At 42.6% G+C, this 62,920-nt stretch overlaps 8 protein-coding genes across 8 annotated transcripts; all 8 read left to right on the forward strand.

Moving 5' to 3' along the window:
- Positions 1-7,819: 7,819 nt before the first annotated feature.
- On the forward strand, positions 7,820-8,767 carry LOC307076890 (olfactory receptor 2AT4-like; the record flags this gene model as incomplete). Its single annotated transcript, XM_079738112.1, has 1 exon — positions 7,820-8,767. The coding sequence occupies one exon, from the start codon at positions 7,820-7,822 to the stop codon at positions 8,765-8,767; it is 948 nt and encodes a 315-aa protein (XP_079594238.1).
- Positions 8,768-10,780: 2,013 nt separating this feature from the next.
- LOC307076488 (olfactory receptor 2A12-like) lies at positions 10,781-11,728 on the forward strand (the record flags this gene model as incomplete). The annotated part of the gene is made up of 1 exon (XM_079737514.1): positions 10,781-11,728. The coding sequence occupies one exon, from the start codon at positions 10,781-10,783 to the stop codon at positions 11,726-11,728; it is 948 nt and encodes a 315-aa protein (XP_079593640.1).
- Positions 11,729-22,748: 11,020 nt separating this feature from the next.
- Positions 22,749-23,696, forward strand: LOC307077510 (olfactory receptor 2A7-like; the record flags this gene model as incomplete). The annotated part of the gene is made up of 1 exon (XM_079738941.1): positions 22,749-23,696. The coding sequence occupies one exon, from the start codon at positions 22,749-22,751 to the stop codon at positions 23,694-23,696; it is 948 nt and encodes a 315-aa protein (XP_079595067.1).
- A 3,055-nt stretch (positions 23,697-26,751) lies between these two features.
- LOC307077564 (olfactory receptor 1E16-like) lies at positions 26,752-30,677 on the forward strand (the record flags this gene model as incomplete). The annotated part of the gene is made up of 2 exons (XM_079738993.1): positions 26,752-27,573; positions 30,564-30,677. The coding sequence occupies 2 exons, from the start codon at positions 26,752-26,754 to the stop codon at positions 30,675-30,677; spliced, it is 936 nt and encodes a 311-aa protein (XP_079595119.1).
- A 2,816-nt stretch (positions 30,678-33,493) lies between these two features.
- On the forward strand, positions 33,494-34,441 carry LOC307076694 (olfactory receptor 2A12-like; the record flags this gene model as incomplete). The annotated part of the gene is made up of 1 exon (XM_079737780.1): positions 33,494-34,441. The coding sequence occupies one exon, from the start codon at positions 33,494-33,496 to the stop codon at positions 34,439-34,441; it is 948 nt and encodes a 315-aa protein (XP_079593906.1).
- A 7,443-nt stretch (positions 34,442-41,884) lies between these two features.
- Positions 41,885-42,823, forward strand: LOC307077521 (olfactory receptor 10G4-like; the record flags this gene model as incomplete). The annotated part of the gene is made up of 1 exon (XM_079738953.1): positions 41,885-42,823. One exon carries the CDS (start codon positions 41,885-41,887, stop codon positions 42,821-42,823), a length of 939 nt encoding a protein of 312 aa, XP_079595079.1.
- A 3,271-nt stretch (positions 42,824-46,094) lies between these two features.
- LOC307076918 (olfactory receptor 6N1-like) lies at positions 46,095-47,048 on the forward strand (the record flags this gene model as incomplete). Its single annotated transcript, XM_079738151.1, has 1 exon — positions 46,095-47,048. The coding sequence occupies one exon, from the start codon at positions 46,095-46,097 to the stop codon at positions 47,046-47,048; it is 954 nt and encodes a 317-aa protein (XP_079594277.1).
- A 4,884-nt stretch (positions 47,049-51,932) lies between these two features.
- On the forward strand, positions 51,933-52,886 carry LOC307076494 (olfactory receptor 10G4-like; the record flags this gene model as incomplete). The annotated part of the gene is made up of 1 exon (XM_079737519.1): positions 51,933-52,886. One exon carries the CDS (start codon positions 51,933-51,935, stop codon positions 52,884-52,886), a length of 954 nt encoding a protein of 317 aa, XP_079593645.1.
- Positions 52,887-62,920: the final 10,034 nt, after the last annotated feature.

The raw sequence follows: 62,920 nt of genomic DNA on the forward strand, positions 1-62,920 counted from the left end.
GTGAAGGTGCTGCCTGCTTCAGCGTTTACCTTGCTGTTACTTCAAAATAAAAGCCAACTCACGTTTGTCCAGTGAAATGCTAATGTGAAGCCAGTGAAATGCTTTTAATGTGAAGCCGCAGCCTTAATGCTCTATTTGTTTGAGAGTAGCTAACTTAACTGCTGCGCGCTGATTTAAAGATAGTGTTTTTTAATATACAAGACTCAGCAAGACGCGTGTCATAATTGAGCCAGGCTGAGCAAGACGGCTCCTACTCGTCCATGCTGCTACCATGGACATATAAAGAAAGAGGCTAGTGTTTCGCGGGGGCGGTAGAAATGTCCATGGTACCCGCGGGCTGAACCAATCAGACGTCGTATTTACGCGATCGGTTCGTGGTATAGTTCTTCTGCCGGAGAATAAAGTGTTTTTCTAAAAACAAAGTTGATTTAATATAAACTAATTTCATGTACAGGAGCATAAAGCACCAATACATATTGAGATAGCTGGTGGTGAGCTTGGATGGTTATATTATGGCTAATAATCCAATTCTCAATGGGAAAAATGAATGGGATTTTTACTTCCAGAACCAGACTTTTGAGCCCTTTTAGAACAACAATGTAAGCTAAATATATTTCCTTTAAATAAAAAAAACAACAAATGACAACAAATTGTAACTTACCATGTTGAGTCTGGTATAGCCACTGGCTATATTTGGGGGTTTTAAGCCAGTCTGGGTCCCAGCCGGATTCTCGGTGTTTGCTGCCCCTATCTGGGTCACCGATGCTATAGCTAGCGCTCGGTTGGTTGCTCTCACTGACATCTCCTCCCTCTGCCCCTCTGACTTGTTCCTCCACGCCTGTCACTCGCCCTTCTTCCCCACCTGTACTCTCGTTTGGCACCGTGTTTAGGAAGAACCTTGAAATACCTTTTTGTCCTTCATCCCTTTTAAGTTTTTTTGGTGGTGCCATGCTAATGATGATATAACTTAATGCTGTCAGATTGTCCGTTATGATGGGGCATCATCTGCGCACGCGCGACACCGCAGTTTTTTGTTTTGTTTTTTCATATTTTTTTTTAATCTTTTTCCTTTTTTTTTCTTTTTTTTGGCCGGTTGTTGGCCTGGCGGGGGCGCTCGTTGGCCTGGCGGCCCGCCAGGCCTGATCAATGGTAGGGGAAACACTGCACCTGGTCTCTCCTCACTTGGCCCAGCAAGCTAGCATACTGCCCACCATGGCGGGTTTCATAGTGTTGGTGAATGTTAAATTCTTTGAACACCGCCACCGTCTCTTTGCAGATTAGACAAACTGCCTTTTCCTTGCACTGGACAAAAAATTAGTCATCTGTCCACTGCTGTTTAAAAACTTTGCACTCTGAATCTATTTTCCGTTTCCCCAACAGTTTCGACATTTTGTTGTCTTGCTTTCTTCCGTTCTCCACGCCCGCGCTTACTTGCCGCTTGATCTCCTGCGCGCATTTGCAGCTTGATTGCCCGACACTGCGGCGCAAACTTGGTGACGTCACGTTGCCAAGCTCTATTTGACATCTCAAATATATGGAAAAGAACTAGGTAAAAAAAATTAACAATTGACTTGTATGTTATATTTAAATTTTCACTTCCCTCGTAAAAAATATATATATATATATATATATTTTTTAAATAGGCCACGTTTAGAGGGATTGTTTGGGATCATTAATCACTCCAGTTGTTTAGGTGGGCCGGTTCCGGCCCGGGGGCCGTAGTTTGGGGACCCCTGGTCTATAGCATATAGCCGCATTTTCTGATTACAGTTTAATGCATTTTTCACCACAGACAATTTGACTGGAACTACTTAGCAGGTAGTTGTTTTTTTGCGTTCAAGATATTAAATGATTTCTTGCCGATGATCCATGGCTGCCTTTGTGAATGTCGGCACACATCGAATAATCGATTATTCGTTCTTACCACCCACTGATTATTCGACCATGAAAAATGTGAGTTATTCACATCCCTACTGTAAACAGAGCGCATGGTACAGTGACCGTAAGCTGCTCAGGGCCACACCCCCACCCTCCTCCTTGACCCGCCTCTCTCCTCATTTGCATTAAAGCTACAGACACCAAAACGGCGCGATTGGAGAAAGCTCAATGTGCGACTGGCTCGTAGTGGCTGTAATTCGCACCATGGCAGAATTTCTGGAACGTCTTCAAATACTGTGTTAGGGGCCCACTAATATCTATATTAAAGCATCCATTAAGTAGCATGCCAAGGGACCTTAAAATTTGCAAAATATTGTTATTTTGAAAATATTTTTTAGTGCTTGTATTTTTTTATGCTAGTTTAAGATTGTATGTTTGAGTTAGGAAATAAACATTTTAAAATTATCAGCAATCTGTGTGCATTTTCCTTGATAACCAAACAAGTAGACTCATGATACCGTTTATTATAACACAATCGCCAATCGCATTATTGTCCACAATAATGTCAATATGACTTTTTCACCAAATCGTGCAGCTTTACTTAATACGATTAAAACCATAGTTCGACTATGCTCCTCAATTGGACAACTGCAATTGTCAGTTAACTTCGGGTCCATATAATTTCTCCGAAGCTCAATTTAAATAAATCGCTTTTTCTCGTTTTTTGACGGCATCAACCATAAACATGTAAATAAATTATAGAAGTAGTATAAAAAAGAAATCTAAAATGAGTCTAAATTTGATGTTAAAAAGACGTCCAAAAAAGACCACATTTGGACTATAAATTGCCCTTACACAGAGGTCCCACGGACGTCAACATAAGACGTTCGGTAGACGTCGAAAAAAAGACGTCGCCTGGCGTTAAAATACAACCCCTTCAGTGGACCGAAATTTGATGACCAATAATGACAAAGAAAAGACGTCACTCCGACGACACATTGCGCAGTGGGGGGACTCCTTAATAGATTCATTCACACAATTACTAAAATGATGCCTTGCACATTTTGGTGTATTTGCTCAGTTGTGTATTGATACAGAGCAGGCTTAATTTGGACTATGAGTGTGGCTGAAAGTGGTGTCTCAACGTGCAGCATAATATTCTACCTTATCTACCACTTTGGCCTTTTTTTGTTTGACAAATTGTTCAGTATTGCAATTACTGTAGTAGTACCTGCCCATTTTGAACAATGGCACGAAGAATGTCGTCCCGTGGTGAAGGCGGTCTTGGCTTTGTCCTCTGGGGCCATGGCCACCTGCCAGTACCCACTCTGGAGGTCCCATGAGGAGAACCATGCGTAACCAGCCACGTAATCGAGGGACTCGTCTATCCGCGGCAGTGGGTAGGAGTCCTTCACAGTTCTGTCATTCAGTGGACGGTAGTCGACGCAAAACCTTGAGCTTCTGTCCTTCTTAGGAACCATTACGACTGGTGACACCCACGGACTCTCTGATGGCTCAATAATGCCAGCATCCCTCATCTCTTGTATCATCTGATAAGCAGCAGCTCGTCGGGCTTTGGGCAATCGTCTAGGCCGCTGGCGGATTGGCTGGGCATCCCCTGTTTTAATAAAGTGTTTATTTTTTAAGTGGACCAAATCTGTTTGGCCAACGTGGGGCCAGTGGCAAAACTGTGTCGATACTCATACAGGAGGTTCCACAACCTATCCTGTTGCTCAGAGTTGAGGCCTTCCCCACTGTTCTCCCAGATGCCTCTGACAGTTTTACCGGTTGCTGACTCTTGCCCAGAGATGGGGACCACACTTGCAATCCGTATGACAGCATGGGGGTGTGACTGGGCACGTGCGTCTGATTCTGGGGGTATGAGGTCGTCAGACTGTGGAAGAGGGCTTTCTGAAAAGGGGGCTTCCCATTGTGGAAGACATGGTGGGTCCCCCTCCGCATCCCCGTTCTTACCAACCTTGTTGGCTATTTCAGAAGTGTGGGGATCATTCAGGAAGGGGATGGACGTCCCATCTTTGAACGTTACGGTACGTGCTCCGAAGTCTAGTGAAATGCCTGCCACACACAGAAAGTCCATTCCCAGTAAACAGTCCTCTTTTATTTCAGCGACCCAGACTGGTTGGTAGGCTGAGTAGGTCTCTATTTCAATCAGAGCCTTCCCTCCGGTAACTGTGGTGAGATGAACATCTGTTGCTCGTGTTTGGGTTCTGGCAGGCATGAGGTCTGGGTGCAGGAGCGACGCAGTTGAGCCTGTATCCAGTAGGGATTTTGTCCATTGGCCATTAACCAACACAGGCACTCTACAGCAGTCGGCGGTGAGTGCGTTATGAGGAAGAAGAGCATGGGTGACAGGGTTGTGAAGCGCTTTTGCAACGCGTCGTGTGTCATTGTCTTTGGGGAGCAAAGGGTGGCCCTGGTCGCTCCCCTTTTCACCGAGCCCTGAGCGTTTCCCGGCTCTTGCAGGGCAGAATCAGGCACTGTACAAAGGCGCCATGTGTGACCTCTTTGGTGGCATTTCCAGCAGACTTGGCTCTGTCTGTCGTCCGGCGACATCGCTGTGCATTCGTAGCCCGTTGGGGACCGGGTAGGTCCAGGAGGCTGATTGGCTTGGGTCTTAGGCCGTACGGAGACGGCCTTGTTGGCTATTTCAGAAGTATGGGGATCATTCAGGAAGGGGATGGACGTCCCGTCTTTGAACGTTACGGTACGTGGTCTGAAGTCTAGTGAAATGCCTGCCACACACAGAAAGTCCATTCCCAGTAAACAGTCCTCTTTTATTTCAGCGACCCAGACTAGTTGGCAGGCTGAGTAGGTCTCTATTTCAATCAGAGCCTCCCACCTCCCTAGCATGGGAGCTTTCCCTCCGGTAACTTTGGTGAGTTGAACATCTGTTGCTCGTGTTTGGGTTCTGGCAGGCATGAGGTCTGGGTGCAGGAGCGACGCAGTTGAGCTTGTATCCAGTAGGGATTTGGTCCATTGGCCATTAACCAACACAGGCACTCTACAGCAGTCGGCGTTGAGTGTGCTATGAGGAAGAAGAGCATGGGTGACAGGGTGGTGAAGCGCTTTTGCAACGGGTCGTGTGTCGTTGTCTTTTGGGAGCAAAGGGTGGCCCTGGTCGCTCCCCTTTACACCGAGCCCTGAGCGTTTCCCGGCTCTTGCAGGGCAGAATCAGGCAGTACAAAGGCGCCATGTGTAACCTCTTTGGTGTAATTTCCAGCAGACTTGGCTCTGTCGGTTGTCCGGCGACATGGCTGTGCATTCGTAGCCCGTTGGGGACCGGGTAGGTCCAGGAGGCTGAACGGCTTGGGTCTTAGGCCGTACGGAGACCTGTCTGGGTTGGTAGTCCAAGCCTTCTGTGAGTATGTCTTCCACTGTCAATGCTTTATCTAGTGCTGCCTCCAAGGTCTGTGGGTCAGTGAGTCGGACTTGCTGGCGCAATGGGAGGGGTAAGAGGCCGTGAATGAAGGCTTCCTTAGTTAACACCAAGCGTGTTGCATCATCAAAATCAGGAAATCCCCTTTATGCAAGGTAACGCAGCTCAGCCGCAAACACCCCTAATTTTTCTCCGGGTTCCCACACCTGTTCGTTGAACCTCTGTCGCAACACAACTGCAGGAGTGGTGCTTCCAAAACGCCTCTTTAAGGCACTTAATATAGCTTGTGAATTTCCAAGGTTGGCTGTGGTCACATCCAACAGTACTCTTCTTGCCTCCCCTTCCAATGCTGAGACTAATTGAACAGCCCTTTCAGCCGGGGACCATTCGTTGGCTGTCGCTAGCAGCTTAAACTGGGCACAGTAGGTTTCCCAAGATGGGAGGCAGTCATAACGTCCCAATTTGATGCGGCTGCCCCTGGGGACGGGGTCTGGTGCTGTTTATTGGAGAGTAACCAAGGCAGCAGTAAGTGCAGTAGTCAGAGCCGGAACCAGGTCACCTGGTTGATCAGCAGCGGCAGCCATGGAACTAACATAGTCATTGTTGGCTTTATTAGCATCAGCATGGCTCCCCGTTTCATGTGGTTTAATAACACAGCCTCTCCCATCATGGACATTATGCTGCCTTTAGAGCTATTAAGGAAATGTCCAAAAGCATGCTCCATTGCAATGCTCATTCTCTGCATGAAGTCATCTTCTATTTGAGCTGTAATGTCTTTTTGTAACTCTGGGATAGACCTTGGTGTGCCACCCACTTTACCTTGACGATCTTTTGGGGCGGTGACGTCATCTTTGTCTGTTTGGCTGAAGTCCAGTCTGCGTGCATGTAGATTGTTTACATCTCTCTCACCGGCGACCTCAGTCAGCAAATTGGCCAGTGGTGAGTGAGACATTTCTTCTTTTCTCCTTACAACTTGGCTTGCATCAGTTGGTTTTCTCATTTCTCATTGGTGTGTCCCGCCGGACACACCAATTGCGCCATCTTAGGAGGTTCACGTGTAGCATATACTAACTATATATAATATCTATGTATTTATCTATGTATCTGTATAATTGCTGAACACTCTCTTAGTAGTCTCTACTCTCAAGGGTCTCAATGCGGCTTTGGTCCGTGTCTCCCCAACGTGACGTCATGCAATGTATTCTGGGGGAAATGAGAATCAATAGCAAACCGCTAAAATAGTACCTACTTTTTCGTATTACATTCCGTTTTGTGATGCCTAACAACATTAAATACAATAAATAACAGTTTAAATCTTTATTACCGACAAGCAAATTGCACAAATTCGTTGGAAAATAAACCTTGCAACACGGCCTTTAAATCTCAAATGTCTGGGACAAAGCTATTTGACACTAAAATGGAAGAGTAAGGTACATGGATTTATATGGAAAAGTCTTCTAAAAACACAATTGCATAGAGTTCCTGCTGCTCAGGGCTGCGAAGACAATGTGAATAAAAACAAAAAAAACATTCAAAGCCTTGAAACTAATACTTGCCACAGCGTATCCCTCATCAGGAATAATCTGTGAACATTAATCTGTGAACCGCAATTATTCCCGAACAATCCCTTTTTCCCTTGACTAAATCTCTGAAATCGTTTAGACACTCGGCACTTATTAGACAAGTGCGCCAAAGCGCAGAGAGCCCTCCCTTCACCAGATTCCAACCAGCCTGCTCCTCTCTCATTGGCCTCAGTGTTGTCCGTCCAGTCCAGTTTATTGTTTAGGTGTACTCCTGGCAACTTGTACAAGTCTTCTATGTTTATTTGATCCCCCTGGATGGTAAGACAACAACAACAATGGCGTGAGGAAAATCCTGAGGCAGATAATAGGGCCTCAGTCCTACAGCCAGCAGCTCTATATCTGTAGTGCAAATCCCCTCCATCACTGTTACATGTCCAGGGTTAGTTTTGTTGGTTACTACTTGGCCTGACCATTAAAAAAATAATAATAATATTAAGTCAAGCAAGTGTTAAAATAATATGGGACATGAACTCCAGTCTCCTGGGTGAAAGAGTTTATCCATTCCTCCAATGCATGGATGGAGTAGGGCCTTGGCTCAGACATCAGAACTCTTTATAGTGGGATGCCCATCGGAATCCCTCCTGTGCAGGTCAGTTATGAGGGGCAGTACGAGGACAACCCCCCCCCCCCCAGTTATAATGATGACAGAAGGATAAAGATCCGGTTTAATCCGATTTTATATTATATTTTACATCATTTTATAATGAAATTAATTTATTTTGGGTGAGAGAACTTTAGCCAACCAGAGCGAATGGGCAGGAGCCCGGGCCCCTGAGGGCCCCCCTCCTGTCTGCTCCTGAGGCTGTATCTGGTGATGACGACAATGTACTGTCAGAGGTAGCCATAAAGCTGCTTGCCCCACACATCACCCTGGAGAGAGGGAGAGAAAAAGAGACAGCTATTGAAATACGTAAGGAGAGAGGACCTGGTAAAGCTCTCTAACATCACTTGGATACAAACAATGGACTATAACATGACTATTGTGAGACCAGCATACTTCGTTATCAGTGGCTTTTCAGGAATCCCTCATGTCAACTACTACTATTTATTTTTACTGGTGCTGTACATCATGTCAGTGGTGGAAAACAGTGTAGTGATGGCCTTGATATGCTTAGACCAGAGTCTCAAGACTCCAAAGTATATTGCTGTGTTTAACTTGGCATTTGTAGACGTGGTCGGCAGCTCTGCCCTGGTGCCCAAGGTTATCGACACGTTCTGGTTCGACCACAAGTACATCTCGTACAGCAACTGCTTAACCTATGAGTTTTTTAATTATATGACCCTCACCATGCAGTCTCTTAATCTGGTTGTACTCTCCTTCGACAGGCTGGTGGCGATCACCTTTCCATTACGTTATCAGATCATTGTGAGTCTGAAGACCATGTTCTCACTGGTAGCTGCTTGCTGGATTATTGCCATCCTTGTCAACTTGATAGCTGTAGGGCTTCTAACACGACTGTCCTACTGCAGGTCTGTTGTTATCTACAGCTATTTCTGTGACCATGCACCACTTTATCGACTCGCCTGTAATGATAATCGGCCTAATTATATACTTGCCAAAGTGTTACCAGCTATTATTCTTTGGGTTCCATTGCTGTTTGTCTTGATCACTTACACATCCATTGGTGCTGCTTTGTCTAAAATAGCTGGAGCCCATGATAGAATGAAGGCTTTCAAAACATGCAGTGCTCACATAATTTTAGTGGCTATCTATTACTTACCTATTCTATTCACTTTGGCTTTGGATGCTAAAATGCCTCCAAATGTCAGGATCATTAATATGTCTCTCGCTGCTGTCCTACCTCCAGTGTTGAACCCACTCATTTATGTTTTACAGACTCAGGAAATTAAGCAGTCTCTGAAAAAGGTGTTCAAAAGAATAAAACGATCAAAAATTGCTATGAAATAGAAGATCCAAATTCAATATTTTATTTAAGATATATTTTGTTGTAGTGTGCATACTGTGATATTTATTGTTGAATACAAGTGAGGGATTACATCCAAGTATGTAAATGTCATTGACCTCTACAACATTAAAGTTGCAAAATGTAAGATTGAGGCCCTCACAGTTAGTAGGTGAGAGACTTTCAAGATTTAAAAAAAGCTCAATAAGAAAGTTCTGTTCACTCTAACTGTTCTAATAGCTCGGCAAGCCGGGAGCCCTTAGTGAGAGGGGTTAGGGACTGTCGATAGGAAACGTCTTGCAAACAGGTACGGGCTGGCAACCATTGTTTATAACAACTACATTGGTTTGAGGATGCTATTGATTATATTATTGACATTTTTCCTGACGATAAAATGTCTGGATGTGGCAGAATTACCAACTAATTAGTTCAATATCATTACATTTTGCACATTGAATGTGTCTTGTTTACATTGAAAACAGCCTGGCACATGATTCTGTTTGTACAATACAGTGTAAAAACTACTTTAAAATAACCAGGGGCATTTATTATGTGTAAATAAATCAAAGTGAAATATAAAAAAGGGTTAAGGCTTTTCTTTTAAATGAAAAGGCTTGTCATGTGTTACTGTGTATATAAGATTGTCTGAGGTTTGTACATACAATATCTTAATCTAGCCTTATCTTATGTTTGGTTTAATAAAGTATTTCTAAGCAGAAAGAATGTCTCTGACAAGAATTAACTAACCCAGGGCTTTGGTCATGCAAGCAAGTAAAATATTGTATCCGGGACCTCTTCTCCTTCTTTGGTTTATTGGCAGCTCGCAAACCAATGTTAAAAGGTGCATGCTGCTGACTACTATTCATCGAATAACAAATATGATCAAGATCATCATTATCTGTAATTTTTCCATTAATTAATATCAGCATACTACATGTGCCACCTTTAATATTCATTCATTTTGCAGTTGCAGGCATAGATATATCAATATATTGACCCAGGTGTTTATGAATAGGGTTCAATTTCAATTCGATTTCATTTGTATATTTCCATGGGAATCACTCCTGAGCAGGGCCGTGCACACACATTGCCTTGGGAAGAACGAGGATATCAATCCCCCTGTTGTATTGATGACAGAATGATAATGATTCTGTTCAATCTGATATATTTACAATGTTACTGATACAAACAAATGAATCTGCAGTAGTTAAAACTACAACAATAATACAGCTATCATGGAAAAGTAAACACCAAAGAAATAAATGTAAGCCGTTTCTCAATTCGCGTTCTTTTCTGTACTTGTGCACTTGCGTTCTTGTGAAAGGTCATCAGTGGTTGCCCAAGTACTGTTCCAATTAAAAGTTTGCATCAAGTCTAGTATAGTCTAACAACCCGGAAGTGTTCTTAATTCGTTCTTAAACTGGCCATTCCATCGAGGATGCATCAGAGGTGACTTGTGTGGACTTGGGACCGTTAAATATACCAGAATGCATTTCGCCACTGTCAAAAACCTACCTATACCGTATACATATAGAGTCCTATATATTTTTTAAATATTAGTATGTAAGCTATAATATAGGCTATATAGGAACATTTTAGAAATATAACAAAAATGTAGGCTCATTCATCTAAAATATTTACATACTATTTTAAAATGAAAGAGGCTTTGGTTTTGTTTTATTTGATTTGTTTATATTGTTCAGTAGTTTATGCGTACATGAGGCGGTAGCACAGTTAACATACAATCTGTCCAATCGAGTCCGCTGTTGTTCCAATTGCAGGTGCGTCCTCCCGATCTCGGAAGTTTTTTTTGTTTTGTTTTGTTTTTGGGCAAGAGGAGGTCTTTAGCCAATGATGACAAAGAGGCAGCAGTCAGGTCTGTATCTGATGAGGAGGGCTCTTTACTGTCAGAGTGATGCATAAAACTGCTGGCCCAAGACATGAACCTGAAGAGAGGGACAGAAAGGGAGACAGAGAGGAGCTGGTCAAGCTCTTTGGCATCACTTGGATATCAAACAATGGAATCTAACATGACTATTGTGAGGCCAGCATACTTCATTATCAGTGGCTTTTCAGGCATCCCTCATGTTTACTACTACTATTTATTTTTACTGGTGCTCTACATCATGTCAGTGGTGGAAAACGGGATAGTGATGGCCTTGATCTGCTTAGACCAGAGTCTCAAGACTCCAAAGTATATTGCTGTGTTTAACTTGGCGTTTGTAGACGTGGTCGGCAGCTCCGCACTGGTGCCCAAGGTTATCGACACGTTCTGGTTTGACCACAGGTACATCTCGTACAGCAACTGCTTAACCTATTTGTTTTTTTATTATGTGATCCTCATCATGCAGTCTCTTAATCTGGCTTTACTCTCCTTTGACAGGCTAATAGCGATCACCTTTCCATTACGTTATCAGATCATTGTGAGCCTGAAGACCATGTTCTCACTGGTGGCTGTTTGCTGGATTATCTCCATCTTTGACATGTTAGTAGCTGTAGGGTTTCTAACACGGCTGTCCTACTGCAGGTCTGTTGTTATCAACAGCTATTTCTGTGACCATGGGCCGCTCTATCGACTTGCCTGCAATGACTATCGGCCCAATGATATCATTTCCATAGTGATACCAGTTTTTATTATTTGGGCTCCATTGCTCTTTATTTTGATATCTTACATGTGCATTGGTGCAGCTTTGGCTAAAATAGATGGAGCGCAGGATAGGATGAAGTCTTTTAAAACATGCAGTGCCCATATAATGTTGGTCATTATTTATTACTTACCTATTCTAGTCACTTTTAATGTTGCCGCTAAAATGCCTCGCAATGCAAGGATAATAAGTCTTTCTCTTGCAGCAGTCATACCTCCAGCGTTTAACCCACTAATTTATGTTCTACAGACTCAGGAAATCAAACTGTCTCTGAAAAAGGTGTTTAAAAGAATGAAGCAATCAAAAATTGCATGGAAGTAGAATATCAATATGTGATATTTAATTTTAGATATTGTGTTGAAGTGTTTATTTTGTGTTAGGCAAAACATTTGTAATAGTAGTCAGCACAATCATCTTTGGTATAAAAACCTAACTGAAGAATAATAACTCAACTCATTTAATTCGGAAAAATTAATGCAATGTATTTTTGTGTGATCTATGTGACAAAAAGTTAAAATGGGATCTTAAATGAGCTTATCATTGTTGTTTATCAGATATTTATGTGTCCATGGGCTGCTTTGTTGAATTGTGTGCGATAACCTTCAGGCTGATAGTACACTTGCCAACTTGTTTACAACTGTTATTCTTGGGGTTCCATTGCTGTTTATCTTGATCACTTACATGTGCATTGGTGTAGCTTTGGTAAAGATAGCCCAAACCCTGGATAAAATTAAGACTTTTAAAACCTGCAGTGCTCAAATTATGTTGGTGGCCGTCTCAGTCTCTCAAAGAAATGTTCACAAGAATAAAACAATCACAAACTGCCATTAAGATATTGTGTTGTATTGTACATCTTTTGATAGCTATTTGTTAAAAACATCAAATAAATAAAATCCCCGTCCTTAAGATAACATGTCTTGATTTTACAGAATGGTCAAATTGTTCATTCAATATCATTACAATTTTCACATTGAATACGTCATGTTTATATTAAATCAGGTTGGAACATGATTCTGTTTGTAAAACACTGTTCAAACTATTTAAAAATAATCAAGGAGTTGTAATATAAAGGTGTGTTATTATTTTAAATGAAAATAGTTATGTGTTACTGTGTATAGCAGGGGTCGGCAGCTGGCGGACCTCGGGCCATAACTGGCCTTCAAGACATAATATCTGGCCTGCCAGATTATTCTGAAGTTATATGATTTTTTTATTTATTTTTATTTTATTTTTTTTGAATATCTAATATCTATATCTGTTAGCCTAAATGTAAAGGGCCGGATAAAACAAACTTTTTTTTCTTTCACAACCGTTTTTGAATTTAATTGTATCAACTCCTGCTACTCCTGGAAGGTTAGAGACACACTCGTCACGGTCACGCGTAAGCTGCGAGGGGCTGAGCGGGAGTTATTGGAATCTATGCAATATTATTATCCGGTGGCGCAGCACTGCAGCGACCCGGGCTTGTGCTTCTTGCTTTTATGTGTTTTTACGTGTTCGTACCATAGTTTTCGTTTGTTTGTTTCCTCTTTAAGAACGTGTTTTGGTGCTTGTGACTTTGCGTAAAGCTGATCACGGCACGAATTGACAATCGACATACAATTGACATACAAAGAACTCGGCCGTCCGAACTGCAATTGTTTGTAGCCACCTAGGGAGTTTGGCAACATCATCATAGCCGCTGTTTATGTTCCACCCAGCGGCAATGCAGGCAGAGCTGCTGCGTGCATAGCAGAGTGCGCATTCAAAGAGCTGCAGCGCACACCCTGAGCTCCTGTTTTCTTTTTGGGTGACTTTTAACCATTGTAAACTGGAGACTGCCTTGCCGGGCTTTGAACAATTTGTAAAATGTGACACAAGAAATAACAAGATTCTAGATAAATGTTATGGCAATATAAAGGGGGGATACTCAGCAAAACCAAAGCCCCCCCTTTCCAACTCAGAACACAACACCATACATCTAATAACCGCATATAAATCTGTTTTCAAATCAAGCAAACCTTAACATAAGACGGTTAATGTGTGGTCAGACGACGCAATTGAGATATTAAAGGGGGGTTTCATGTGCACAGATTGGTCCCTGTTCCATGCACTAGAACTGGATAAAGCTACTGTAACTATAACGGACTACATAGAGTTTTGTGTTGGCAATGTGGTGCCCAAGAAAAACATTGTAGTCTACCCCAATAACAAACCCTATGTAACAAAATAAATAAAAGACTGTATAAATAGGAAAGAGCAGGCCTTTAGAAGTAATGACAGAGCAGGGCTGTCAGTTGTCCAAAAAGAACTTAAACAACTTCTCACTAATGCAAGAGAACAACATAGGCAAACAGTGGAACATAACCTCCAAATGTCAAATCCAAAATAACTTTGGGACACAATGAAATCAGTCACTAATATGAACCCTGCAAAGAAACAAATAATTACGCTGGACGAGCACCAACAATCAGACAAGCTGAATGACTTTTACCTGAGATTTGACCGTCAAACCTTCTCCCATGAGTGTGACAGGGTTTTGCAGTCCCTGCCAGACACTGATGGCACCTGCCGCCTGGAAGTCGACCCGGCCAGCATCCGCCGTCTCTTTAGTAGAGTACGTACGGGCAAGGCCGCAGGCCCTGACGGCCTGCCAGCTTTTTTGCTCAAAAGCTGTGCAGAGGAACTAACAACAGCATGGTGTCCAATATTCCAATAGTCACTTAACATTCACACAGTTCCAGCTCTGTGGAAGAAGTCAATTATAACTCCAGTGCCCAAAAAGCCCTGTGCCACAGTAAACAATGATTTCCGTCCTGTAGCTCTCACTTCAATTGTTATGAAATGTTTTGAAAAATTTGTTGTGTCACTGCTCATGAAGGATGTCGAGCCAAAGTTAGACGTGTACCAGTTTGCGTATAAGCAGGAATGCAGTACTGATGATGCAATCCTTTGCACCTTGCACTTTATTTCCAAGCACCTTGAGAACACAAAAGCTTATGCTAGAATTGTATTTGTTGATTTCAGCTCAGCTTTTAATACAGTGCAAATTCACATACTCTTAGAGAAGCTCAAAGACATGAGTGTTAACACCACCTTGATCAAATGGTTTTACTCTTTTTTAACGAACAGAACACAGCAAGTGAAGGTCAACAGAACACTGTCAGACATCAAACACTGCAACACAGGAGTCCCACAGGGTTGCGTTGTATCACCCACACTGTTTACATTGTACACCAATGATTGTAGGACTGTGCACCCTAACAACTGTATGGTCAAATTTGCGGATGACGCCGTGCTTCTGAGCCTTCTACACAAGGATATGGACCCCTCTGTGTACCAGGATGAGATAGACCTATTTATTAAGTGGTGTGACACCAACCATCTTATTCTAAATGTGACCAAAACACAGGAAATGGTTTTGGATCCGAGGCAAGTGACTGACCATGAGCCAGTGGTCATGAAAAATAAGGAAATCACCTAGGTATCCTCATATAAGTATTTAGGGGTTCATTTTGATAATCTTCTCTGCTGGAAGACACATATTGACAACCTGTGCAATAGACTGCAACAGAGGCTATATTTTTTGCGAAGATTAAGATTGTATGGCGTAAGCAGCCACATCATGATGATTTTCTACCATGCCATTGTAGAGAGTATCATTAGATATGGGATCACCTCATGGTTTGGCAACCTAACTGTTAAGCTAAGAAGCAAACTGGCTGGCATGCACAAAACAGCAATGAAAATCGTAGGGAGGAAAGAATATGAGCCTATACAGAGCATCTATGAGCAGGCAGTTAGGAAAAAAGCAAAGAAAACTCCTAACACCCACTCTTCCCTGAATATGAAACCCTGCCATCAGGGAGAAGACTCCGGGTGCCGCTATGCAAATCTAACCGCCTTCAATTATCATTTGTCCCAGCCACCATTAAGCTGATGAACAATGTGCAATAGAATAATGTGCAATAAATAGGTTAGCACTTTAGTACATAGCACTTTAGCACAGAATTAAGCACTTTAGCACATAGCACATTATCCATAAGTTCTAGTGCAATAAACACTTGTGCTTTATCCCCTTACTGTAGATTTCTATGTTATACAGCAAGGGTCAATTTAAGTCCATCAACCTCCATGTTCTCGATGTTAAAATGTTTGTTTGTCTGGTTGTGTTTGTGTCTGTGGTTGTGTTTTTTGTTCTTTTGTACTCTGTATGTTAAGAAAGCAATGATGCACTGTGCCCAAGACAAATTCCCCCACGGGGGCAGTTAAGTTGAACCTTGACCATTTTACCTTGACCACTTGACCGACTTTAATCAACCCCCTTTATAGGCCTACAGTGGGGCAAAAAAGTATTTAGTCAGCCACCAATTGTGCAAGTTCTCCCACTTAAAAAGACGAGAGAGGCCTGTCATTTTCATCATAGGTAAACCTCAGCTATGAGCGACAAAATGAAAAAAAAAATCCAGAAAATCACATTGTCTGATTTTTTAAGAATTTATTTGCAAATTATGGTGGAAAATAAGTATTTGGTCACCTACAAACCAGCAAGATTTCTGGCTGTCACAGACCTGTAACTTCTTCTTTAAGAGGCTCCTCTGTCCTCCACTTGTTACCTGTATTAATGGCACCTGTTTGAACTCCTTATCAGTATAAAATACACCTGTCCACAACCTCAAACAGTCACACTCCAAACTCCACTATGACCAAGACCAAAGAGCTGTCAAAGGACACCAGAAACACAATTGTAGACCTGCACCAGGCTGGGAAGTCTGAATCTGCAATAGGTAAGCAGCTTGGTGTGAAGAAATCAACTGTGGGAGCAATTATTAGGAAATGGAATACATACAAGACCACTGATAATCTCCCTCGATCTGGGGCTCCACGCAAGATCTCACCCTGTGGGGTCAAAATGATCACAAGAACGGTGAACAAAAATCCCAGAACCACACGGGATGAATGACCTCCAGAGAGCTGGGACCAAAGTATCAAAGGCTACCATCACTAACACACTACGCCGCCAGGGACTCAAATCCTGCAGTGCCGGACGTGTCCCCCTGCTAAAGCCAGTGCATGTCCGGGCCCGTTTGAAGTTTGCTAGAGAGCATTTGGATGATCCAGAACAGGATTGGGAGAATGTCATATGGTCAGATGAAACCAAAATAGAACCTTTTGGTAAAAACTCAACTCGTCATGTTTGGAGGAGAAAGAATGCTGAGTTGCATCCAAAGAACACCATACCTACAGTGAAGCATGGGGGTGGAAACATCATGCTTTGGGAATGTTTATCTGCCATGGGACCAGGACGTCTGATCCGTGTGACGGAAAGAATGAATGGGGCCATGTACCGTGAGATTTTGAGTGAAAACCTCCTTCCATCAGCAAGGGCACTGAAGATGAAACGTGGCTGGGTCTTTCAGCATGACAATGACCCCAAACACACAGCCCGGGCAACGAAGGAGTGGCTTCGTAAGAAGCATTTCAAGGTCCTGGAGTGGCCTAGCCAGTCTCCAGATCTCAACCCCATAGAAAATCTTTGGAGGGAGTTGAAAGTCCGTGTGGCCCAAAAACATCACTGCTCTAGAGGAGATCTGCATGGAGGAATGGGCCAAAATACCTGCAGCAGTGTGTGAAAACCTTGTAAAGACTTACAGAAAACGTTTGACCTCTGTCATTGCCAACAAAGGGCATGTAACAAAGTATTGAGATGACCTTTTATTATTGACCAAATACTTATTTTCCACCATAATTTGCAAATAAATTCTTAAAAAATCAGACAATGTGATTTTCTAGATTTTTTTTTTTCATTTTGTCTCTCATAGCTGAGGTATACCTATGATGAAAATTACAGGCCTCTCTCATCTTTTTAAGTGGGAGAACTTGCACAATTGGAGGCTGACTAAATACTTTTTTGCCCCACTGTATATACAACAACCATGGCGACCCGACATTATGTATTTTTGTGTCATAATGTACGTAGAGAAAAGCAGGAGCTGTTTACAAAAGTCCACGAAAGATTTAAGACCCCAAGCTCTGAGACTTTGCTGTTTAACGCAAGTAGAGTCTCTGATGAGGCTACTTTACCTACAGCTCTTCTTTTTTAAGATTTTAGTTTTGCATTTTAATGCTTTATTATAGAGTGAGATAGAGAGGAAGGTATGGGACATAGAGGGGAGTACATGCAGCAAATGACCACGGGCAGGACTCGAACCCGGGTCGCTGCGTTTTAGGACTGAGCCTATATGGTACGTGCTCTACCCGGGGAGCCACCGGGGCGCCCCCGGCTACAACTGCTAGGAACGGAGGTTTGTGTGTGTGCGCAGTCAGTCAGCACCCGCCATGGTGTGTGTATATGTGCCTGTGCGTGTGTGTGCGCGCAGTCAATCAGCACCCGCCGTGGTGTGTGTGTGTGTGTGCAGTCAGTCAGCACCCGCCATGGTGTGTGTGTGTTGTGTTGTGTTGTGTGAAGTGTTTTAATAGTGGTTGGCTGCTTTTTTAGGCGCGCACTACTGCCCTCTCTCCAGCATAAGGCCTTTCTACACTGCCAAGCCGGTTCGGTCAAGGCTTGGCACGCCCGGCGATTTCAACGTCTTATCTCAAGTTTCCTGTGTAAAACCAAGGGGGTAAAATCTCCCGTTCGTCGCGGCGCAGGCTTTCTTGGTTCACTGGAGAAGGCGGGGCTTCACACAGTCGAGACCTCTTTTGAATAATTTGCATATTCCCAAATGTTTTTATTTTTTTATGAATGAAGAGACCCGCATGCAAGAATGAGTTCACGGCTGTGTGTAGCAGAGATGGAAATTAACTTTTTTGCCCATCATCCACTGTGGCAGGTAGATTTAAAAATCTACCAGCCAGTCATCTTTTTTACCAGCCACTTTTTAAAGCTATATATATTTTTTAATATATGCAGACATTTTAAACAATATTATAGTAACAATAGATAAGAAAAGTGTTTTTCATACACATCATTTATCCATCAGAAGTGATTCTTTACTGTAAGTAGGTGCTACCAAGGAACTGAGTTGAAAATGTTACACTCTTACCGCATATGATAAACAATACACAGGTATCTGCCATGTTAAGTCATATTTATTTCAAAGGTGTTATGACAAGTTTGGGGATAATTCATCTATACAAAGTATTTTCAATAAAAAACAAAATGACATATTAACATTAAAACAACATGGCTACACCATCATAAGTCAATAGGAACATTTGTTTTTTCAGTGCACTGGCCTTTTAATTTCTTCAATTCAACCAGATGTGTAATGAAATCTGCCCCTATAATGCAACAGATGTATCCTCTCGGTATTGGAAGACTCATACTCTGCCTATGCATTCGAAATTAAACATTTGAAAACTCTCCTTTGAGAGAGACGGCAGTGGTAGATTTGATTTGTGTTTTGCTCTGATTTTCAAGGCCAGTGTCTCCTGCCCCATTGCTTTGTTACGTCTGAGCCGCGTAACGAAAGGCTTAAAGTGTTTTTGAAAAGAAAAATAAATCACGAAAGAATAAACGTAATGAACTACCCCAGTTAGTGAGTAACATTACAAACACACTGTTATAGGATAATCAAATATACTTTACTTCATCAACTTATTTCTATGGCAGTAAAATTGGCCTTGCCATTGAATTGCTGAGCAAAGAGTTTGTTTGCTTAGGCAATACCCTCTAAACATTGGATGTCTGATAGACGTGGAGATCATGTCTATATCTGGTCCGTTTGTCCATGACCAATTCTGGACATCTGTTCGACGTCCAAACTAGGTCCACTATTTGGATGTCAAACCATGACCCAACTTGGACGTCATATTGACGTTTCACATTTTTTGGAAACCTGCATGACAGTTGCAGGAAATGTATACATTATGTAATATTTTTTTACATCATTTGTATGATGTTTTTTACATCAATGTATGTTTTTTGTTATTTTATATTTCCTGGTTTATCTATTTTAAGTAATCAAGTAATTTTTTTATGCGTATATTTATTTTTTCATTGATCTGTTTATTTATTTGGAAATGCAGTTTGTGGGAAAAGTTCAGTATATAATTTCATGGTAGTCTGTCCACCTTGTTCCTAACTAAAATTGTGACGCCATGCCAGCCGTTGTGTTTGGCATCCTTGGCCTGTCTGTTAAGGAGTTGGACAAGTAACCGGAGGGTGGTCTGTTCGAATCCGACCGGGACACAAAAACTGTGGACGGGGGGAGTAGTTGTTCAGCACTCTTCTACGTCCTCATCCAGCGATGAGGTGCCCTCGAGCAAGGCACCTGAAACCCCCACCTGCTCCCCGGGTGCTGCACTGCGTCTGCCCACTGCTCCGGGTATGCCGGTGTGCATGTGTTCACCAGCTCCCGGATGGGTCAAAAGCAGAGAAAGAATTTCCCCCAAACAGGGACAATAAAGGATAACTTAACTTTACCTATTTCACGGTCGATATGCTTGCGAGTGTGCGAGAGCCACTGATCTCAAACGAACCAGCCGAGGACAGCTCCCTATCAAGGGCGGTTTTCAAAGTGAGCCAGTTTACATGCACAGCTTAATAATAGTGCTGCACGATTAATCTAATCACAATCGCGATATCAGCCTTTGCGTTTGTATAACCGCAAAAGGCTGCGATTTAATTAAATTAAAAATGTGCAAAAAAATAAGAGATTATATATAGAGCTCCAGGACTGTAATGCAATTGTTGTACACTTCTTTCTTATTTAGATAACCGTTCTGCTGTTGGTGTTATGGCGCATAACACGTTGGTTCTTTGACGTCTCTGGTATATCCACAAGGAGACGGTACTGTAGACATTTTTTTGTTTTTGTATTTTTTCATGCTAGTTGAAGTTTGTATGTTTGAGTTGAGAAAGTTATCAGCAATCTGAGTGCATTTTCCTTGATTACCAAGCAAGTTGTTACGGGCCAAGACGGGGTGAACCCAAACGCACGGCACAAATGACAACAGGACGAGGTTGGTAGCAATTAACCAGTTTATTGCTACACAGAGGAGAGTGTTCGTGGGGATCCGGAGTCCGCTGACCGGGTTGTCTGAACCGGAGTTGGTGGGTCAGGTGGATTGCCGAACAGGTAGCCACCCTCGATGGTTCGGAGGAACTGGTATTCCGGCAGGAGAGCAGAGTCGAATGACGGACGTGATTAAGATGACTGAGGAGGAAGACAGCTGGATCAGGAATGGAGACTCGAATAAGGATAACTGGAACAGGCAAGAGAGGTCGGAGGATACTTCACCAGGTAAATATAGCTGACGATCTGGCGACGAATGTTTGAATGACTGGGGAAGATATGCAGGTGGATGTGATTGGTGATGATGGTCAGGTGCGGGTGATCAGCGTGGCTGGGTCGGGGAGTTGAGCAGGCCACGCCCCTGTACCTGAAACAGAACATGACGACAGAGACAGACAAGACTAACAGAAAACCAGTGGCAGCTAGGATCCGGTAGGAGAGACCGTGACACAAGTAGACTCATGACGCCATTTGTTTATTATAACGCAATCGCAATATTGCCCACAATAATCTCAATATGACTTTTTCACCAAATCGTGCAGCACTACTTAATACGATTAAAGCCATACTTCGACTATGCTCCTCAATTGGACAACTGCAATTGTCAGTTAACTTCGGGTCCATATAATTTCTCCGAAGCTCAATTTAAATAAATCGCCGTTTCTCGTTTTCTGCCGACAACAACCATAAACATTTAAATAAAATAAATATATTATAGAAGTAGCATAAAAAAGACGTCTAAAATTAGTCAAAATTTGATGTTGAAAAGACGTCCAAAAACGACCACATTTGGACTATAAATTCCCCTTACACAGAGGTCCCAGGGACGTCAACATCAGACGATTGGTAGATGTAAAAAAAAAAATACCGCCTGGCGTTACAAAACAACCCCTTCAGTGAACCGAAATTTGCCGACCAATCATGACAAAGAGAAGACGTCACTCTGACGACACGTTTCGCAGTGGGTAGACTTCTAAATAGATTAATTCACACAATTACTAAAATGATGATTGCACATTTTAGTGTATTTGCTCAGTTGTAGATTGATACAGAGAAGGCTTAATTTGGACTTTGTGTGTGGCTGAAAGTGGTATCTCAACGTGCAGCATCATATTCAACCTCATGATGCACTTTGGCCTTTTTTTGTTTGACAAATTGTTCAGTATTGCATTCACCTGCCCATTTTGAACAATGGCACGAAGAATGTTGCTTGTGCATATGAAATTTGTTGACAATACAAAATTGAATGATGAACACTAAATGTTCTATAGATTACATCAGTGAACCCTTTAAATCTCAAATGTCTGGGACAAAGCTATTTGACACTAAAATGGAAGAGGAAGGTACATGGATTTATATGGAAAAAGTCTTCTGAAAACAAAATTGCATTGAGCTCCTGCTGCTTAGGGCTGCCAAGACAATGTGAATATTTTTTTTTAAAAAAAACATTCAAAGCCTTGAAACTATTTCTAGGCACATTATATCCCTCATCAGGAATAATCTGTGAATATGAAACCAACTATACCCGAACAATCCCTTTTCCCTTGACTAAATCTCTGAAATCGTTTAGACACTCAGGACTTATGTGTGTCAAAGCGCCAAGAGCCCTCCCTTCACCAGATTCCAACCAACCGGCCCCTCTCTCATTGGAGGACGTAGGGCACCAGGACGTAGGGCACCAGTTTACACCTGAGCCGGTGTAAACTAGGAAAGGCCTGACGACATCCGCCAAAGGGTGCAGAAAACCTGAGCGTTGGAACTCTTACCCATTCTTCACCGGCTCGTCTGCGAATCCTAAAAGCCTACCACAACACCAACCCTGGAATATCGCAACATTAATTCCAGTGCCCGAAAAACCCTGACCCACAGAATTCAACTAAGAGTGGGATACCCACTTCCTCCTGAGCAGGGCCGTCACAGACATTTTGGGGGGGAAGTACGAAAAAAAAAACACTGCGGTTATGATTACCAATGAACTTGGATCTGATATTCTTACAATGATTTTTATAGTTAGAAAACTAGATATGCAGTATTAAAAAATACCAAAAAAATACTATTAAGGGAAAGCAAAAGGCCAAAAAAGGTTTGAGGAGGTTATTTTGGGCCAGAGGAGAACTTTAGCCAATGAGGGCAAAGGGGCAGAAGCCCGGGCCCCTGAGGCCCCCCTCCTGTCTGCTCCTGAGGCTGTATCTGGTGATGATGACAATGTACTGTCAGAGTGAGACATAAAACTGCCCCACACATCACCCTGAAGAGAGGGATAGAAAGAGACACAGAGATAGAAATACATAAAGAGAAAGGAGCTATAGTCAAGTTCTTTAACATCACTTGGACATCAAACCATGGACTCTAACATGACTATTGTGAGACCAGCATACTTCATTATCAGGGGCTTTTCAGGCACCCCTCATATTAACTACTACTATTTCTTTTTACTGGTACTGTACATCATGTCAGTGGTGGAAAACGGGGTGGTGATGGCCTTGATCTGCTTAGACCAGAGTCTTAAGACTCCAAAGTATATTGCTGTATTCAACTTGGCGTTTGTAGACGTGGTCGGCAGCTCCGCCTTGGTGCCCAAAGTTTTCGACACATTCTGGTTCGACCATAAGAAAATCACTTACAGCAACTGCTTAACCTATGAGTTTTTTAATTTCTTGACCCTCACCATGCAGTCTCTTAATCTGGTTGTACTCTCCTTCGACAGGCTGATGGCGATCACCTTTCCATTGCGTTATCAGATCATTGTGAGTCTGAAGACCATGTTCTCACTGATAGCTGCTTGCTGGATTATTGCCATCCTTGTCAACTTGATAGCTGTAGGGCTTCTAACACGACTGTCCTACTGCAGGTCTGTTGTTATCAACAGCTATTTCTGTGACCATGGTCCGCTCTATCGACTTGCCTGCAATGACTATCGGCCCAATCATATCATTTCCATAGTGTTACCAGTTGTTATTATTTGGGCTCCATTGCTCTTTATTTTGATATCTTACATGTGTATTGGTGCAGCTTTGGCTAAAATAGCTGGAGTGCAGGATAGGATGAAGTCTTTTAAAACATGCAGTGCCCATATAATGTTGGTGATTATTTATTACTTACCTATTCTAGTCACTTTTAGTGTTGCCGCTAAAATGCCTCGCAATGCAAGGATAATTTGTCTTTCTCTTGCAGCAGTCATACCTCCAGCGTTTAACCCACTAATTTATGTTCTACAGACTCAGGAAATCAAACTGTCTCTGAAAAAGGTGTTTAAAAGAATAAAGCAATCAAAAATTTCATTGAAGTAGAATATCAATACGTGATATTTAATTTCAGATATTGAGTTGAAGTGTATATTTTTTGTTAGGCTAAACATTTGTAATAGTCAGCACAATCTGTGAATGTTTGGTGTTAAAACCTTTGTTTTTTCTAACTGAAGAATAATTACTCTTAACACATTTAATTTTGAGAAATTAATGCATTGTATTTTTGTGTGATCTATGTGACAAAAAGTTAAAATCTGATCTTAAATGAGCTCATCATTGTTGTTGATATCAGCTATTCATGTGTCCATGGGCTGCTTTGTCGAATTGCATGTAATAACATTCAAGCTGATAATACACTTGCCAACTTGTTTACAACTGTTATTCTTCGGGTTCCATTGCTGTTTATCTTGATCACTTACATGTGCATTGCCGCAGCTGTGGCTCAGATAGCCCAAACCTAGGATGGAATTAAGAGTTTTAAAAACTGCAGTGCTCAAATTATGTTGGTGGCCATTTATTACTAACCTATTCTAATCGCTTACACATTACATGCTGAAATCCCAACAAATGTCAGCATAATTAATGTCTCTTCCTGCTGTTCTACCTACAGCGTTGAACCAACTAATTCATGTTTTACACACTCTTTTACAGACAGGAAATTAAACAGTCCCAAAGAAATATTCACAAGAATTAAGCAATCAAAATCTGCCATTAAAGGAGACATATTATGGTGTTTTCCAACAAGTAAACATAGTATATGGGTTCCAGAACACATGTTTTCGAAGCTGTTTGCTGGAAATAGCTTTAAGGAAAAAAAAATCTCCCCTGCCACTATTCCCCTGTTTCTGGTGTCTGTAGCTGTAATGCAAATGAGCTGCCGCCCATTGCATACAAACGAGCTGTCAGAGTGAACCACAGCATGGAGGAGAAGTGATTGTTGCCGTTTGCGGCCTCCCGGACTTCTATATCTATATAATATTATAATAATGATAATAATATAATATCTAATATCTCGGCCAAAAGCTAAGTGCGCCTTTGATAGATATTATGAATCATAAATACGTCTCTGGTACTTCCACAACAAGTAAAGACTCGTAGTGGGGGTTATCTCTGCCAATGTTGAGAAGAACTGCTGCTTCTGAAATGCCCGAACATCTCATGGATCTATACAGAAACTCTTACAGAAATGCCCAAATTATTCATTCGATATCATTACATTTTGCACATTGAGTACCTCTTGTTTACATTAAATCAGGCTGGAACATGGTTCTGTTTGTAAAACTTTGTGTTCAAACTATTTGAAAATAACCAAGAAGCTGTAGTAATGTGTAAATAAAGTGAAATATAAAGGTATGTTATTATTTTAAATGAAAATAGTTGTGTTACTGTGTATAGTCTATTGTCTGAGGTTTGTACACACAATATCTTTTGTCTTTCCTAATCTTATGTAATGCTTAAAGTCTTTCTGAAAAGATAAATAAATCTTGAAGAATAAACGCAATGAACTACCCCAGTTAGTGAGTAACATTACAAACACACTGTTATAGGATAATCAATTATACTTTACAGCATTATCTGTTATTTCTATCGCAGAAAAATTGGCTTTGCCATTGAATTTAAGGTTGCCGAGCAAAGAGTTTGTTTGCTTAGTCAATAGACTTTTTAATAGATTCATTCACACATTTACTCAAATGATGCCTTGCACATTTTGGTGTATTTGCTCAGTTGTAGATTGATGCAGAGAAGGCTTAATTTGGACGATGAGTGTGGCTGAAAGTGGTGTCTCAACGTGCAGCAACATATTCAACCTCATGATGCACTTTGGCCTTTTTTTGTTTGACAAATTGTTCAGTATTGCATTCACCCACCCATTTTGAACAATGGCACAAAGAATGTTGCTTGTGTTTAGGAAATTAGTTGACAATACAAAATTGAATGAACACTAAATATTCTATAGATTACATCAGTGACCCCTTTAAATCTCAAATGTCTGGGACAAAGCAATTTGACACTAAAATGGAAGAGTAAGGTACATGGTTTTATATGGAAAAATTCTTCTGAAAACACAATTGCATTGAGTTCCTGCTGCTTAGGGCTGCCAAGACAATGTGAATGAAAAAATAACATTCAAAGCCTTGAAACTATTTCTAGGCACAGCATATTCCTCATCAGGAATAATCTATGAATATGAAACCAATTATACCTGAACAATCCCTTTTTTGCCTTGACTAAATCTCTGAAATCGTTTAGACACTCAGGACTTATTAGACATGTGCGTCAAAGCGCCAAGAGCCCTCCCTTCACCAGATTCCATCCAGCCAGCCCCTCTCATTGGAGGACGTAGGGCACCAGATGAGCCAGTGTAAACTAGGAAAGGCCTGACGATATCCGCCAAAGGGTGCGGAAAACCTGCGCGTTGGAACTCTTACCCATTCTTCACCAGCTTTTCTGCGAATCCTAAAAGCCTACCACAACACCAACCCTCTGGAATATCGCAGCATTAATTCCAGTGCCAGAAAAACCCTGACCCACAGAATTCAACTATCACCTTCCTATTGCCCCCACATCTAATGAATGCATGGAGGAAATTGGCCTTGGCTCAAACATCAGAACTCTTTAGAGTGGGATACCCATTCCCTCCTGATCAGGGCCGTCACAGACGTTTTGGGGGTCAGTATGAGAACAAACACCCCCCGGTTATAATGATAACCGTTGAACTTGGATCTGATATATTTACAATGATATTTATAGTTAGAAAACTAAATATGCAGTAGTAAAAAAGACAACAAAATTACTATTATGGAAAAGCAAAAGCCCAAAAAAGGAAAAAGATTTGTAGGAGGTTACTTTGGGCCAGAGGAGAACTTTAGCCAATGAGGGCAAAGGGATAGGAGCCTGGGCCCCTGAGGCCCCCCTCCTGTCTGCTCCTGAGGCTGTATCTGGTGATGATGACAATGTACTGTCAGAGTGAGACATAAAACTGCCCCACACATCACCCTGAAGAGAGGGAGAGACACAGAGACATGAACACATAAAGAGAGAGGAGCTATTGTCAAGCTCTCTAACATCACTTGGACATCAAACCATGGACTCGAACATGACTATTGTGACACCAGCATACTTCATTATCAGGGGCTTTTCAGGCACCCCTCATATTAACTATTACTATTTATTTTTACTGGTACTGTACATCATGTCAGTGGTGGAAAACAGTGTAGTGATGGCCTTGATATGCTTCGACCAGAGTCTCAAGACTCCAAAGTATATTGCTGTGTTTAACTTGGCGTTTGTAGATGTGCTCGGAAACTCTGCCCTGGTGCCCAAGGTTATCGACACGTTCTGGTTCGACCACAAGAAAATCACTTACAGCAACTGCTTAACCTATGAGTTTTTTAATTTCTTGACCCTCACCATGCAGTCTCTTAATCTGGTTGTACTCTCTTTCGACAGGTTAGTGGCAATCACCTTTCCATTGCGTTATCAGATCATTGTGAGTCTGAAGACCATGTTCTCACTGGTAGCTGCTTGCTGGATTATTGCCATCCTTGTCAACTTGATAGCTGTAGGGCTTCTAACACGACTGTCCTACTGCAGGTCTGTAGTTATCAACAGCTATTTCTGTGACCATGGACTACTTTATAAACTAGCCTGCAATGACAATCAGCCTAATGTTATACTTGCCATCTTTTTAACAACTGTTATTCTTTGGGTTCCATTGCTGTTTATCTTGATCACTTACATGTGCATTGGGGCAGCTTTGGCCAAAATATCCAAAGCCAAGGATAGAATGAAGGCTTTTAAAACATGCAGTGCTCATATAATGTTGGTGGCTATTTATTACTTACCTATTTTAGTCACCTTTTCTTTTGCCGCTAAAATGCCTCGCAATACACGGATCATTAATATGTCTCTTACTGCTGTCCTACCTCCAGCGTTGAACCCACTCATTTATGTTTTACATACTCAGGAAATCAAACAGTCCCTGAAAAAGGTTTTCAAAAGAATTAGGCAATCAAGAATTGCTTTGTAATAGAATATCAAAAGGGATATTTAAATTAAGATATTGTTTTGTAGTGTACATCGTTGATTTGTTTATTGTTAAATGTTTTGCTTGAAGATGTAATATATATAGAAGTCTGTAAATATTATCAACTCCTTCAACATGAATTTTATCACGTTTATTTTAGTAAAATTTTCGCGCCTTCCTGAGGGTATTTTAATTGTTATGGAAAACATCTGTCGTCGTTGTTTTTCAGTATCAAAAAACACTTATCTTAAATGAGACGCCCAGACCCACCAGTAAGAGTCTCCAATGCAGCGACCAGCCGCAAACCATTATATACCTTCCTTATCCATAAACAATTTTTTAATAGACGGTAACATTCTTACATTCTAACAACATGACTGTGATATACTGTGTAAGTCTCAAGTCAATAAAAACCTAACGATGAGCTTGTTCATCGTCTGTTAGCAGTATGCAATAAGCATACAACATATATTTATTTTTGGAAGGTTCATTTCTAAATCTCTGCGCCCAATGCTCCACGGCCCGGTGGTTTAGAACCCCTGATCTACATGACAAAATCGTTTAAATATGATTTTAAATGCCTATTGTTATGCTGAACATGGTGTGAGCTCATCATTCAAGTCATTCAAACTTCTACCGCAATACCATGCTATCTGTTACATAAGAAAAAAATATTGTATCCGGGACATCTACTTCCTCATTAGTTTATTGGCGGTTCGCAAACCAACGTTAAAAGGTGCAAGCTGCTAACTACTAAACATCAAATAATAAATAAGATCAAGTTAATGAAGATGAGTTTCAAGAGATTTCAATTAAATAAGATAATAAATAAGATAATACATCATTATCGATAACATATCTTTCCATGAAATTAATCTGTATTCTTTATAAATACAAATATGTGAAACCTGCAAATGAACAGGTAGATGATCCAAAAGGAAATGGTTTAATTGTCATCTTATCCAACCGTACCTTCATGTTATGACTGTTTGAGCTTCAAATCACTTTATGAACTCAATCCATGTGCCACCCTTAATATTCATGCATTTGCAGATGCCTGCTTGTTTTTTGGCAGAGGTTTTCATTTGCTTGGCCCTGTTTTTGGATGGTACATTATTCTGATACTTTGCAAAAACACAAATTATCGTAGTTAAGTGAAAAACAGTTGCAAAGTGTTAACGAATACTATATTGGAAGTTGGTGTAGACATTATCCTTATCTTAGGCACAATAGTCTTTCTGAACAGAATCAATTTAGATTTTCTCCCCGGATGACGAAGGCATGACCCGCCCTACTCTGCCTCTTATTGTCTTAGTTTTTGTCAAGGGCGAGGAAAAAGGTTGTTAAAGGTAAAAAAGTAGTTGTTTCCTAAAACCTACCAAGTAGTTGTGTTGCCTAAACCATTCATCCACAACAACCTAAACCTTACCGAAGTGTTGTATTACTTGAACTAATTTGTAAATAAATTTAAAAAATGCTAACATTAAGTACACTAAGTCTAAAATGAAAATGTGAAATGAAAGAGTTTATCCATCCAGCCAATGCATGGATGGAACAGGGCCTTGGCTCAGACATCAGATCTCTTTAGAGTGGGATGCCCATGGGAATGCCTCCTGAGCAGGGCTGTGCAGAGACATAATGGGGGGAAATACGAGGACAACAACCACCCGGTTATAAGCATGAAAGTAATATGATGATTCAGTTCAATTGGATAGATTTACAATGGTACTGATAGAAACAAAATAATCGGCCGTAGTAAAAATAACAATTGAAAAACTATTATGAAAAAGTAAAAACTTTTTTAAGGGTGTTTTCCTGGGAAAGAGGAGAGCTTTTTGCCAATTAGAGCAAAAGGGCAGGAGCCCGGGCCCCTGAGGCCCCCCTCCTGTCTGCTCCTGAGGCTGTATCTGGGGATGACGACAATGTACTGTCAGAGTGAGACATAAAACTGCCCCACACATCACCCTGAAGAGAGGGAGAGAAAGAGATTGAATACATATAGAGAGAGGAGCTTGTCAAGTTCTCTAACATCATTTGGATATCAAACAATGGAATCTAACATGACTATTGTAACACCAGCATACTTCATTATCAGTGGCTTTTCAGGTATCCCTCATGTTAACTACTACTATTTATTTTTACTGGTGCTCTACATCATGTCAGTGGTGGAAAACGGGGTAGTGATGGCCTTGATCTGCTTAGACCAGAGTCTCATGACTCCAAAGTATATTGCTGTGTTTAACTTGGCGTTTGTAGACGTGGTCGGCAGCTCTGCCCTGGTGCCCAAGGTTATCGACACGTTCTGGTTCAACAACAAGTACATCTCGTACAGCAACTGCTTAACCTATTTGTTTTTTTATTATGTGCTTCTCACAATGCAGTCTCTTAATCTGGCTTTACTCTGCTTTGACAGGCTAATAGCGATCACCTTTCCATTACGTTATCAGATCATTGTGAGTCTGAAGATCATGTTCTCACTGGTGGCTGTTTGCTGGATTATCTCCATCTTTGACATGTTAGTAGCTGTAGGGTTTCTAATCCGGCTGTCCTTCTGCAGGTCTGTTGTTATCAAGAGCTATTTCTGTGACTATGGGCCGCTCTATGAACTTGCCTGCAATGACTATCGGCCGAATGATATCATTTCCACAGTGATACCAATTTTTATTATTTGGGCTCCATTGCTCTTTATTTTGATGTCTTACATGTGCATTGGTTCAGTTTTGGCTAAAATAGCTGGAGCGCAGGATAGGATGAAGGCTTTTAAAACATGCAGTGCCCATATAATGTTGGTAATTATTTTTTACCTACCTATTCTAGTCACTTTTAATGTTGCTGCTAAAATGTCTCACAATGCAGGGATAATTTGTCTTTCTCTTTCAGCAGTCATACCTCCAGCGTTGAACCCATTCATTTATGTTCTGCAGACTGAGGAAATCAAACTGTCTCTGAAAAAGATGTTCAACAGAATGAAGCAATCAAAAATTGCATTGAAGTAGAATATCAATATGTTTTATTTCATTTCAGATATTGTGTTGAAGTGTAATTTTTTTGGTAGGCAAAACATTTGCAATGGTAGCTAGCACAATAATCAGTGAATTGTTGGTACTAAAACCTTTTTCTTCTGTAACTGAAGAATAATAACTCAACCAATTTAATTCTGAGAAATTAATGCATTGTATTTTTGTGTGATCTATATGACAAAAAGTTTAAAAAATCTTAAATGAGCTCATCATTGTTGTTGATATCAGCTATTTATGTGTCCATAGGCTGCTTTGTTGAATTGCATGTAATAACATTCAGGCTGATAATACACTTAATACACAATCCTTCGGGTTCCATTGCTGTTCATCTGGATCATTTACATGTGCATTGGCACAGCCTTGGCTAAGATAGCCCAAACCCAGCATAGAACTTTTAAAACCTGCAGTTCTCAAATGTCTGGGACAAAGTTATTTGACACTAAAATGGAAGATTAAGGTACATGGATTTATATGGAAAAAGTATTCTAAAAAGACAATTGCATTGAATTCCTGCTGCTTAGGGCTGCCAAAACAATGTGAATAAAATCAAACACATTCAATGTCTTGAAACTTATACTAGCCACAGCGTATCCCTCATCAGGAATAATCTCAATCAATTTAGATATTCTCCTCGGATGACGAAGGCATGACCAGCCCTACTCTGCCTCTTATTGTCTTAGTTTTTGTCGAGGGTGAGGAAAAAGGTTGTTGAGGTAAAAGTAGTTGTTGCCTAAAACCTACCAAGTAGTTGTGTTGCCTCAACTATCCATCCAAAACGACCTAAACCATACCGAAGTGTTGCGTTGCTTGAACTAGTTGGTAAATAATTTAAAAAATGCAAATATTAACTACACTAAGTCTAAAATGAATATGTGACATGAACTCCAGTCTCCTGGTTGAAATGGTTTATCCATCTAGCCAAGGCATGGATGGAATAGGGCCTTGGCTCAGACATCAGGGCCTCATTTCCCGATAACGATGGATCTTCGCTCGTACGATCATTCTCACGATGGATCTTGCAAACCATCGTTAATTTCTTGGGAGCGTTTCCCGAAACTCTTAACATGAACGCGCGTTCACTGCACTCACGACATTCGTAGGATTGTAACTGTCTAATAACACGGTGCTGAAATGGGCTCCGTACTGAGGGAGACGCAGGAATGTCGCAGGAAAACGGGGTTGAAAAGCGTTAAAATATCCCCCCATCAAGGCCGACAGCAGAGTAGCCTACGAAAAGAATAGACTGCAATAATTTGAATGCTAAAGATATCAAAACACAATTGATTAGGCCTAGGACGACATATGTATCGGTCCTAATCCTGAATGCACTGTGTGTACATTATTTCACGGCATTTTCCCCCCTTCCATTTTACAAAAATCAAAAATAGCTTGTGTGACAACTAGGTGCTGATTTCTGAAACATGCTTTGCGCAACAAAGAGAGCCGACTTTATCTGATTTCATTTATTGGTGCGCATTCTCTAGTCTAGAATATTTGTAGGCATTAAAAATGCAACGTTTCATTCATTCATTATCATTCAAATGCAGAGGCTAGGCATTGACACACGGCTATTGCTGACCCGATTAGGAGCTTGGTCTAGATCCTGCCCATATTGTTGGGCAGGATGATGTAGGCTATAGGTCTTTTTACGCTGCCAAGCCGGTTCGGTCGCAGCTTGGCATGCCCGGCGATTTCACCTTCTTATCTCAAGTTTCCTGTGTAAAACCGAGGGGTCAACCCCCGGACGTCACTGTGCGGGCTTTCTTGGTTCACTGGAGAAGGCGGGGCTGCGCACGAAGTCTAGACCTCTTTAGAATAATTTGTTATATTGCATACTCCCGAATGTTTTAATTTTTTTATGAATGAAGACACCAGCATGCATTAATGAGTTCACGTCTGAGTGTAGACTACAAACGCAATTAACTATGGTAAGGGCTGTTCGTTGCTGTCTAGACACGGTCCAATAAATAGTGAACTTCATCACAGCCTCACCGAAGCGCCTACAGTGCTTAATGCAAACAATCGTAACAAAAAACGCCTGCAGAAGTTATCTGACACCTGGGCATTCCGTGGTATTGGATGTGTTTAATAAAACACATCCAATACACAGAATGTCCGCTGGTGACGCCACTGAGGCTATAGTAGGCTAACGATGCTCTTAGCATCCTACGAGTACCCCTGGAGTCCACGTTAGCTACGAGCATTTTCACGATGTTTGTTACTAATGATGCTTTCGGGAAACTATGTGAAAACTGTACGATGCTCGTACGACGCACTTCACGATACACTTAGGCTAACGATGCTTTCTGGAAACGGGGCCCAGATCTCTTTAGAGTGGGATGCCCATGGGAATCCCTCCTGAGCAGGGCTGTGCAGAGACATAATGGGGGGAAATATGAGGACAACAACCACCCGGTTATAAGCATGAAAGTAATATGATGATTCAGTTCAATTGGATATATTTACAATGGTACTGATACAAACAAAATAATCGGCCGTAGTAAAAATAACAATTGAAAAACTATTATGAAAAAGTAAAAACTGTTTTAAGGGTGTTTTCCTGGAAAAGAGGAGAGCTTTAGCCAATTAGAGCAAAAGGGCAGGAGCCCGGGCCCCTGAGGCCCCCCTTCTGTCTGCTCCTGAGGCTGTATCTGGGGATGACGACAATGTACTGTCAGAGTGAGACATAAAACTGCCCCACACATCATCCTGAAGAGAGGGAGAGAAAGAGATTGAATACATATAGAGAGAGGAGCTTGTCAAGCTCTCTAACATCATTTGGATATCAAACAATGGACTCTAACATGACTATTGTGACACCAGCATACTTCATTATCAGGGGCTTTTCAGGCATCCCTCATGTTAACTACTACTATTTATTTTTACTGGTACTATACATCATGTCAGTGGTGGAAAACGGGGTAGTGATGGCCTTGATATGCTTCGACCAGAGTCTCAAGACTCCAAAGTATATTGCTGTGTTTAACTTGGCGTTTGTAGATGTGCTTGGCAACTCTGCCCTGGTGCCCAAGGTTATCGACACATTCTGGTTCAACAACAAGTACATCTCGTACAGCAACTGCTTAACCTATTTGTTTTTTTATTGCTTGAACCTCCTCATGCAGTCCCTCAATCTGGCTTTACTCTCCTTTGACAGGCTAATAGCGATCACCTTTCCATTCCGTTATCATATCATTGTGAATCTGAAGACCATGTCCTCACTGGTGGCCACTTGCTGGATTATCTCCATCCTTGTCATCTTCGTACTTGTAGGGTTTCTAACACGACTGTCCTACTGCAGGTCTGTTGTTATCAACAGCTATTTCTGTGACCATGGGCCGCTCTATCGACTCGCCTGCAATGAGTATCGGCCTAATTTTATTATTGCCAAAGTGTTACCAGCTTTGATTCTTTGGGTTCCATTGATGTTTGTCTTGATCACGTACACGTGCATTGGCACTACTTTGGCTAAAATAGCTGGAGCCCAGGATAGATTGAAGGCTTTCAAAACATGTAGTGCTCACATAATGTTGGTGGCTATTTATTACTTACCTATTCTATTCACTTTCACATTTGACACTCAAATGCCTCGCAATGCAAGGATCATTAGTCTTTCTCTTGCAGCTGTCCTACCTCCAGCGTTAAACCCACTCATTTATGTTCTGCAGACTAAGGAAATCAAACAATCTCTGAAAAAGGTGCTCGCAAGATTGAAGCATTCAAAAATTGCTGTCAAATAGATTATCCATATGTGAAGTTAAATTTAAGATATTGTGTTGTAGTGTCAATTCTTAGATTGGTTCATTGTTAAATGTTTGGATTATGTTATCGACTTTGTCAATATTAATTGTTCCTGGTTATATATATCACTACCATCTGAGGGAATTGTTTTGTTTGGCAAAGCATTTTTTACCGTAATCAGAACAATAATCAGGTTTTTGGTTTTGGCAACACACACTAAGAATTGTGTTCTCAATGATTTATTTTGTAACTGAAGACACTTCCTCAACCCATTTAATTTTGAGAATTTAATCCATTGTTTTGTTGTACGATTCGACCAAAAGTTTAAATATGATCTTAAATGATATTTTTATGCTAAACATGGTGTGAGCTCATCATTAGTCATTCAAATTTTGACAGCAAAACAATGCTCACTGTTCTATGTGTTCCAGAGATGAATATCAAGATACCTCCATTACATCTGTAATCTTTCCATGAATCAACATCAGCATACTTTATTAATAAAAATATATGGACCCTGCAAATGAACAGGTCGATGCTCCAAAAGAATATTGTTTAATGTTCATATTTTCTAACCTTACCTTCATGTTTTAGCTTCATGTCACTTTATGAACTCTATCGATGTGCCATCTTAAATATTCATGCATTTTGCATATGCAGGCATAGATATCATTGGCGGAGGTGTTCATGAATAGGGTTCTTTACTTGGCTCTGGGTTAATACGATTTTGCATATTCAATGTGTTTTGTTTACATTTAAAACAGGATGGTACATATTCTGTGAAAGTAATATTGTGCAAAATACAAATAAACCAAATAAATTTAAAAAATAGTTGTAACGTGTTGATTTTTATTTGTGTATCAGAAGTTGGTACACACAATATCCTTATCTTAGGCACGATAGTCTTTCTTAACAGAATCAATTCAGGCATGACCAAGGCATGACCCGTCCTACTCTGCCTCTGTCTGTCTTAGGTTTTCGTGTTCTGCAGTCTTCGACCAATTAATTAATCGAATGTCTTCGATTTGCAGTAGTTGTGAAGGTTGTGAGAATATTTAGTTTTGAAAAAGTATTTGTTGCTGAACCTAACCAAATAGTTGTGTTGCCTGAACCATTCATCCACCACGACCTTAACCTTACCAAGTCGTTGCTTGAACCAAACCAAGTTCTAAATATGTGTGAATGTCTTAGTTTTTGTCAAGGGTGAGGAAAAAGGTTAAGGTAAAAAAGTAGTTGTTTCCTTAAACATACCAAGTAGTTGTGTTGCCTAAACCATTCATCCACAACGACCTAAACCTTACCTAAGTGTTGTGTTGCTTGAACTAATTGGTAAATAATAAAAAAATGCAAATATTAAGTACACTAAGTAAATACTGTCATTTATGTATATATATATATATATATATATATATATATATATATATATATATATATATATATATATATATATATATATATATATACACACAATAGATAAGATAGAACAGCTATAAATAACTTAATTGTGCTTCAACCAGTATCACTCAAAATAAAATGGAAAACAGATTCTCAGGAAAACAATATATTTAGGAAAAAACATAAATTTACAAGAGACACTACATTAATTTAGATAATTTGCATTAATTAGGCACATGGTTAATGTTATGTGCGGACTTGGCGGAGTCGTGCTGATGCTTATTGAGCTGTTCTTTCTTTGAGTTTTGAAAGCTTGTCATGCAGTCTTTGAATGTCTGGACTTGACTTTGGCACTTGCGCCAGTCCTGGTGCTCCGCCATGCATTCCTGGACAGCATAGTGAAGCTCGCCACAGCCCGTGCGTGATATCATGCGGTCGACTGGGTCGTCCTCATCTTCACTTCGGCTGCGGTTGTGCGGTGGTGAGGTGGTGGACATACTGGAAGGAGTAAATAAAATAAAAAGCTCAAATAAGATAAGATCAAATCATTTAATGTCGAAACATTCAATAAATAACATACATTTGAGAAGTAAGGATCAAAAAGTCAATCCCCTTTTCAGAATAATTATTATGAAAGTCTAATGCACTCTTCCATCGGATATCATCTAAGTTAACCATATTGGACGTAAAAAACTTTTTTTTTTTTTAAATAAATTTCGACAACATCAACCGTCCCTATTTGCATTGTTATTATTATCGTTCTAATTATTGAACTGACACATTATGTTATAGTAACACAAATAGATGAATGAAAGCAGTCAAATGAGATCACCAACATGCACAACAGCGGCATGCAAGTGAAATGTCTGAAACTTCGCTGCCGACGCTGAACCATACCTTCTGCTATTGTCAACTCAAGGAATCTATCGATCGTCGATTCCTCAAAAGTCTTTCAGATACGCCTCGATATCATAACAACGCTGGTAAACTTGAAGTTACAGGGGGACATATAAGAATGAAGGACTGACGGTGTTACATTGAAATAGGTCGTATATAAATAATCGTTCTGGGACATCATGTTAGCCTTCTATTAAAACAATGGTTGTTACTGTTGCATTTAATGAAATCAATATCTAAAAAGAGCTCAAATAAATAACAATACAATATCATAGGTTTCAAAATTATAAAAAAGTATATTTCTGACAATTTTCTTTTTTAAAGATTTGAAGCTAGGGTACACAATTTATTTAAGAAGCATTTGTTGTCCCATTTGTTGAAATTATCTTAACATACCGAGAGCATTCAACGCCTGCGAGCATAAGGAATCTCCTTGTAAAAGGGGCTTGTTATGACCCTTGAAAGCCATTTCAAAATATACTCAAGTGACATCATATGTGTGATGGATGAATGATGGACAGAAAAGTCTACGATAATACGGGACTGTAACACCTGGTAGACTTATCTATCCATCAATCAACTGTGTGGACACTCAATAGAATGATGTCGCAAAGTCACAGGACATGGCGAATTTTGAAAGGGCTCATCACACTGACCCCTGGTGGTAAAGTACCTGACTTTAACTAACTTTTTAACTTTTACATGACCAGCAAATTCCAAAAGCAACATTTTAATTAGTCTGATGGAATAGAGATCATGAAACTTAAAATGTAGTTAACCCTAACCATGATTACACTAAAATAAATTAGCCGTTAAAATAAAAGATAAAAAAATCTAAATTGCCTTATTATTTTACAGTGACAATGGTTCACCCCTTGGAATACTTCTGATTGTAGGGAACGTGTCTTTAATCGACATGCTCTCATAATCACAAAGGGGTTTTCATACATTATCTTTTCATTTTCAAAATGTTATCTTCTCTGTAGGTAACGCTGTAATGCAACACGTTTGTTTTTAATGACAGTAGTCCTAAAAATTACGTTACCAAACATTTGGGGTCATGAGAACCAACCCTGAAACGTGACCCCACTCTATTTACCATTTAACCTGCCATTGAATTGGGTAGAGTTTCACCATAAGCATGTAACAATATTAACAGATAGAAAACTCAATAAGTTTCATAGGCTTTACAAATGTATCAATAGTTGTGTTCTTAACTTTTGTGACCCGATTAGATGCAATTCAAAAGTTTATATCAAACCCTGAAAAATGTAATGAAGATGATGCAATACAATTTACTTTTAATTGTCTTTATGATAATTAAGGGACCAACATTAAGGGACTTTATAATCCACAAATAAAAAGTAGGATGTTCCATTCATCACGTAATATGTGTTTTTGTTATTGGACGTCAACCCCAGAGACAGCAATGTAGCAGGTAATTAGGTCTGGCGAGACCGGCTCACTTAACTCCACTGATGTTGCAACAATTTCAATACAGTATAGTGATGTAATGTTGACAAGAAAGAGTTAAAGATAACTTTTTATCATCTACTAGAAACGCATGTTTTAATGGATAACGTTTTGTATCGTCTATGATGTAATACCAACAAAACAAAACAGTTATTTTAAAGTTTATTACAATGAACAACTGCATTTACCTCAGGGTCATTGATAAAATGACCCGACATCTGGATATAAGAATAAAGGATTTCCACTCTGTCTTATCAGTAGAAACAATAAATACATGCAACAATAATAACCCATAAAAAATACCAACATGTCTCTCTTTCTTTTTCTTCATATCTCTTTTTCCTTTCCCTTGTCTGTCAACATTGTGTGACTCATGGATGAGTCTTTCATCAATACAATTTGTTGTTGCTGTTGACCACTTAATTGATTGGCGAGTGTGAGCTTTCCAGAGGATGAAGCCTTATGCATCAGTATGAGTATCGTCTGAATGTCATCTTCCGCTATGGAACTGGATCTCTTCTCCAAACCATTGTTTTCCATTGGGACCCTCTATTATCAGCTTATTGTCGGTAAATGAATCATCATTTCATTAGTAATAGGTCCCAGGGCCTACGACAGGTGTTCAGACTCCTCTAGAGACAGACAGGTGTGTCTGAGGAAAGGAACAGCTGGTAGGATGTGATCCTGAACCTGCAAGCTATAAGGGGTCAGAAGGCCAAACTGGGTTTGCAGTAATGATAAGCCTGATGGTTTGTAATAAAAGCTTCAAAACACCTCTCCAATTCCTGGACTAAAGGTGAGAAGTATCTGTATCACAAATATTTTCTTAAACATTCTTTCAATTAGCCACAAGTTGATGATGTGGCACCGAACCATGCAGAATGACAATGAAGATATTAATGGTAATCAAATGTGAAATTAATGTGTTATACTTGAGTCAATTTAGCAAAATTATCATTTAATGCCTTTGTTGTTTTTTAGGAATTTAATTTACCCTTCATATAAACTAAAGCGGTCAAAATGTAATGTATTTTTATAATCTTAATTGTTTTGTAGTTATGTAATTCTACAGTTACACCACACGCATGTAAACATTTAACAGTCGAATGCATCTCACTTTGAGGAGAGGAAAGTTAAATGATACAAACTTTGCATATATTCGTTTAGATAGAAGATAGAAAATGGAGGAAAGTTAACTTCCTTATCATTGTCTACGTGAAGGAATGATACAACACATGAATGTGATAAAATGAATCATTTAATTGATCTGTCATTACCATCAACACATGTTTTTGTTTTTGAGTCGTGCCAGGCGTCACCGGAGACAACAGCAGTGTAATCTCCTGCGCCAGGAGATTACACTGCTCTAATTAGGTCTTGGGAGATCTCCACTTGACTGATGTTTTGCAACAATTTCAACTCATTTTAGTAAGTGTATTGTTGAAGAGAAATAGAGTAATAGGTGCAGTATGTAGACCTTGCCAGAAATTTAAGACAATGTTCGCATGCAGATCCATTTCAACGGAGCCTGCCATGTTTCTTCAGTAGAGCAGAACGGACAAACAGCTCTAGAAAAGACGTGTTGTAATTCAATATGTTATGGCAAATCATCCAATCAATTTACACATTTAATGAATTACCTTTCCCATTGTAGACTACTAACAATGGAATGGCGATCCAAAATCCATACAGACGGGGAATGGGGAATCCACAGCATTACAGTCCAGTAATACAGCATAGAGTTATGTAAGAAATATGTAGGGATGCAGCATTACAATGGCCAGGTAGAAGCAGTGACCCTACGCTTTAATTTTTATGTAAATCTATAACAACAATAATAATAATACATTTTATTTGTAGAGCACTTTACATTTGAAAATCTCAAAGCGCTACAGAGTTTAAAAGAAAAAAAAAGGGTTGTTATAACATATAATATATATACAGTAAAAGAGAAATTAGCAAAAGGCTTTTTTAAAAATATATGTCTTAAGGCTTCGTTTAAAAACAGCTGTAGTCCGTGGGGCCTTCAGGGGGTCAGGTCAGCGTTCCATAGTCGTGGGGCAGCAGCGGAGACAGTCCGATCGACAGTCCGATTGGTCTTAGGTGGTCTGAGGGTGTGTGTTGATGCAAAGTGAAGGGTGTGTGAGGTGGTCTGAGGGGGGGGGGGGGGGGGGGCTTGTCCGTGGATGCACTGGTGGGTGAGGAGGGGGACCTTGTATTCGATTCTGAGGGGTGACAGGGAGCAAGTGAAGGGATTTGAGGATGGGGGTAATGTGTTCATATTTGCGCACCCTCATCAGGATCCTGGCAGCGCTGTTTTGTGTGTACTGGAGCTTCTGGATGCTCTTGCCAGAGATCCCGATGAGGAGTGCATTGCAGTAATCAAACCTGGAGGAGACAAAGGCGTGGACGAGCTTCTCTGCATCTGCCAGGGTGACTGTAGGCCGGAGTTTGGCAATGTTTTTTAAGGTGGTAGATGTGGGTGTCATAGTTCAGTTGCTGGTCCATGTTAACAACCAGGTTGGTGAAAGATGTGGAAGGGGGGATGTTTTGGCCAGAGATAGGGATATTGGTGATGTGGGAGGAGCGGAGCTGATGTGGTGTGCCGATGAGGATGGCTTCTGTTTTAGAGCTGTTTAATTGAAGAAAGTATCTATGTATTTAGGAATGGTATGTGTGGTGGTGGGGCTGATTCAAAGTCCAGGGCCGATGTTCAGTCCCAGTCCAACCCTGACTCTGCCTTCAAGCTAAGGCCTACTCTGAGACAATTGAAGCCACATAGCATCAAGTCCTCAGTTAACCATCAGCTGTGTAACTGTAAATCTTTTCAAAACCACTGTTTCCCCTCGAGTACCTCTGTAATGAGCTTATTGTCAGTGAACTAATAAGAGGCCTCATTAGCTCCCTGAGCATTTTGGAGATAGTAAGACTCCTCAACGGACACATATGTGTCTCTTAGCCCCTCTGACGCATGGTTCCCAGTAAGTTACTGGGACAACATTGCAGGCACTAGTTCACTTTAGGCTTTATTCCTGTCTTCTCGATGAGATGTTCAACAGAGGTAATGACTCCCTGTGTTCACTACAGATCCCAGGGCACTAATCCCAAGAGTAGTGGTGCTGACCCTTGTGTCCAGGCCAGGCCTTTTGTTTGTGTGGTTGACGTCCCTAAAGACCACAGTGTACCATTTAATTAGGTCTGGCGGGACCTGCTGAACTCAACCTTCACTGATGTTGCCAAACAATTTTGACAACTGTGATGTAATATTGACAGGAAATAGTGTTAAAAGAATGAGCAACCACAAATGTTTTTTTGTATAGTTAAGTGTAATCTTTACTCGTGTTTGGATTCGGCAATGAAAATCTATTAGATTAAACATCCAAATTAGCTTACGAGACACCCAGAGGTTTGGTAAACAGCCTACATGGCTCTCTTCTAAACAGAGGAAAAAATAACTTTGCAAAACGCCAACATGATGATGTACTTTCTTTGTTGTTTTCCTCTGTGCCCACCATCATTTGTCACGTGACTCACCCTGCCATGCATCCCATAGGGTGCGGCTTCGGAACTTCACCTTTATTATGCACACTTCTTAGAGAAAAACTTGTGCTATAGCATCCTCATATAATGACTGTGCTCCGGCTTTAACACGTCAAGGGAGGTTCCCTTGCGTGAGGATGTCGTTAGTGAACTTCTCAGGGCAGAACGTGGTGGAGTTCACCATCACGGGCTTCGACCACCTACCCTATCACAAGCTGATGGGCACCGTGATTCTGCTGGCCTACTGCCTGGCCCTCTTCTGCTCCACAACCAACATCTGCGTCATCTCCACAGACAGGCGTCTGCACCGCCCCATGTACCTGCTGATCTGTAACCTGGCTCTGGTGGACATCATGTTCACCACCGGCGCCAGTACCACCATGATCTCTGTTCTGCTGGCCGGGGACAAAACCATATCCTACCACTCCTGCCTGGCCCGCGTTTACATCTACCACCTAGGAGACATCACAGAGTGTCTGGCCCTCTCTCTGATGGCACTTGACCGCACTGTGGCCATCAGCGAGCCCTTACGCTATGCCACCATCCTGACCAACCAGCGAGTGTTCATATTGATTGTGGTGTCCTGGCTTTTGGGGATTTGCCTAATGGGCACGTTGGTGTCTATTGCAGATCAGCTGCCGTACTGCCAGCCTGTGATCAAATACGTATTTTGTGACTATGCAGCGATCATCAGGGCAGCCTGTGTAGATCCAGAACCATATTGGGTGTTGTCCAGTACCGGTGCCCTGTGGCTACTCGGTGGGCAATTCCCATTGATTCTAATTTCCTATGGGAAACTTGTTTTTACTGTGCTGAGGCTCCCAAGCACGGAAAAGGGAGGGCGAACATTCCGCACTGTAATCAGCCATTTCATCCCTGTTGTTTGTTACTATGCGCCGAAGCTGGTGTCAGTTCTGTTAACCAGAGTGGGAGTTACGCTGAACTTAACAGAGAGAAACGCTTTGCTGATCATCTCTACGCTAGTGCCACCTCTCATTAACCCCACCGTGTACTGTCTGCAGAGCAAAGAGATCAGAGGCGCTGTCCTACGTGTACTTAGGAGAAATCTTTTATAATCAAAGGACTAATGTTTGTAACATCAGTATTGCTTTACCCAATATTACCTGAAGCCATAGTTTGAAAAAGCTTGGATCTCAGGTGTATCATTCTTTCGTCTTTCTCAACTACTGTTCATTTGTAAATATGTGTAAAAGAGGAAAAAAGTGTACAGTGAAAACAATGAATGATAAATCTCTGTAGAAAAAAATAGTTAACAGAGATTCATCATCTTTCACCATCCAAATAATAAAAACAAAACACATTTGAAATGTTTTTTATTCCTTTCCAAATAATGACAACGTATGAGTACACTTTTGGTATGTGATACATTTTGGTTGAGATAATTGTAATATTTATTCTGGATATTCATGCAACCAACTCACACCTTATGGTTTAAATGTATTTATTTCTGATGCAAGTTCAGTGCTACACACTGCCAAGGTAGCTTGTACTGGGCTCCTCTGATACCAGGATACTGGGAGGTTGTGTTGGAAAAACAGTTTATTGCAGAGTTTGAATGACAATTTTAAATGTAGCAGGTGAGCCATGCCACCATGTTGGAGTGACCCTGAGTGTGTCTGGGGATTGCTGGTTTAACCTGTGAACGTAGATTGCTCAATGCACAACAGGTGTGCAGCCTCACTCAGCGTCAGAGTCTAATTTGTCTGACTCGGGCCAGGTGAGGCTGCTTAAACCAGCCGTCATCCACACATACTCCACAATTACCTGTTGCCATAGTAGACTACAACCAGTAACAATGGAATACAGTATACAATCTCAACGCTACTAAATCAAAATAGTTCACACCCTCAATTAATCTAATATTTATAAAAATGTGCACGAATACACCCAAAACAGATAAATAATTGAGATTTCACAGTTAGAATTCCAGGTTGTAATTGGAATGAAAACCTTTTCAAAAAAGTCCTTGTCTTGTACTTTACTGTCTCCTTATTCTGGGCTCAGGGTGGGACTGGTTTTGAGGAGAATGGGGTGACTTCCCAAACGTCCGGTCAGCTGCCCTGGTCACTCCACCATGCAACAAATTAAATTTAAAGAGATGGGAAACCAGATCTAAATGCATTAAAGTAACATAACAAATCAAAGTGGGATGTTTCCACGATACACCGAATATCTTGTCAGGAAAATATTGAAGTATATTACTTGGTTACATGCTTGGCTGCTTAGCCAGGAGGGGAAAAAGTCTATCAACATCTCCGCAACAGTAGGAAGCTGGTCAAAACTGCGTGACCAGTCGAGCTCCGGTGTATGTATAAAGCACATGGATACTGCATAAAATACAGATCAAAAGGGAATTTTGGTGTTTGTAAATTAGTGGAAACTATCACAGACCTTAATCTCTTTTTTTTAATAAAAGGGCTGCAATGAGTCCTCGAGTATTCTGAGATTTGAGCAGTGTATTCCATGATCATTTTGCGGTATTTCTTGCATCCCTAACTTTTATTTCATTCTGATTGGATGATTAGCAAGATCAAGTGATGGGTAAAGTTCTGTGTCATATCTGTGGAGTCCTTTTTTCCTTTGTTTTTAGCAACGCCAGAGGGCCCGTTTATGCAAAGGAGCCCCTGGGCTTAGATTGCCTATGGTAGTTTCAGGTTTGCAGCAGCAACCTTTGCTTTGCCCGACTGTATAGCAATCCAAAATCCTTAGATAGTGAGGGGGATGGGGAGTCCACTATGTTACAGTCCAGTAATACAGTTTAGAGTTATTATAAACAATCTGTAGGGATGCAGCATTGCAATGGCTAGGTAGGAGCACTAATTCCGAGCTTTAATGTATATGTAAATATATGTATTTAGGAATGGTACGCGTGGTGGTGGGGCTGTTTCAAAGTCCCAGGCCAATGTTCAATCCCAGTCCGACCCTGGCTCTGCCTTCATGACTGAGGCCTTCTCTGAGACCATTGAAGCAACAGAGCATCAAGTCGTCAGTTCACCATCAGCTGTGTAACTGTAAATCTTATCCAAACCACTGTTTCCCCTCGAGTCCCTCCGTTATCGTCTTATTGTCAATAAATTAATTAGAGGCCTCATTAGCTCACTGGGCAATTTGCAGGTGTTCAGACTCCTCCAGGGACAAATATGTGTCGCTAAGCCCCTCTGGTGCATAGTTCCCAGCAAATTACTGGGACAACATTGAAGGCACCACTAGTGATTTAAACTATTCACACATGCGGCTACTTTCAGGCACATTTCAGTACACACATGGAATAGCAAAGCCAAAAGATGGGGGTAATGTATATATATGTATGGGTCACATTAAGATAAACAGTTGCAGATTTCATATATGTCCTCAACTGAGTCTTGTGATTGGTTTGCTCGCTCTACTTGAAAGCGCCTTACATCAGAGGACGTGACCCTTTCCGTGCCTCTAACAGCGATGTTGCTGCTTTCATTCACAGCACTGCCATACAGACAGTGACCCGGAAATGTTACTAGGCTTTCAGCAGGAACATTGCTGGTTCAGATCTCCAGGAATATCGATCCCTTTTTTAAATTGAGGCTTGACCTCATACAGGAAATGGCACGGAAAAGGGCTGAAGGAAACAAGCAGCAAATAGGACAATGTGATCTAAAATCTTTAAGTTATATCCTAGTTCCCTTTAGGCTTTATTCCTGTCTTCTCGATGAGATTTTCAACAGAGGTTCTGTCTCACTGTGGTCACTACAGATCCCAGGGCACTCATCCCAAGAGTAGTGGTGCTGACCCTTGTGTCCAGGCCAGATGAACCCCAACCTGGACCCTGAGCCAGCATCACCACATGAACACAACGTAACATGTGTTTTTTTTGTGTGGTTCATGTCCCTAAAGACCACAGGGTACCATTTAATTAGGTCTGGCGGGACCTGCTGAACTCAACCTTCACTGATGTAGCCAAACAATTTTGACAACTGTGATGTAATATTGACAGGAAATAGTGTTAATGGAACGAAAAACCACAAATGTATTTTTGTACAGCTGAGTCTATCTTTACACCTGTTTGGATTCGGCAATGAAAATCTTTTAAACATCCAAATAAGTATGCGAGACCGCAAGAGGTTTGGTAAACAGACTATATAGACCTCTTCTAAACAGAGGAAAAAATAACTTTGCAACAACAACTACATTGCAAAACACAAACATGTTGACGTATTTTCTTTGTCTTCCTCCGTGTCCATCATCATTGGTCACGTGACTCACCCAGCCATGAATCCCATAGGGTGCAGCTTCCGAACTTCACCTTTATTATGACACTTACCGTGTCAAGCAAAGTTGTCTTGCGTGAGGATGTCGTTAGTGAACTTCTCAGGGCAGAACGTGGTGGAGTTCACCATCACAGGCTTCGACCACCTACCCTACCACAAGCTGATGGGTGCTGGGATTCTGCTTGCCTACTGCCTGGCCCTCTTCTGCTCCACAACCAACATCTGCGTCATCTCCACAGACAGGCGTCTGCACCGCCCCATGTACCTGCTGATCTGTAACCTCGCTCTGGTGGACATCATGTTCACCACCGGTGCCAGTACCACCATGATCTCTGTTCTGCTGGCCGGGGACAAAACCATCTCCTACCACTCCTGCCTGTCCCGCGTCTTCATCTACCACCTAGGAGACGTCTCACAGTGTCTGGCCCTCTCTCTGATGGCACTGGACCGCACTGTGGCCATCAGCGAGCCCTTACGCTATGCCACCATCCTGACCAACCAACGAGTGTTCATATTGATTGTGGTGTCCTGGTTTTTGGGGATTGGCTGCATTGGCAAGTTGGCTTACGTTGCAGATCAGCTGCCGTACTGTCAGCCTGTGATCAAATACGTTTTCTGTGACTATGCTGCGATCATCAGGGCAGCCTGTGTGGATCCAGAACCGTATTGGTTTGTCCCCAGTTTAATTGGAATTTGGCTATTCGCTGGGCAGTTGCCATTGATCTTACTTTCCTATGGGAAACTTGTCTTTACAGTGCTGAGGCTCCCAAGCACGGAAAAGGGAGGGCGAACATTCCGCACTGTCATCAGCCATTTCATCCCTGTTGTTTCTTTCTATGCTCCGAAGGCGGTGTCAATACTGTTAACCAGAGTGGGAGTTACGCTGAACTTAACAGAGAGAAACGCTTTGCTGATCATCTCTACGCTAGTGCCACCTGTCATTAACCCCACCGTGTACTGTCTGCAGAACAAAGAGATCAGAGGCGCTGTTTTACGGGTACTTAGGAGAAATCCGTTCTTACCATCCAAGGACTAATGTTTGTAACCTCAGTAGTGCTTTACCAAATATTGCCTGATGTGTGAAAAAGCTTGAATGTCTGGTGTATCTTTCTGCGTCTTCATCTTCTACTTCTGTTCTTCATTTGTATTTAAGCGTAAAAGTGAACTGAGAAAACAATGAATTTTTAATCTTTCTCAAACTGTTTACAGAGATGAACCATCTTTCAAAATCTAAATAATAAAATAAATACCAATTTCAAATGTTTTTTTATTCCTTTCAAAATAATGACAAAGTACATGTAGACTTTTGATATGTGATACATTTTGGTTCTGAAAATTGTAATATTTATTCTGGCTAATCATGAAACCAACTCACACATTTTAAATTAATTTCTTACGCAAAGTGGCTTTTACTGATCTCCACCGAAACCAGGACACTTGTGGTGGTGTTGAAACCAGTTTATCGCAGAGTTGAATGACAACTGTAAATGAAGCAGGTTATCCATGCCACCAAGTTGGAGCAATCCCTAGTGTGTCTGGGGATGGCTGGTTTAACCTGTGAATGTAGATTGCTCAATGCACAACACAATTGTGGATGAGGCTGCTGAAACCAGCCGTCATCCACAAACATTCCACAATTACCTGTTGCCATACTAGACTCCAACCAGTAACAATGGAATACACTATACAATCTCAATGCTACAATATCAAAGTAGTTCACACCCTCAATTAATCTAATATTTATAAAAATGTGCATGAACACAACAAAAACCCTTGTTAAGATTTCATTGTTATAATCCCAGGTTTTATTTGGAATGAAAACCATTTGCAAAAATCGTTGTGTTGTACTTTACTGTCTCCTTATCCTTGGCTCAGTGTGGGACTGTTCTTTTGGAGAGTCGGGTGACACCCCAGGCATCCGGTCGGCTTCCCTGGCCACGCCGCCAGAGGCGTGGCTGTGGACGGAGCCTCCGGTGAAGTGCAACGAGGGCCCGCCTCACGTAAACTCACAGAGCATAATAATAAACCTCCACCACAAGAGAACTGTCTGAATTCACATGTGCTAAGTCTAGTCATGAATTGGTGTAAGAGCTGACTGATATTTATATTGCTCCACTATCTCATACAACAGTCATGGTGGTTTCTACCCCCCCCCCCCCACACCTCATATATTTTCTCCTTCTTTTCTTTAATCTACGTATTAGGGATATCAGTAAGTATACTTTGAACGTAAATAAAAAACATAATCACAATATTTTGTTTAATTCTCAACATTTACCAAAGAACATGGCCTGCTGGGAAATCTGTTTGACCAATCATTTTACTTCTCATAATTTCTGATCATACGTCCTCATGCGTAAATTCTATGTTTGTCTTTCATGCGAGTGTCTCATCTAACCTATTAATTACTGAAAGCCAAGCCTTCAGCAGCAATGTTCATCAAGCCAAAAAGTGATGCAAAAAAAAGGTAGATACGAAAGATATGGATGTGCGCAGCTCCAAATTGCCGCGACTGGATGAATTTTTAGGACCATCGGTTGCTGCTAGTGCTAGTGTTAGCAATGTTGACGATAGCGATAGCATGGAGAAGCGAGACCTGGGCTCAGTTTACCGAAAGTTATCGTTAGCCTAAGTGGTTTGTGAAGTTTGTCATACGAGCATCATACAGTTTTCACAGTTTCCCGAAAGCCTCGTTGCGTAACCAACGTTGTGAAAACACTTGTAGCTAACGAGGGCTCCAGGGGTACTCGTAGAGTGCAAAGAGCATCGTTACTTTAGCCTCAGGGGAGTCACCACCTGGACATTCAGTGGTATTGGAAGTGTTTTATTAAAATACATCAAATACCACTGAATGTCCAGCTGGCGCAATTTCGCAATACCCCCAAAACAGTGGTTACCGCCTATATATTACTCATAGACTACTGTTAGATTTAAAAGCAAAGACAGAGACATGTTAGAAGTCAACAACATTTATTGCAGCAATTAAAAATTCCAAAAAATAGATGCGGAGCCGAAATTTACCAATCAAACGCCGCGTCACAAGGCAACCCTATCACAAAGCAAATGATAAAATCAAATGATTCCATTGCTCTTGTGTGGAAGGTCGCTTTCGAGCCTGCTGTCTCCCTCTGATTTTAATTCAACCATTGTGGTTAAAATGTCCTCATAGTGATCAATGGGAAGACATACGTGAATCATGCTGAGACCAGTGAGTGTCAGAGAATTTCTGCAGGTGTTTTTTGTTGTGATCGTTTGCCATAAAGCACTGTAGGCGCTTTGGTGAGGCTGTGATGAAAATCACTATTTCTTGGACCGTGTCTAGACAGTTAAAAACATCCCTGAGCTTAGTGGGGTGCACAATCGCCAAGTTGAGAGCGTGGTTTCTGCAGTGAACGTAGACTTCTGCGGGAAACAGTGCTGCGATGCGTGCCTGAACGCTGTGCGCTTTCCCGCTTACATTTCCCGCACCATCATAACCCTGCCAGGATCTAGAACAAGCTCTCCTAATCGGGTCAGCAATAGCCGTGTCAATGCCTAGCTTCTGTGTTCAAATGATAATGAATGAATGGAACGTTGCATTATTAATGTTTACACCAAAGATTCTAGACTAAAGAGTGTGCCAAATGTACGCACAGTACGTTCAGGATAAGGACAGATATAGCATATGTCGGCCTAGGCCTAATCTATTGTGTTTTAATATTTTTAGCATTCATATTATTGTAGTCTATTCTTTTCGTAGGCTACTCTGCTGTTGGCCTTGGTGTGGCCATATTTTTTTGCTGCCACAAAATATACATTTTCATCTAACAACATTCCTGCGTCTCCCCCTCCTACAGAGCCCATTTCAGCACCGTGTCAGTGGACACTTTCAAGCCTACGAACATCGCTAGAGCAGTGCACGCACGTTCCTGTTAAGAGGAGTTCTGGGAAACGCACTGAATTTTTTTACGAACGTTCGAAAGATCATTTGTGAGAATGTTCGTATGAGTGTGGATCCATGGTTATCATGAAACTTGGCTCTGGAGGCTACTGCCACTACCTCAATGCCCTCTTGCTTCAGCTCCACCGAACCCACACTATCAACAACTGCTCAACCAGAGATCTCCCTCCAGCCTCAAGGTTTGGAAAATAATGGGCCTAGCGCAAGACTTTCACCGGGGCCTAGCACAACTACGCTAAGCCACTGTACGCCAATTTCAACAAAGACAATTTAAAGAGATGGTCAACCAGATCAAAAATTTTAAAATAACATAACATATCAAAGAGGGATGTTTCAATGACACACCTACAAAATATCTTGTCTGGAAAATATCAGAAGGATAGTACTTGGTTACCTGCTTAGTCAGGAGGAAAAAAATATTATTTTCCTCCCAACACCGGAGGGCCCTTTCATGCTAAGGGGCCCCTGGGTCCAGATTATCCATATGGTAGCTCCAGGTTTGCAGCAGCCGCCTTTGCTTTGAATCGCCTTGTGCCCTTTTTCGTAGAGGGATCATAAATCCTTACAGATGGGGAATCCACTACATTACAGTCCAGTTATACGGGATAGAGTTATTGTAGGCAATCTGTAGGGGTGCAGCATTACAATGTCCAGATAGAAGCACTGACTCCAAGCTTTAATGTTTATGTAAATCTATATTTTTAGAAATGGTACATGTGGTGGTGGGTTCAAAGTCCCGGGCTGATGTTCAGTCCCAGTCCGACCCTGACTCTGCCTTCAAGACTGAGGCCTTCTTTGAGACAAATTCAGGCCACAGTGCATCAAGTCCTCAGTTCACCATCAGCTGTGTTTCTGTAACTATTATCCAAACCACTGTTTCCCCTTGAGTCCCTCTGTTATCAGCTTATTGTCAGTAAATTAATAAGAGGCCTCATTAGCTTTCTGGGCATATTGCAGGTGTTCAGATTCCTCTAGGGACACACATGTGTCTCTAAGCTCCTCTTACGCATAGTTCTCAGTATATTACTGGGATAAAATTTCAGGCACTGCTAGTGATTTAAACTATTCATACATGCTGCTACTTTCAGCAGCTCTTGTTCACACATGGCTTGGCAAAGCCAAAAGATGGAGATAAGGTATATATATATATATGGGGCGAGTTAACAGTCCGTGCAGATTTCCAGGAATATCTATCCCTGTTCCCATTCACGTTTGACCTCATGCAGGAAATGGCATGGAAAGGGCCTGAAGGAAACAAGCAGCCGCTAGGACACTGTGATCTTAAATCTGTAAGGTATATCCTAGTTCCCTTTAGGCTTTATTCCTGCCTTCCCGATGAAAACAACAGTGATCCTGACTCCCTGTGGTCACTACAGACCCCATGGCACTCATCCAAAGAGTAGTGGTGCTGACCCTTGTGTCCAGGCCAGATGAACCCCAACCTGGACCCTGAGCCAGCATCACCACATGAACACAACGTAAAATGTGTTGTTTTTTTGTGTGGTTCACGTCCCTAAAGACCATAGGGTACCATTTAATTAGGTCTGGCGGGACTTGCTGAACTCAACCTTCACTGATGTTGCAAAACAATTTTGACAACTCTGATGTAATATTGACAGAAATAGTGTTAAAGGACTGAGCAACCGAAAATGTATTTGGTACGGTTCAATCTAATCTTAACACTTGTTTGGATTCAGCAATGAAAATTTATTTTATATTGCAGATGAGACATTGGCATTAGCACGCGAGACGACCAGAGGAAAGAGGACTATATGACTTTCCTCTGCACAGAGGAAAGAATATAACAATAACTACTTGACCAAAACACGTGACTCACCCTGCCATGCATCCCATAGGCTGCGGCTTCTGAAACTCACCTTTATAATGCACACTTCTTAGAACCAAGCTTCCAGTCTAGCATCATCATTTCATGACTGTTATCAGGCTTTAACGCGTCAAGGGAGGTTCCCTTGCGTGAAGATGTCGTTAGTGAACTTCTCAGGGCAGAACGTGGTGGAGTTCACCGTCACGGGCTTCGACCACCTACCCTACCACAAGCTGATGGGTGCTGGGATTCTGCTGGCCTACTGCCTGGCCCTCTTCTGCTCCACAACCAACATCTGCGTCATCTCCACAGACAGGCGTCTGCACCGCCCCATGTACCTGCTGATCTTTAACCTGGCTCTGGCGGACATCATGTTCACCACCGGTGCCAGTACCACCATGATCTCTGTTCTGCTGGCCGGGGACAAAACCGTCTCCTACCACTCCTGCCTGTCTCGCGTCTTTCTCTACCACCTAGGAGACGTCACACAGTGTCTGGCCCTCTCTCTGATGGCACTGGACCGCACTGTGGCCATCAGCGAGCCCTTACGTTATGGCACCATCCTGACCAACCAGCGAGTGTTCATATTAATTGTGGTGTCCTGGCTTTTGGGGATTGGCTGCATTGGCAAGTTGACTTACATTGCAGATCAGCTGCCGTACTGTCAGCCTGTGATCAAATACGTTTTCTGTGACTATGCAGCGATCATCAGGGCAGCCTGTGTGGATCCAGAACCGTATTGGTTCTTACCCAGTATAATTGGTCTGTGGCTAATCGCTGGGCAGTTGCCATTGATCTTACTTTCCTATGGGAAACTTGTCTTTACAGTGCTGAGGCTCCCAAGCACGGAAAAGGGAGGGCGAACATTCCGCACTGTCATCAGCCATTTCATCCCTGTTGTTTGTTACTATGCTCCGAAGCTGGTGTCAGTACTGTTAACCAGAGTGGGAGTTAGGCTGACCTTAACAGAGAGAAACGCTTTGCAGATCATCTCTACGCTAGTGCCATCTCTCATTAACCCCACCGTTTACTGTCTGCAGAACAAAGAGATCATAGGTGCTGTCTTACGGGCACTTAGGAGAAATCCGGTCTTACCATCCAAGGACTAATGTTTGTAACCTCAGTAGTGCTTTACCAAATATTGCCTGATGTGTGAAAAAGCTTGAATGTCTGGTGTATCTTTCTGCGTCTTCATCTTCTACTTCTGTTCTTCATTTGTATATATGTGTAAAAGATGAATAAAGTGAACTGAGAAAACAGTGCATTTTTAATCTTTATCAAACTTTTTACAGAGATGAACCATCTTTCACAATCTAAATAATAAAATCAAAACATGATTGAAATGTTTTTTATTCCTTTTCAAATAATGACAAAGTATTTGTTCCCATTTGGAATGTGATATATTTTGGTTCAGAAAATTGTAATATCTATTCTGGCTATCTATGCAACCAACTCTAACCTTTTTTTTGTTTGAAGAAATGTTATTTATTTCTGAAGCAAGGTCAGTGATACACACCGCCCTGGTGGCTTTAACTGGGCTCCGCTCCTTTGATACAAGGACACTGGGAGGTGGTTTTGAAAACCTGTTTAATGCAGCGTTTGAATGACAATTGTAAATGTAGCAGGTGATCCATGCCAAAATGTTGGAGCGATCCCGAGTGTGTCTGGGGATGGCTGGTTTAACCTGTGCACATAGATTTCTCAATGCACAACAGGTGTGCAGCCTCACTCAGCGTCTACGTCAGAGTCTAATCATTCAGACTCAGGCCAGGGGGCCTGAGTCTGAATGATTGGTTCAGAGTCTGAATGAATGGTTCAGCGAGGTTCACTGGGTATGTTCAGCGAACCTCGCTGAACATACCCAGGCTTTCTTGGGAAAACCTGGCTCGACAGAGACGCAACTCGCAATCAGAGTTAAATGGTACCACGACGCTCACTTTAGATTCAATTAGTCGAACCAGGTTTTCCGCTTTAGGTTCAATGCGCGTTCACATAAAAGGGGGTTTATCGCGTTATTTGACTCACCCTTATGCAAAATGAATTGAGCGAGAGCGGTGTATTTCACCCAAGACGAGCAGTGTATTATTATGAATTCCTACAAGGAATTCAAAGTCGAAATCACAGCCAAGGGGAACACGGTTGCCCATGATAAGGCTACAGTGGCGTGCTGGCAAAATTGCCGACCGTGTTAATTCGTAAGGGAAAAGATTCTGCATATTGTTAGGGAATATTGCACTACGGTCCTCTATGTTGTTGCACTACGGACCTCTATGTTGTTGCACATAGCGGAACAGGAAGTTAATGACTCTGTTTAGATGTAAACCTACCGGCACTTTCAGCTGCTCATGACATGTTTGGTTATTGTCATTTCACTGCTGTCGTTAATTAAAGCAAGTGAACAAATGGAAAGTTGTTCTTATTTATAACCAAACATCTGGATTTAAGCCAAGTAGACATCTCCGACGTCGCGAAAGAATGCGATCATACGAGTGGCCGGACCGCGAGTGTATTTACAAGTGACGTCGCCCGGGAACCCAGATATACGAGCGCATCATTGAAAACAAAGAAACGAAAATACAAAACTGTGAGACCAAGGATGAATGTGCCTTGCCCTATCGAGGAGTGTGAATATGTGGCTACACATGCTGAAGCAGCAGTGGTGGTGGCCATGCTGAACATACACGCGACCACACACGCTGCAGCCCCTAGGGAACCACGCCCAAATGCCAAAATGGAGAAACTCAGGCGCCCGTCCATAGCATTGGCTGGAACAGCTGAGACCTGGTCATACTTCCTAACCCGCTGGAGTGAGTACAAGAGGGGCACTAAACTAATTGGATCAGATGTTGTCACACAACTGCTAGAGTGCTGTGAGGAGGATCTGAGAAAAGACCTCACCCGTGCTGCAGGCAAAAGCCTAGTGGACAGTGATGAAAAGGACTTTCTCTCTGCCATGAGGGCACTCGCTGTCCGTGCAGAAAACACAATGGTAGCTCGAGTGGCCCTATCTAACATGCGACAGGGACACGAAAAGCCCATCCGATCATTTCATGCTCGCTTAAAGGGGCAGGCAGGCACGTGTAAATACGAAATGACTTGCACTAAGGAGGGGTGTGACCAAGTCAACGACTTCACAGAGGAAATATTGCTTGATGTGATCGCCCGCGGCATAACAGACCAAGAAATACAGCTCGATCTGCTTGGCGAAAGGAATCAGGATATGCCACTAAAGGACATGATAGAGTACATCGAAGCCAAAGAGTCAGGAAAGCGCTCAGCGTCACGCCTGCTTGACCCTCAGAGCACGGACACTATCAGCAGCTCTTATCGACGGGGGAAGCAGCAGGACGTCCGCGCCAGGGCCGGCGCCAGAGCGGAGACACCCAAGGTCAAGGCCGAGGGGACTTGCGTCTACTGCGGCAAGGCAGGCCACGGCAAAACACCTCAGTGGCGCGCCAGGCACGCCGAGTGCCCCGCGTACGGCAAGACGTGCCGGAAATGCAACCGTCAGAACCACCTCGACAAGGTCTGCCTGGGTGGCCGATCATCTAGGCCCGCACCGGAGGAGGCTGATGGGGTGTGCGACGAACAGCAGACGACCGCCTTCGGCGAACTGTGCACACTCACCAGCACCGCCGACATGGTACGCACACTCCCCCTCGCTCACCACCTGTATGATGATAAGTGCGACAAGTGGATGAAGCGCCCGTCCAACTCACAGCCATACATCCACCTCACACTCACGATTGAAAACGAGGATTACAAAGCACTGGGCCTCGACCTCCGGAAGCGCACCCGCACTGTGACTCTGCCTGCTATGGCTGACACAGGGTGCCAGAGCTGCCTGATTCGGCGTCAAGGTCGCCCAACAGATGGGCCTGAGCACAGATGACCTCATTCCCGTATCCATGACCATGAAGGCCGCGAATAATGAGGGCATACGGATTCTCGGGGCCGCTGTCGTCAGGTTCGCTGGTAACAGCGGCGACGCCCGAAGAATGGAGACACGCCAGATCGCGTACGTGACTCACACCTCAGACCGTATATTCCTGTCTCGTGCAGCCTTTGTGGACCTGGGCATGATCTCAGACAGGTTCCCAACACTCGGGGAGGTCAACCTCACGACCTCAGACCCATGTGACTGCCCGCGGCGTGCGGAACCTCCAACCAGGCCAACCACGCTCCCCATGCCAGCCACAGAGGCTAACAGGGAAGCTCTACGGAGACACTTACTTCGACTATACGCTCAGAGCACATTCAATACATGTCCCCACAAGCCTTTGCCGAGGATGTCTGGTCCACCGCTTCGTCTCATGCTCGATGAAAATGCAACACCGGTTGCCTGCCACACCCCCATCCCAGTCGCCATACACTGGCAAGGTGAGGTGAAAGCGGGCCTTGACCAGGACGTTCGTCTCGGAGTGCTGGAAGAAGTGCCCATTGGCACGCCAGTGACGTGGTGTCACCGCATGGTGATCTGTGCGAAAAAGAACGGCAAGCCACAACGCACGGTCGATTTCCAAGCACTAAAGCATGCGCTCCGTGAGACCCAGCACACGCAATCTCCCTTCCCCCAAGCGAGACAGGTGCCCAGTGGGAAACGCAAGACTGTATTCGACGCCTGGAATGGCTACCACAGCGTCCCGCTGCATGAAGATGACCGCCACAAGACGACGTTCATCACACCATGGGGGCGCTACCGGTACCTTTAGGCGCCACAAGGGTATGTGGCGTGACGGTTGCTCACGGCGCTATGATGAGGTGGTTGCGGACATCGGCAACAAGACCAAGTGTGTGGACGACACGCTCCTGTGGGCTGATACAGTTGAAGAGAGCTACTTCCAGGCGGCACAATGGCTGGACGTTTGTGGCAGGAACGGCATCATCCTCAACCCGGATAAATTTGTCTTCGCCGCACCCTCGGTGGACTTTGCGGGCTTCACAATCACCATGTCCGACGTACGGCCATGCAGCCGTTACCTGGAGGCTATCCGAGACTTCCCACGACCCCGCAATGTCACTGACGTCAGGTCCTGGTTCGGACTGGTCAACCAAGTGGCCTACGCCTTCAGTATGGCCGAGCGCATGCAACCGTTCCGAAAACTCCTACTGCATGGGGTACGCTTCGAGTGGTCTCCGGATTTGGAGAACGTTTTCCGCGAATCAAAGGAGGAGATCGTCCAGGAGATCGAGCGCGGCGTCCGCATCTTTGACAAGTCCAAGCCGACATGCCTCGCCACGGACTGGTCAAAAGAGGGCGTTGGCTTCTGGCTGTTCCAGAAGCACTGTCAGTGCGCGCCGGTCAGGCCCTTCTGCTGCGCTGATGGATGGAAGGTGACGCTGGTTGGCAGCAGATTCACGCACGCGGCCGAATCCAGATACGCGCCTGTAGAGGGCAAGGCGCTCGCAGTCGCTGATGCCTTGGACAAAGCGCGCTACTTCGTGTTGGGCTGCAGGGACCTGATTGTTGCGGTCGACCACAAGCCACTGCTCAAACTCCTTGGCGACAGGGCACTCGACGATGTCCCCGGAATGAAGAACAGGGCTGCAGATGCCATGTCGCGCAGGCCGGTCGGCACACCATGCCCGTCGCCCATGGATCTTCTGGACGACAATGCCGCCATGGTGGCCCACCTCTCACCCAGCACACACACTGATGTGCTGTCTCTGATACGGTGGGCAGGGCCGAGGGCCGATGATGTTGAGGAAGGTGACCTGGCCTGGTGCGCTGCGGGGCTTGAATCACTGCAGTCCGTGACATGGGACCGCGTCAGGGAGGCCATGAGCAGCAGCGAGGATATGCGCGTGTTGGAGGAGATGGCAGCAGACGGCTTCCCCGAGTCAAGGGCTGGGATGCCGGTGGCGATTCGTGGCTTCCATCAGTACCGCGAGGACATCACATCAGCTGACGGGGTGGTCCTGTACAAGGATAGGGTAGTCATACCACCCTCGCTCCGTGGCGAAGTGCTGAGCGCCCTGCACGCTGCCCACCAAGGAGTCTCCATGATGACCGCCCGCGCGGAATCGTCCGTGTTCTGGCCAGACATGTCGGCTGACATCTGCGCCACTCGGAATGGCTGTGAACACTGCCACCGGATGGCGCCCTCTCAGCCCGCGGCGCCGCCGACCCCGCCTGTCATGGCCATTTACCCCGTCCAGACTTTTTCATGCACAGGGGTGTACACTATCTTGTGATAGTTGACCGCTACTCGAATTGGCCGATCATCTCAAGGTCGACGGGTGGAGCCGCGGACCTCATATGCCAACTACGCCGTGCCTTTGCCACGTACGGGACTCCGGAAGAGCTTGCATCGGACGGGGGCCCAGAGTTCACCTCCGCCGAGACCAGGTCTTTCCTTCGCAGATGGGGCGTGCACCACCGCCTCTCATTGGTGGCCTTCCCCCACAGCAACTGCCTCGCAGAGATCGGGGTGAAGACGATGAAGCGGCTCATCACTGACAATACAGGCCCGAAGGGCGAACTTGACACCGACGCTGTGCAGAGGGCGATACTCCAATACCGTAATACGCCGGACCCTGACACGAAGCTATCCCCGGCGATGTGTGTCTTCGGCCGGCCCATCCGCGACTTCATCCCGATTCCCCCCGGGAGGTACAGGCCGCACGTAACGTGGCGTGAAAAGCTGACGGCGAGGGAGGAGGCCCTCCGCAAACGCCACTTCCGCACAGCTGGCACTTGGGCGGAGCACACCAAACGCCTCCTACCTCTCGAGGTGGGGGACTCTGTCCGCGTACAGAACCAGACAGGGCCTCACCCTAACAAGTGGGACAGGACGGGCAGTGTCGTTGAGGTGCGCCAGCACGATCAGTACGTGGTCAAGATTAACGGGTCGGGCAGGGTCTCAGCTCGGAACCGAAGATTCCTGCGCAAGTTCTACCCAGTCCACAGCGACCGGCCCCCACCTCGTTCGATCTTTGATGATCTGTCGTCTCGTGTCACTGTACCAGCACTTCATGCAATGCCGCAGCTGCCTGGTCTTGCGAGCGGCCAAGTAAGGCCCATGACGGAGTCAGGGCCCACTCCACCACCAGCGCTGCCACCTGCAGGCTCTCCCCGGCGCGGGACGCAGCCCTGCTCAATCGTGCAAGTGGTGCCGGCCCAGGGCGTGCTTCGTACGCCGCCTCTTTGGCCCCTGTGGCCCCTCTCCCACCGCCACCCGACGTGTTGCCAGCGGCAGGCTTGCGCCGGTCCACCAGGAAGACCAGTGTGCCTGCCTGGCATAAGGACTTTGCTGTGGGGTAGTCTTTAATGGGTTCTGTGGGCGTTGTGTTCATGTTGGACTTTCCGCTCGTTTTTATGGCACAAAGTGCATACGACCGTTCGTTCGATGCTGTTTTTCTTTTATTTCTATCAGCCTTTGTGTTGGAGTGTTAAAGGCTCAGGGGGAGATAGGGAATATTGCACTACGGTCCTCTATGTTGTTGCACTACGGACCTCTATGTTGTTGCACATAGCGGAACAGGAAGTTAATGACTCTGTTTAGATGTAAACCTACCGGCACTTTCAGCTGCTCATGACATGTTTGATTATTGTCATTTCACTGCTGTCGTTAATTAAAGCAAGTGAACAAATGGAAAGTTGTTCTTATTTAATTGTCTAAAAAATATCTATCATGTATCATCATGCCTTTTACCCCCATAGATGTGGTGCCAGCACGCTCCTAAAACATGGGGCCAAAAAATAAATATAAAAATATTATTCAATGTGGTAAATTGTAAGCATCCATTTGAATAATTTCAGGTGAAACTAGCCTATGATTTGCAATGGCCTAGTTTCCAACTTTTAATCTCATATTACCTGATTACCTGTAGCAAATAAAAAGAAAACCCAAATTAATACGACTGGGAGGGGGGCCGCTCCACCGCCCTTCACCACTTCGGAGGAGCTGGCTCTCGCCAATAACGAAGGTCGGCCGATGATGGTAGGAGTGGAATATTTAAAAATACACCAAGTTTAAACAAATTAATTCAAATCCCTTTTTAAATTAAACCATTGGGAATTACCCATTTTTGTGACGTTGCTGTCATGTCCCCCTGTACTGTGCCTCCAAAAAGAAGGGGGGTGTACTACGGTGAGGGTTTCGTATAATTTAGTTAATTAATTAAGGGCGCCATCAGAGGGCGCCCCCGACACATTTGCCGCCCTAGGCGATTTTTTTTTTTTCTTCCGTCTGGGCCCCGGTGCAGTGCAGACACCTCAACTACACATTACACTTCGCGACTTGTTCAGTTTTTTAACCGATAGCCTTCAAAATTTTAACAAATCAACACACTTTGATCTTCAATTATCTCTTAAAGATTTTTGAGGTAATTTACACTTTTTTCAGAATCAACAGTTTAATTTTAAGCCCGCTTCGTATATTTTCTGTTGTTCTCATTGACTTCTGTTGAGGCTCGAGCATGAGGACGTTCTAGAATGATGACGCTCTAGCCCAAGGTGGCTAACACAAAAGCTAACCATATCGGACGTTGCAGAGCCCAAACAATGTCAATATTTAACCTACCTACCCAACTGTGGTCACCCAACCCTGGTAGGGCTACAGCATGCAAGGGTGCCCCTAGAGGAGCAAAGCTGTACACACCACATGTTTCTTTATTTTACCTCTTTTTTTAAAATGTATGCATTAACAAAGTACAAAACACTCGTAGTGGAAGAAAACAAACTTCCATCAGGTACAATACAGATGTCAGTCTGAATGAAAAGAAATGTCACAAAAAAACAAAAAACTAAACTTTACCCCACCACCTGATGCTGCTGGTACTGCTTAGATTCATCACGACCTGTCACGTCTCATTCGTTGACACTCCTCTCTGTGTAGAATAGCTTGATTGATTGATTGTTGAAAAAAATGTTGGTTAACAGTTTATACATTACCTTAATCTAATATATTTTACGTTTTTTCCACAATGGCAATTCTCCCGAGACCCGAGTTTTGCAACAGCATAGTCCCCGTTGTAATTGTTGTGATGTCCAATATCCACTAGATGTCGCCCCAGGATCGCTCAGGATCTCAATGTTCGTCATATAAGGTTCACCTGTGTTTTTAAGTGTATATGTTCTGATTCCTATCCTGTGTATTCCCTTACCGTATAGTTGCTTAATGCAATTCACTACGCACAGTATAGTTTTAAGTTAAAACAAATAACAAATTATAGTCATGACATGGAGGCCTAGACAGTACTTAGGCCATCTAGTGACTGTGAATATCCCCTTCCTGTCACCTCCTAATCCAGGCCTTTGGTTTGAGGCTCTGTCTCCTCCCGCTCTGCTGAGGTTTACTAAACCTGGCAGATAACTTCTGCAATTATTTTCAACAACACACGAATCCTGTGGAATCATTGCTGCGCTGCCGGCACTCTTGCTGTGAGGGTTAATTAACACATTCATGCGCAACGAAAATGCAAAAAGAGATCGCTGTAGGGTTTTACTTAAAGATGAAATCTGACACACAAAGTCAAACAGCTGTGTAAACACTGTCCTACTGTCCTGAAATAGGACATCCTCTCTGACACCCTTCCAGTGTTGACTTGCCCACTAAGTCCCCACCAACCTAGAAATAAACAGTCCTGGTAGCCAGAGGCTGATAAGGTTTTACAAATGTTCTCGTGGTCCATGTGGTCACAAGACTGGCACGGATCTGATGACAGTTTTGCAATATTTCTTTTCCTTATGTTAAGCCAGGGGGAATACAGTATGTTCATTTTATAAAATTGTTCTAGGACATCAGTGAGGCTCTGGAATATCGTTATGAAAAGCTTCTCATATCAGCACAACACCATATCAAAAGAGATCCCGTGTAATAAAGCACTGCATTACAGCCTCATACATTATAACTGTTCACCTGATATGAGCTCTGAGTACCAATTAAATTCACCTGTGTGGTGAGCCACTCATTATGGCGCATGCCTCCATGTTTTGGTTTGTAATAAATACATTTTATTTACGTATATTTATGTTTTATATATTATAATCTACATTATTGATGATCAATGTACCATTATAGGGTAATTCCGGTGTAAAATGGATTTTGGATATGTTTTGTATGATAATGAGTTGAAATGTTCGTTTTGAAGCACAAAAACTGTATATAGACGCTTTCTTCAGTTGGCTGTTTTTAGCCGATTCTATCAAAACGCTATAAACTTGGAACGATGGGGGCATTTGTTATGGTAAAAACTTAATCGCTATTTTAAACCACTTAAAAGGCTAAAAGTAGCCCGACACTTCTTTAGTAGTATAATAAGGGTCTAAACATATAAAACGAGGCATTGAGAACTTTGTAAGTGTACAGATTGTTTATTAAAAATGACATTTTATACACACAATACCGTTAGTAGATCACCCGTCAACGCCATTTTGTTTTTAAGACTCAATAAGTATTGAGTATTGTATTAAGATTGGCGAACACAGAGCTTGCGTGTTGCTGACGGATGTCACAATCTCTGTTCGTCAATCTACCTATCGAGTCTTAAAAACAAAATGGCGTCGACGGGTGATCTACTGATGGTATTGTGTGTATAAAATGTATTTTTTAATAAACAATCTGTACACTTACAAAGTTCTCAATGCCTCGTTTTATATGTTAAGACCCTTATTATACTACCAAAGACGTGTCGGGCTACTTTTAGCCTTTTAAGTGGTTTAAAATAGCGATTTAGTTTTTACCTTAACCAGTGCCCCCATCGTTCTAAGTTTATAGGGTTTTGATAGATCGGCTATAAACAGCCAACTGAAGAAAGCATCTATAAACGTTTTTTGTGCTCCAAAACGAACGTTTCAACTCGTTATCATACAAAACATATCCCAAATCCATTTTACACCGGAATTACCCTTTAAAGTCCCGTAAGACTAGTGACTTACTTGCCATGTAGGATTCAGCCACATGAGGGCACTGTTGGCTTACATTATGTTCTGACTGTCCAGGGCACACGTTTCAACGGTTATCCAACCCACAAAGAAAACGGCGGAGACACAACAGATCACATGGACGATCCCTGGGGATTTGACCCAAATATTTGATGAGGAATAGTCCAACTGATCTAGAAGCATGTTTTTGCCTGAGTTATATCAGGATGGCATCAGTAAGGTTGGATGTTCATGTATGAAAACAAAATGTTGTTG

The sequence above is a fragment of the Pollachius pollachius genome (assembly GCF_949987615.1).
Source record: "Pollachius pollachius genome assembly, chromosome: 6".
Taxonomy (NCBI): Eukaryota; Metazoa; Chordata; class Actinopteri; order Gadiformes; family Gadidae; genus Pollachius; species Pollachius pollachius.